Source organism: Oncorhynchus gorbuscha, linkage group LG01, assembly GCF_021184085.1.
Source record: "Oncorhynchus gorbuscha isolate QuinsamMale2020 ecotype Even-year linkage group LG01, OgorEven_v1.0, whole genome shotgun sequence".
Lineage (NCBI taxonomy): Eukaryota > Metazoa > Chordata > Actinopteri > Salmoniformes > Salmonidae > Oncorhynchus > Oncorhynchus gorbuscha.
The window spans coordinates 50,135,237-50,205,345 of record NC_060173.1 but is presented as its reverse complement, the minus strand read 5'-3'; the positions used below and the strand labels follow the sequence as shown (position 1 = coordinate 50,205,345).

General features: G+C 41.1%; 1 protein-coding gene across 5 annotated transcripts; it reads right to left on the bottom strand.

Annotated features, from left to right (window-relative positions):
• Positions 1 to 11,788: 11,788 nt before the first annotated feature.
• On the bottom strand, positions 11,789 to 43,132 carry LOC124039099 (ceramide kinase-like). 5 transcript variants are annotated; one of them, XM_046354985.1, is made up of 15 exons: positions 42,812 to 43,132; positions 41,730 to 41,858; positions 25,168 to 25,212; positions 20,704 to 20,838; positions 20,453 to 20,575; positions 20,152 to 20,277; positions 19,392 to 19,458; positions 18,701 to 18,846; positions 17,168 to 17,242; positions 16,415 to 16,567; positions 16,216 to 16,321; positions 15,975 to 16,060; positions 15,657 to 15,862; positions 15,292 to 15,503; positions 11,789 to 14,274 (listed from the first exon to the last, which is right to left on the bottom strand). In XM_046354985.1, the coding sequence occupies exons 1-15, from the start codon at positions 42,960 to 42,962 to the stop codon at positions 14,187 to 14,189; spliced, it is 1,848 nt and encodes a 615-aa protein (XP_046210941.1). In that variant the 5' UTR covers positions 42,963 to 43,132; the 3' UTR covers positions 11,789 to 14,186. The 5 variants fall into 5 exon arrangements, with proteins under 5 accessions (XP_046210941.1, XP_046210945.1, XP_046210952.1 ...); XM_046354989.1 differs by lacking the exon at positions 25,168 to 25,212; XM_046354996.1 differs by lacking the exon at positions 41,730 to 41,858.
• Positions 43,133 to 70,109: the final 26,977 nt, after the last annotated feature.

Sequence of the window (70,109 nt, the reverse complement as noted above, 5' to 3'; positions counted from 1 at the left end):
GCAATGTTCCAATTCTCTGAAATGTTTTGTTACATGAAAGGACTGGAACTGTTTTCCCACGTTTTTCTCCTTTCCCTTATTCGGTTGGTTTACAATGTTTCCTTTCCTGAAAAGGATCTTCGCTTATAAACTGTCATATTTTCTTTAGAGCTAGAGCTATACAACTGCAATACAAAAATAATTGTTCTGAGAGTCCAAACTAATAGTTGAAATAAAATATATAATGTCAACAGATACATCTAGATACAGAAGACAAATTATAGAGGAAAACCCTACAGCAGGGTGTAATTAATGTGCCATGGAATCAGCGTTTCCAAAATCTATTCCCAACTATTTTGCAACCTGTATGGCACAGCTGTCAATTTTTGGGCCCTTGAATTAAAGTGGAATACTTTTTTATTTCGCACAATTTTCTTTCATCAATTTGGTGTTTAATGTGACAGACAAGTTCCTTACCTTCTCCCTCTTCCACTTGTCTCTTCCATTTTTGTGGTAATGCTGCAATTAGTTTTTTTTTGTCATTTTGGAAAGAGCTGACATTTCCATTTATTTGTGTTAGCTGCATGTGACATAACTCCACCAGTCCTATTCATGATATCATTAACAAAGTTCTTTTTTTTAAATCCCCCCTAAAATATTTATTTTTAGTTAATTATTTTGAATTTACCCATAATATTTGTTCTTTCTTAACTGGCGGATTAAACATTGCAACCAGCTTTCTATGGCTTGTTTTAAAAATAACGATATTTTGGAGATTATTTCATTTTCAGATAACTGAAAGTGAGAGGTTACAATCTGAATAAAGGGAAAAGGGACATTTTTGAACACTGGGTGAGCCATTCTTACTAAATTTTTATTTATTTATTTGATCTTTATTTAACTAGGCAAGTTAGTTAAGAACAAATTCTTATTTTCAATGATGGCCTAGGAACAGTGGGTTAACTGCCTGTTCAGGGGCAGAACAACAGATTTGTACTTTGTCAGCTCGGGGGTTTGAACTTGCAACCTTCCGGTTACTAGTCCAACTCTCTAACCGCCAGTTCAGATTTAAGTACAACTTTTGTATGACTGAAACCTTTAGTTAGAGGTTGGCTCAATGATTTAATATTTAACCATTTCAGCCCTTAGAAATCATATTCAATATATAAATAGGCCTGTTGAATTTTATCTGGCTTGCTGTTCCAAATAAAGTGGGATATTTTTTACTCATATCATTAAAAAACAAGTTGTTTGGTGTAGGCAGGGCCATAAGTAAATGGGTAAACTGGGATACGACTAAATAATTTATCAGGGTGATTTATCCACAAACAGCAAGATCTTATATTTTTGCTAACTTTCTCTTAAAATCTTTGGAGTGAGATTGTTTCTTTCTTTCGGGATATGAATACGGAGGATGTCCTCTTCACTGTTAGACCATTTCATTGGTGAACTACACAGTAATGTGGTACAGTACACTTGTAATCCAGAGAGGCTAGAGAAATGATCTAGATCCTCTATGAGGCTGTGCAGGCATCCAAATTGTGGATTTAAAAGAAAACATGAGTCGTCAGCATACAATGACCACTTTGTTTTTAAGCCCCGGATTTCTAGCCCCTTGATATTATTGTTGGAATTCATTTGAATAGCTAACATTTTGATGGCCATAATAAAATAGATATGCCAATAGTGGACAACCTTGTTTCACTCCTTGACAGTTTAATACTTTTTGAGAAGTAGCCATTATTTACTATTTTACACCTGGGCAATACTCTTTGTCATGTCAGTCTGGGGCGGTCTCTGGGGCAGCAGAACTGAGATTGGCTGGTGGGTTGAGATCCACACATGAGGACGTGGCATTACCTGCATTTTTGTCATGATACCGTTTGCAACCTCGTAGATTGGTGTTTCCTGAAAACAGAGGGTTCTACTGATAATGGGATGTATGTGAGGTTCAGTATTGTAGCTGAGGGAGTTTTATTTCATTGCATTTCAAGATTTGAGGCTAAATGTTCACTGCTACAAATTGTATATATTTTTAAAGGGTTTATTTCCAAAATGCTATATGTACACATTTTTCACATTTACTGTATGTTTTTTTTTCATCTGAAATGAATGCTTATGTCCACTTCACTGTCAGACCATTTCATTTATTTACACGGTATTGTAAAAATGTAATTTTTGGGCAATCCATTTTTCATCTGAAATGAATGCTTATGAGTACCTTAATCTGTCTGTAAAATATTTTAGATATGATTATACAGTATACTATACTATACAGTATATCCATTGTTTAGCTGGAATGGAACGTGCGTATCCTGTGTATTTTACAAACAGATCTCATATTACTGTATTGATAAAAATAAAGAAAACATATTGATGTCACATATGATTCATTTGCATAGTTATTTAGTAAAACATGTATTTGTCACATTTGACTGTGTACAACCTTGCCGTGCTACTGAGAGTGGGGTGGATATAAACCATTTTACAACATTTGATTATTTGTCTCTCTAAAATGAAACCATCTAGTGATAGATTTCAAACAAATACATCTCTGTCATTTAACAACCCCATGCCATGATTAGATGTGGAAAAACACCAATCTCTTTCATTAAAAAAACATATACAAACATAATCATGATAATTTGCCAAAATTTCTGAAAATTGATATATATATATATATATAGCGTTTTGGTGAGAGTCAGAGAGCAGAGAGGAAATCTGTTTTTCATTGGCTGAGTGGCGAGAGGATGAGCTTTTGATTGGTCTGGGTTGAGAGGAGATGGAGGAAATGTATCTTTCATTGCTTGAGAGGAGAGACCCAAGGTCCGCTCTCCCTGCTACAAAGGCAGTCGACCCATGATCAATATGGTAATTTTCCCTGTTCACTGAACTCTCCCTCTTGCTCTCTCTCTCTCACACAAAATTATCCAATGATAATCCGTTAGGTGAATAGACCCCACTGTGTCATATAGCTTCTTCACAAGCATCTCTTCAGCAGAAGCAGACCCTTTAACAGTTTCAATGAGAAAATGAGTATATGGCAGCACAGGCTTTTCATGGACACTGTTCCCAATGGATGAGCTCCCAAAAGAATCATGGATCCAGTCGATTAGACCCGCAGTGGGACACGACCCATTACAGATGGGTATGAGTATGTATGCTTAGTAGTATAATTTACAGGAAAGTGTGTGCGTGTGTGTAACAGCAAGCACTACTGGAGTATCGTGCAGCATATATCTTACAGCATCATTAGCTGTGCAAGTCCATCTGCATTTAGTGGTGAAACATTCCAGTTGCTAATTTCTCAGCCATAGCAGGAAGGTCGATTAGCAAATCCTGGAAATATTTTCACTGAAGGGTCTATGTAAGGACATTAAATGGCAGCCTAATCTGTTTACTCTTATGTTCCTGTTCGCCTATGTTGATTTCTAGATAAGCTCTGCACTGCAGTGGCTCAGTGGGTTGACTGATAATATGGAGAGGTTAGTGATAGCAGCAGTTTCTCCAAGTGCTGCTTTTTCATCTTGCTAAACAGCACCAAACACTAACTGCAGTTTGGTTGGGATATCTTGCTCTCTCACCAGGCACACTCTGAATCTCGCCATGTCAATTACTGTGAGTGAGGGCTCTATTCAACCTGTATCGTTGAAGCGTTACAGATGGCGCGCTAGAAATGTAAAGGTAATTTCAGATTGAGCACACATGTGCAGCACTTCTCGTGTTTGCGGTGCGGTCTCCGCTAACTCCAGAACATTCAATCATGCAGTTACGCTTAACTTCTCCGGAACATTCAATCATGCAGTTACGCTTAACTTCGCAATACATATTGAAGAGCCCTTTGTGTGGGGTTTGTGGAGAGGGTTATACACACACAAACACACACATGCATGCGTGTGTGTCTATAGGTTGTGTGTGTGTGTGAGATTGGAATCCACTTTGCAGATGCAACAGCGAGTGGAAAATGACCCTGCTTCATTGTCATGCTGGTCCAGATAGTGCGTAATGTATGGTCGGTATCAGAACAGTGAGAAAAGACGGCGGCTGGGAAGGGTAGAGTAGAAATATCTCCCCATCATGCCAGGGGCAGTGGCATAAAAGCGCTGTTGTAGCTTTATTTTTTCTCCCTGCTGTCATTTTTATGTAACGAGCCCATAAAACCAAGTGGCGTCTCGTTTGTCTACTCCCTCACAAATGTGTGTTCGTCGTCAACAAAATGGGGCGAGCGCTAGCGTTTGCTGTCATTAAAGGTCCAAGATATGAGGAAGCACACTGGCTTTGAGTCCCATATCTGTATTGATAATATGCACATACCATACAAACGCTCCACACCGCGTGGCCGCTGCCACCCTAATCTGGTGGTCCCAGCGCGCACGACCCACGTGGAGTTCCAGGTCTCCGGTAGCCTCTGGAACTGCCGATCTGCGGCCAACAAGGCAGAGTTCATCTCAGCCTATGCCTCCCTCCAGTCCCCTCGACTTCTTGGCACTGACAGAAACATGGATCACCACAGATAACACTGCTACTCCTACTGCTCTCTCTTCGTCCGCCCACGTGTTCTCGCACACCCCGAGAGCTTCTGGTCAGCGGGGTGGTGGCATCGGGATCCTTATCTCTCCCAAGTGGTCATTCTCTCTTTCTCCCCTTACCCATCTGTCTATCGCCTCCTTTGAATTTCATGCTGTCACAGTTACCAGCCCTTTCAAGCTTAACATCCTTATCATTTATCGCCCTCCCGGTCCCCTCGGAGAGTTCATCAATGAGCTTGATGCATTGATAAGCTCCTTTCCTGAGGACGGCTCACCTCTCACAGTTCTGGGCGACTTTAACCTCCCCACGTCTACCTTTGACTCATTCCTCTCTGCCTCCTTCTTCCCTCCTCTCCTCTTTTGACCTCACCCTCTCACCTTCCCCCCTACTCACAAGGCAGGCAATACGCTCGACCTCATCTTTACTAGATGCTGTTCTTCCACTAACCTCATTGCAACTCCCCTCCAAGTCTCCGACCACTACCTTGTATCCTTTTCCCTCTCGCTCTCATCCAACACTTCCCACACTGCCCCTACTCGGATGGTATCGCGCCGTCCCAACCTTCGCTCTCTCCCCGCTACTCTCTCCTCTTCCATCCTATCATCTCTTCCCTCTGCTCAAACCTTCTCCAACCTATCTCCTGATTCTGCCTCCTCAACCCTCCTCTCCTCCCTTTCTGCATCCTTTGACTCTCTATGTCCCCTATCTTCCAGGCCGGCTCGGTCCTTCCCGCTCCATGGCTTGATGACTCATTGCGAGCTCACAGAACAGGGCTCCGGGCAGCCGAGCGGAAATGGAGGAAAACTCGCCTCCCTGCGGACCTGGCATCCTTTCGCTCCCTCCTCTCTACATTTTCCTCCTCTGTCTCTGCTGCTAAAACCACTTTCTACCACTCTAAATTTCAAGCATCTGCCTCTAACCCTAGGAAGCTCTTTGCCACCTTCTCCTCCCTCCTGAATCCTCCTCCCCTCCCCCCTCCTCCTCCCTCTCTGCAGATGACTTCGTCAGACATCCGATCCTCGTTTGCTAAGTCAAACGACACTGCTGGTTCTGCTCACACTGCCCTACCCTGTGCTCTGACCTCTTTCTCCCCTCTCTCTCCAGATGAAATCTCGCGTCTTGTGACGGCCGGCCCCAACAACCTGCCCGCTCGACCCTATCCCCTCCTCTCTTCTCCAGACCATTTCCGGAGACCTTCTCCCTTACCTCACCTCGCTCATCAACTTATCCCTGACCGCTGGCTACGTCCCTTCCGTCTTCAAGAGAGCGAGAGTTGCACCCCTTCTGAAAAAACCTACACTCGATCCCTCCGATGTTAACAACTACAGACCAGTATCCCTTCTTTCTTTTCTCTCCAAAACTCTTGAACGTGCCGTCCTTGGTCAGCTCTCCCGCTATCTCTCTCAGAATGACCTCTTGATCCAAATCAGTCAGGTTTCAAGACTAGTCATTCAACTGAGACTGCTCTTCTCTGTATCACGGAGGCGCTCCGCACCGCTAAAGCTAACTCTCTCTCCTCTGCTCTCATCCTTCTAGACCTATCGGCTGCCTTCGATACTGTGAACCATCAGATCCTCCTCTCCACCCTCTCCGAGTTGGGCATCTCCGGCGCGGCCCACGCTTGGATTGCGTCCTACCTGACAGGTCGCTCCTACCAGGTGGCGTGGCGAGAATCTGTCTCCTCACCACGCGCTCTCACCACTGGTGTCCCCCAGGGCTCTGTTCTAGGCCCTCTCCTATTCTCGCTATACACCAAGTCACTTGGCTCTGTCATAACCTCACATGGTCTCTCCTATCATTGCTATGCAGACGACACACAATTAATCCTTTCCCCTTCTGATGACCAGGTGGCGAATCGCATCTCTGCATGTCTGGCAGACATATCAGTGTGGATGACGGATCACCACCTCAAGCTGAACCTCGGCAAGACGGAGCTGCTCTTCCTCCCGGGGAAGGACTGCCCGTTCCATGATCTCGCCATCACGGTTGACAACTCCATTGTGTCCTCCTCCCAGGCGCTAAGAACCTTGGCGTGATCCTGGACAACACCCTGTCGTTCTCAACTAACATCAAGGCGGTGGCCCGTTCCTGTAGGTTCATGCTCTACAACATCCGCAGAGTACGACCCTGCCTCACAGGAAGCGGCGCAGGTCCTAATCCAGGCACTTGTCATCTCCCGTCTGGATTACTGCAACTCGCTGTTGGCTGGGCTCCCTGCCTGTGCCATTAAACCCCCTACAACTCATCCAGAACGCCGCAGCCCGTCTGGTGTTCAACCTTCCCAAGTTCTCTCCACGTCACCCCGCTCCTCCGCTCTCTCCACTGGCTTCCAGTTGAAGCTCGCATCCGCTACAAGACCATGGTGCTTGCCTACGGAGCTGTGAGGGGAACGGCACCTCAGTACCTCCAGGCTCTGATCAGGCCCTACACCCAAATAAGGGCACTGCGTTCATCCACCTCTGGCCTGCTCGCCTCCCTACCACTGAGGAAGTACAGTTCCCGCTCAGCCCAGTCAAAACTGTTCGCTGCTCTGGCCCCCAATGGTGGAACAAACTCCCTCACGACGCCAGGACAGCGGAGTCAATCACCACCTTCCGGAGACACCTGAAACCCGACCTGCTATTTTAAATATATTTATATATTTTACTCACAAATTGCTTTTAATTTGTGGCACAAAATACCTTTATATTTGTTGTGATATAAACTGTAGACTACATCACTTCCAATAGCAAGGGCTTATTGATTTCCCCTTGTTATGGAAGCTTCATTAAATGGCACTTGATACTAATTCTAAACGAGCAAGTAAACCCCAAATGGATTAGGCACATACTGTAATACATTTCTCAGATATGGCCCAAATATAACTTGTGTTTTTCATGACATTACTGGCGATTTTGTAGCCGAGGCTCAATTCAATTCCCAATCCCCGAGTACATCTAACCACAGAACCTGGTCAACAGCAGGGCATTGAGGTCCTGGACCCTCCCCTGTGAAATTCCCCTACATTGACTAACTCCACAGTCTTGCTTGACAGGGCATCTTTTTCCAGAGGCAGCTCTGTGAAAAAAAAGTCTCTCATTCTATTACGTAAAAGGTCCATGTCATCACCTTTCGACTGCCCTGGTCCCTCCGCTTTATTAGGTTAGGCACCATTATTTTAATGCAGGTATCCATTTTCTCTCGTGTATTAAAGTTCCCTAACCTTTACTTCCTTCTGACCTTGTCAGTCAACTGGAAGTTAATGAAGTTCAGTCAAAATGACACGGATTAGACAAATCTCTTCCGACCCCACAGCATTACATATAGTTTAACATCAGTGATCACCTTCATTTCCAATGTATTTAAAATTAAGAAGCAGTATAACTTTTTGGGCAACCCGAACAAATTTGTGAGTTGTATAGATTAAGAAGCGGTAGATCTGTTCTATATGCACAATTTCTATCCTTGCCATTCTTAAGATTTGTTTTTGTCTCTTAATTTAGTTTTGTTCACCAGCTTCAAACAGCTGAAACAACAATATTTTTGCTTATGGAAAATACATTTCAGTGTTTTAGATGGTAAAATGATCTACACTATACTAGCTTATTTTGTCACAAGCTGAAATCAGACAAACTATTACTTTTAGCAACCAGGAAATGGCAGAGCGATATCTGCAAAGTGCAATGTTAATAATCATAGGTTCCTGTTGTGCGTTTGTGAATTAGCGGGATTTGATTATGCCTAATATTTCTAGTCTCCTTCAACCCCCTTGTGAAAGAGCCTATAATTCTGCTATGCAAAATGACCTCAAGCCTCTGACAATGTATTATTGCATCAGTGTTGGAAATGAATGTTCTGCAAACCATCATTACATTGGCCGATTGCAGCAGGCATAACACAGTCAATAACATGTCCACACAATTATTCAGAGGTTTAAATACTCTTTATGTAGTCATTTCTTAGAATGTTCCACTTTCAACCAAAAGACAGACCTCCACATCATTCTTCATATACTCAGCAAAAAAAGAAACATCCCTTTTTCAGGACCCTGTCTTTCAAATATAATTTGTAAAAATCCAAATAACTTCACAGATCTTCATCGTAAAGGGTTTAAACACTGTTTCCCATGCTTGTTCAATGAACCATAAACAATTAATGAACATGTACCTGTGGAACGGTCGTTAAGACACTAACAGCTTACAGACGGTAGGCAATTAAGGTCATAGTTATGAAAACTTAGGACACTAAAGAGGCATTTCTACTGACTCTGAAAAACACCAAAAGAAAGATGCCCAGGGTCCCTGCTCATCTGCGTGAATGTGCCTTAGGCAAGCTGCAAGGAGGCAAGAGGACTGCAGATGTGGCCAGGGCAATAAATTGCAATGTCCGTACTGTGAGTCGCCTAAGACAGTGCTACAGGGAGACAGGACGGACAGCTGATCATCCTCGCAGTGCTAGACCATGTATAACAACATCTGCACAGGATCGGTACATCCAAACATCACACCTGCGGGACAGGTACAGGATGGCAACAACAACTGCCCAAGTTACACCAGGAAGGCACAATCCCTCCATCGGTGCTCAGACTCTCCACAATAGGCTGAGAGAGGCTGGACTGAGGGCTTGTAGGCCTGTTGTAAGGCAGGTCCTCACCAGACATCACCGGCAACAAAGTCACATATGGGCACAAACCCACTGTTGCTGGACCAGACAGGACTGCCAAAAAGTGCTCTTCACTGAGAAGTCGTGGTTTTGTCTCACCAGGGGTGATGGTCGGATTCACGTTTATCGTCAAAGGAATGAGCGTTACACCGAGGCCTGTACTCTGGAGTGGGATCAATTAGGAGGTGGAGGGTCCATGGTCTGGGGCGGTGTGTCACAGCATCATCGAACTGACCTTGTTGTCATTGCAGGCAATCTCAACGCTGTGCGTTACAGGGGAGACCATCCTCCTCCCTCATGTGGTACCCTTCCTGCAGGCTCCTCCTGTCATGACCCTCCAGCATGACAATGCCAAAAGCCATACTGCTCGTTCTGTGCGTGATTTCCTTCAAGACAGGAATGTCAATGTTCTGCCATGGCCAGCGAAGAGCCCGGATCTCAATCCCATTGAGCACGTCTGGGACCTGTTGGATCGGAGGGTGAGGGTTAGGGCCATTCCCCCCCAGAAATGTCCTGGAACTTGCAGGTGCCTTGGTGGAAGAGTGGGGTAACATCTCACAGCAAGAACTGGCAAATCTGGTGCAGTCCATGAGGAGGAGATGCACTGCAGTACTTAATGCAGCTGGTGGCGACACCAGATACTGACTGTTACTTTAGATTTTTACCCCCCCTTTGTTCAGGGACACATTATTCCATTTCTGTTAGTCACATGTCTGTGGAACTTGTTCAGTTTGTCTCAGTTGTTGAATCGTATGTTCATTCAAATATTTACACATGTTAAGTTTGAAAATAGCTTATTTTTTTGCTGAGTTTACATTTCTTTAACATCTTGAAACCTGCAAGATCAGAGGGGGTTTCTGTTGTGCGCTTGTTTAGGGTTTTATTGGTAAAAACATACCAATAAATCAGGATATCAGTTGTAACGTAACAAGAGTGTGCTGTGTGTGTGTGGTGCCATTATTCATGCACTGAGAACCCTTACAAGACAGAGTTGATCGGTGCTACGCAGTGCTGAGCCTCATGAAGCCTCCTCTGCCATGCTGTGGCTGCGTTTACACTGCACTTCCCACAGCGCTGTATTGACACCACACACACACACTCCTTAGGGATGACGACCAGGGCCCCACAATTTCTAGTGGAGTAATGGCCTCTCAGACACACGCACACTGCTCTCCCCTCCATAGGGGAGCCGCACTCTGCTACAGTCAGCACTCCTATAATGTAAAGTGGGTCGGCATAAATGAGGGGGGCACCTCCAAGATTAAGAATGCAGCATTAAGAGTGGCCCCGCTGATACAGAGAGTTTCTAATGGGCCTGGAAGTGAACCAAACTGAATGGGTGCCTAGTGCTGGTGGAGGGGTGGATGTCACAGTGGATGATGAATCAGCGTAATTCTGTTCTGCCGAGCTAAAGCTAAAAGGAACTTGGATGGATGGACGACCATCTGCCTGATGGCTGCCTGGTGTACAATTCAGAGAGGAGAGTGCATGGTCAGAAAGGAATTGTGCAGCCAAGGAGGATGCCAAAGTAAAAATTACTGCACAATGAGTCTAAACCATACAGTAGAGACTCGTATTTTGGTCAGATGGGGGATAACAGCCTTGTGGTGTTTGCTAGTCACTGTTGTCACAGCACATTCATGTTCAGCAACTGTTACAATTGTCCTAGTCTGCAGCAGCAAGACCAGCGTGACAGTGCGGAGGGCAGTGACACCCAGCATAGTATGTGCAGCACGGGATTATATGATATGCAGGGCACCAAGCACCAAATACTGTTTTCGGACAGCTTTTAAAAAAAAAATGTCATTTTAGCAGATGCTCTTATCCAGAGCGACTTACAGGGGAAATTATGGTTCCTTGCTCAAGAAAATAAAAAAGATTTCTCAACTAGTCGGGGATTCGAACCAGAATCCTTTTTGAGAAACTCCACTCAAAAACAATATTTTAGTATTTATTAGTACATTGTTTGATATAGTCCCAAAATGTTTTCCATGTCAGCAATCAAGTTAGATATCTTAACTTTCAAAATACAGAAATACAACCGTCTGATGCAAAATGCATCATATCGGCTGTATTTCTGTATTTTGAAAGTTATACATCTTGAAAACTTGATTGCTGACATGGAAAACATTGAGACAATATCAATCAATGGACTAATGAAACAAATGTCAAAAGTTTTTGGGTGGAAGTTCCCTTTAACTGCTATACCTCAGATATCAAGGAATCTAAACCTGGAATGACAATGCCGCAAATGGCAGAGATAGCTTGGTAAAATGTGCCTAAAGCCACAATTTCTATGGTAACAATTTACACATTTTAGCGCATACACTGTGTTGACGAGCTACATTGTTGATTTTTCAGCATCCCATGCGAATCTTGCCAGTCTGGACATTTTGTGTACCATTAGATTTGGTGATGGTTTGTTTCAATGTCACATTAAAGGACATTGTAGTTTTTTTATGTCTCTATTGTTTACCCCAACCAGCGAAACACTTCCTCATCCTTGTTGTGCAGTACAGGAGCTCTGAGAGAGCTCCAAAAAACACCGGAAAGCTCCCATTATAGTGAGGTCTTTAGAATTTAAAACTGTTCAAGGTGTGGAGAAATGCTGTATGGAAAAGATGACGTGAACAACTTCTATTTTTAAAGATTTATTAGACAGACATATGGATAGAGGGGAGACAGACACGTTCCTCTAAGAGATTCGCAAAAACTCTACCACCAGAGGAGGGGTTGATTAGACTACACATTTGAAACATCTTAATCGCTTAAGGACACCATTGGCCAATTTTATGGCTCAAAGGCCCAGATACCAGTTGCTAAGACCTGCTTTATTGACTTATGGCCTTAATGAGGGTACCTAGAAGCCAACTGAATATAACATTGCGGAAAAGTTTCAGAATGACAATTACATGTGTACAATATCTAAAGACCTGCATTACTATACTGAGAGCATTGTCGTTTTAAAGACTACGTATTTTTTACTCGTGTTTTTTTCAGAACACCCGTATTGCACAACGAGGATGAGGAAGTGAATCACTGTTTGGGGTCTCTCACAAGCACGTGATATCGCAACAAAAAAAAGTGTCTGGACCCTTCTATAACATACCATTTACATTCGAAATACAGATTTGTTTGTAAAAAATAATAATCTAACTTCTCCTTTAAAGGTAAGAGTCTGGCTAGTGTCTGGTACCCCTAGAACAGCGTTTCCCAACTCCTGTCCTGAAGTACCCCCAACAGCACACAATTTTGAACTTGATGGAAAAGCGTGCATAGCTCCACACAAATCTCAAACCATGCAACTTCTAGTGGTATTGCAAGCAAATATTGTTATTTTGGGGGAAATTGAGGTGTTTGATGCACAGGAATTCTAAGAATGTTAGGCAAACAAAAATAAAACGTTGGTCTAATGACAACACGGATGCATTTGCCGTTGGTATGAAGATCGCGTAGCAGCATGTTGCCTAATATATTTTATTTAACTTTCATTATATATATACACCTAAATCATATTGCAGGACATCGCTCCTTTTCTGACGACTGCTTTATTCCCGCTACGCAACAAATATTAGGCTACCATTTATCCATCACTCATTCAAAAGTAAATAGACCGGTAGCCTATATGACAGTATGGGTAGGCCACAGTATTGCTTTGTGACAGGAGCGAGACACAATAGCCTATTCATCTCAGAGCCTATACCAAGGCAGGAGATTGTGTTTCTATCTTCTATTGATAAACAAAATATTCAACAACAATTAGTATCTTACATAGAAGTGTGGGCTGTAGCATTTACTTTTAAATTGTTTGAATGGACAATCAATCGTGCAGTACATTTACATTACATTTAAGTCATTTAGCAGACGCTCTAGGTGTGGACAGTGTTTGGCACTCGCTATAGGAGGCATAGGTCACTGCAAAATATTTTTTTTAAACAAAAAAATACATTCTTCACGCACATCTACAGAATTGTGATCAAATTTGCTATTGCGATTTCTTTTTGAAACTATCCTGGCCCAGCTCCAGAATCACCAAATCATACAGCAAATGTGGGATTTTTTTTTACCATAAAATGTGAATGGGGGGTGTTTTCCAAGTCAGGTTTTAGATCTTGTTTACAAGCCCACAAATATAGTATGGTTTAACAATCACAACATGCGTATGTATATGTTGCGTGTGACAGTTAGATACATTTGTTGCGGAAATTCTAGAATCTCCACGTACCTCAGAACTAAGTAAGACATGTATGCACGGCTGATAAATGAGGACACTGGTTCAATTGTCAAGGGCTTGATGATTAGTTGACAAGTAGAATCAGTTGTTCTTGTTCGGGGCCACATTGAAAATAATGTACTGCTGGGGGTACTTGAGGACTGGAGTTGGGAAACACTGCCCTAGAGAGTTCTCTGGTTCACCCAATATCCGATCATCAATACATATGTATTCAAATTCGTGCTGTAAAATAACTTCTAACAAGGCATTGCTTATAAGGTCAAAACGCATACGGCCTATTTGAAACAAAAGTGCAAGCAGCTAGCAAAATTCAAACATCCTCTAATTAAATGTTTTCTCTAAATTAATAAATAAACAAAACGTAACAGTTATTCATAATTTGGAGCAGCATACATTGTAAAACGTGCAAAGAGGAGTTCTATAAATGTTGAACAGCATGTTAATTGCTATTTGTTAATTGCTAGGTTAAAATCGCTCGATTGAAAAAGGAGAGCGGAAAAGAGCTACATTCAATACTGCTTTAGTATTTTCATGATTTCTTCTTCAGTATAATGGATGTGGATAGTGAACCTCTCTGTAAGTGTACCATCAACAGTACTCTTTGACCTGTGAACTTGTGACCTCTAAAATCTGGCAGACAAACAAAAATGGCCCCAGAAAACAGATGTCTGAAAGACCTCAAAGTACATCAGAAAAGGGTAGGGCACAGGGGTAGGGTAAGGATATGACAGCAGTAGCCTTTGAAATGCAGTAGGACTGTTCCAGTGACTTTGATAGGATAGGGCAGCAGGGGGGGGGGGATCTATACTGCACACGGGTTGGGAAGGTCCTCAAACACAGGCTGCTCTTCGATCCCTCGCGCAAACAGCTTGATCAACTGGCAGTGCACTCTGGAAGAGCAGAAGACAAAGAAGAGATTGTTTTAAGCAAACAAAAGGCAGGAAATCAAATCAAGTGTTGATTTTCTGCACTGCACTTTCAGAAGTGGGTTATAGTGCATTCGGAAAGTATTCAGACCCGTTTACTTTTTCCACATTTTGTTACGCTACAGCCTTATTCTAAAATGGATTAAATAGTTTCCCCCCCTCATTAAGCTACACACACTACCCCATAATTGTAAAGCAAAAATGCCTATTTTCAGGTCTCTCCAGAGATGTTCGATCGGGTTCAAGTCTGGGCTATGGCTGGGCCACTCAGGGACATCCAGACGCTTGTCCTGAAGCAACTCCTGCATTGTCTTGGCTGTGTGCTTAGGGTCGTTGTCCAAATGGAAGGTGAACCTTCACCCCAGTCTGAGCGCCCCAGAGCAGGTTTTCATCAAGGATCTTTCCCTCGATCCTGACTAATCTCCCAGACCCTGCCGCTGAAAGAAATCCCCACAACATGATTCTGCCCCTACCATGCTTCACCGTAGGGTGGGTGGCAGGTTACTTACAGACTTGATGCTTGGCATTCAGGCCAAATAGTTCAATCTTGGTTTAATCAGACAAGAGAATCTTGTTTCTCATGGTCTGAGTCCTTTAGGTGCCTTTTGGCAAACTCCAAGCAGGCTGTCATGTGCCTTTTACTGAGGAGTGGCTTCAGTCTGTCCACTCTACCATAAAGGCATGAATGGTGTAGTGCTGCAGAGATGGTTGTCCTTCTGGAAGGTTCTCCCATCTCCACAGAGGAACTCTGGAGCTCTGTCAGAGTGACCATCAGGTTATTGGTCACCTCCCTGACCAAGGCCCTTCCCCTTTTTTGGTATCCTTCTACGGACAATTCTTTCGACCTCATGGCTTGGTTTTTGCTCTGACATGCATTGTCAACTGTGGAACCTTATATAGAATAAGGCTGTAAGGTAACAAAATGTGGAATAAGTGAAGGGGTCTGAATTACTTGGGACTATATAGGGAGTGGTTACTCACCCGACTTCAATGGCAGCATGAGGGAGGATCTCGCCGTCACAGTTCCAGCTGCTGTAGGCAGGGCTACAGCTGCAGGCCGGGTGGTCTCGGCAGATCTGGCTGAAGAGCCTCTTGCCATTCTCCCTCAGGTCCAACTCGGAGTCACTCTGGCAGTAGCGCGGGGTGAAGCGGAAGCGCCGCACACGGTGCACTTCTACAAAGGTCATGTCAAACTGAAGGGAAAAGAGACAGAAGTGAGAAAATCAACTCCCTGAAACAGGGAATTGAAGAGTTAACACATCTCATGCAAACAATCCTATGGACCCGGGTTGGAGTAGCCATAAAAAACATGACATCATTGCAGTAGCCCCACCCAGTGTGGTTACCTGGTCGTATTTGCTGGTGTGGCGTAGCAGGTGGCGCAGGAAGTTGAATCGAGAGCACTTGCGTACGAGGATGAGGTCGGTGGTGCCGTCAGCAAGGTGGGCAGCGGGGGACAGGCCCTTGGGACTACGGGGACAGGCACAGCTCATACTGGCCGCGTTGATGGCCAGGAACTTCCCTCTGATCACCCGCCACCCCCCTTTGTATTCTGGGAGCAGAAATAGACGTTGGCGCTTTTGAAGTACATGCATAGTGGTTTTTGTAGAGATCCATGGTGCATTGGCTTGAGGTCATATGGGTGTTCAGGCAGAAATACTTACCACTGTCTGAAACATCTGGATCAGTCTCACAAATCTCTGGGGCATCCTCGGAATACAGCTGTCCGTTGTGTTGGCATATGAAGCACCTGGAACTCAGGGATGGAGTGAGGACAGGGGAGAATGGAGTTGGCTAGCCAAATCTAGATGATATTTACATAGACAAACATGTGGGTATAGTACTAAACTACACAATTGGTTGTGGATATTACTGGACAGGTTGCATTTGTACAGTAGTACATACCCAGCTCTACACCTGGTCTTGTCTCGTGGAGTTCCCAATATGTCCGTTGCTGGTAGAAAAGACACAGTCCCTTCATAGTAGTGATGTGTGAGAAACGTCTTAAAACCTGCACAAACAAGGGCATACAATATCATTAGCAACAGTCTACCGAAACAGTATTAAAAGTTTCCTAAGTGTTAAAGCTACTCTTCTGACCTACCTGAAAAGTCGTATCTGGCTGGTCCCATCCATCGTTTCCTTTCGCTGTCTGCCAGCACGTCGCCATAGAAACCGTACCCAAGCAGGGACACAGAGTACCTCAGGAATGTGTTGTTGTGATGGACCGAGCACACGTCCATTGGCTGGGCATCTCCTGTGAAGAGACCACCCCCCACCCCCAAGTCTAGTATGAGTAATCCTCCACAGACGTGTGTAGTACAGTGTCCTACACAGGTGTGACGGATGTGTACTTTTTTACTATAAAACATACACACCAGTGGAGGCTGGTGGGTAGAGTTATAGGAGGACCAGCTTATTGTAATGGCTGGAATGGAATAAAAGGAACAAAGTAAAACACGTGGTTTCCATATTGTAAATGAGCCTGTCCTCCTATAGCTCCTCCCAACAGCCTCTACTGATACAACCCATCCACATGCGCTCAAACTCACATACATGCCGACACACACCTACAGCAGTTTCCTCTCATCTCAAAACCATTGAATAAGTAGGTTACCTGTTGCCACTTGTTGGTCAGCTGAGTGTGTGGTAGGGTTAGCATAGACGTAACAAATGTGACAAACATTTCTATGCACAATAGAGTCCTGAGGAATTACCTGGAACGCTGCTAAAAGGTGGCTTATGCTACTTATCGGTGCAGCGTAAGCATTTTAGTTCCACTTCCTTTGGAGTCACTTTTAAAGGCATTTTAAATGGGAAGTGCTGCCATTATTTCAATATGGACAACTGCACTCACCCACTATGATGTGTAAGGCCGAGGTCACAGGGTCGTTGATGCCTACAGTTGCATAGCAGATGCAGTCCGTTGAACCTGGATAACACACACAAACAACGGAACCTTATGTTTCTGACTACACAGAAAAAAAGAAAAATAACTCGGCAGTGTGTGAGCATGCAGGACAGAAAAGTGGAACGCAGAAATCAGCACACAGATAAGATACTGTAGTGTACATGAAATGGAACTCATCGTTGATGTATTCGTTTGTAAACCGACAACACAGTCAGGTCAAAAACTGTGACACGATAAGATGGGACATCTTGTCAACATCAGTTATTGATAGCTTATGACGTGATCATTGCCAGGGCCGGTCCTGGCCGTTCTGCTGCCCTAGATGAGACAAAAACAATTGCTGCCCCTGCAAGAATAGTCCCAGTAAGCAAAATGACGTAAAAAATATATGTCTAAAATACGTATTCTTCCAGACATGGAAGGTAGGTTCATAATTTCAATTCTGAATGAAAAGGTGAACATTTTGTATTTTCCGGGCATTGAAAAGACATATTTTACAGACAATGAAAACAGGTTCATTTCTAAATGAAATTTGAAAATATGTAATTTATAGACGTTTATGTTTAGGCCAAAATCTGAACCAAAAATCAACGTCGGCGGTCGGGACTGAAAAAAAAAAGAAGTCCAAAAGGTGTCAGCATCGTTCTGTGCTTACTGAGGTATAGCGTACAACAGGGATGGGCAACTACAGTCCTCAGGGCAGGAGTAGTGTCACTTTTTGCCCATCCCTAGTCAACACAGCTGGTGAAACTAATTGCATTCTAAACTGAAGATTATGATTAGTTGATTATTGGTGTCAGTTGTGTTACCTGGGGCAAGAGTCTAACACAATCAGGCCCCAGAGGATTTGTTGCCCATCCCTGGCCTAGTGTCGATTGAAATACAATTTATGTGGTAGGCCTACAGTTTGTAAAACACCAAAAGAAATAGAAGGCCGGACCCCCCCCCAAAAAGTTGGCGTCAGTCAGTGCTTACTGGGGCGTTGTCTACCATGTCAGCCCACAATGGAATGTCCATCCATGTGGTAAGCCTGTTATCTCCAGCCTGTAGGCTACAGAAAAAGCCGTGTACTATATCCGCTGCATAATTTGTTATATCCTTTTTTTGACAAAATGTTGGTGGAGTGCCGCAGCAATGCGTCTCTCCAACAGCACCCTGGCGAGGCAAGCTGGGAAAGGAAAAGATAAATATCTTGCATCCCTGCCTTTGACAAAGCGGGCACTACTTATCATAGGGCGGCATCAGCACTCACCTAAAAAGCAAACATGCCACTGGTTGAGAGAAATTGTCATTTCTGGGCAAAATTATGTGAGGTTTTATGTCTTGTTGTAGGTGCATCTTGGTCAGTTTGGCTCAGAAAATGTCACCCGTGTCAATCTGCCACCATAGGCAGCCGTCTAATGCTGCCTAATGAGCGGGCCGGCCCTGATCATTGCGGTGTCAAAATAGTGGTATGTGTGCGAGTGTGTATGCTCTAACCTGCGGGTATAATGCCAATGCGCAGAGTACAGGGTACCAGCTTCTCCTCCGGGCTGTTCTGGTCCACGCCGTTGTCCCTCTGGGTCCGGGAGACCAGGCCGTGAACCATTTCACTGAACATGCCGTCCCCACCCACACACACCACTCTGTATAGAGGTCGGAGGTAAGGTCGCACACAGAGGTCAAAACAACAGCACTAATGTTTTTGTTTGCTGTTTGAGAGGAAGAATATTCTGGGCCTGGGGTGGTTTTTAGTTCAACTCTGAATATGACTGATGTTTGGGCTGAAAACCAGAATACAAAGAGGGGCTTCCCAAACAAGGACATTGAGAACCCCGCAAACCGAGAACATCTAGTTAGGGTTTTATTTAACATTAGGATGACAACATCCCAAAAACATTCAGCTAATGTTTTAGTTTATTTCAGTTTTTTTAATGTAACATTTGCACAACATATGTAAAACCACCACAGAACGTTCCCTTAATGTTCTTATTAAGTTTCTAGGTAACGCAGTAACAAAAGGTTTCCTGGGAAAGTTCTTGCAACATCAGGCAAATATTTTTATACGAACATTGTATAATCAGCATCACAACTGGACAGTTTTTGTGTTATTAGAACCTTTGGGGGCAACCTAATGAATGTTCTGGGAACATTCACAGAACCAATTTTGGTTTGCTGGGAAATGACTCACCCATCATATTTCTTCAACTCAGCCTCTGTCTTCAGGTGGTCCCTGGCATGATTGGCATGCTCTGTAACTATGACAACCAACGACAAGGAAAGCGTTAGATCTCAGCATGCTTTACATTTTTCATTCAAGTGCTTCCTATAGATGGGGATACACTTGAAAAGTTATGATTTTAAATCAATATATTGGACAGGTTTACAATCGACTAGATGATATCGCTTGACGGTTTCATAATTTGCACTATAATCTGCAATATTTTGGATTTTGGGAGTAATCCTTCACTAGCTTGGAGCAATATATTGAATAAGCATTTTCCATAAATAATTCTAGCCACAAAGCAGCAATTTACCTTCTCTAACCATTTTAACAATGTTTAGCTAAAGAAATAGTTTGTTTTCATGATTTCGTACCCATTTTAGATTTATATTTTTTTTAAATGCTCAACTATTAATATCTTGATATCAACCCAAGCTTCTATATTGTGGAAAATACAATTGGTCATAATTTGTGACAATGAAATGACGATGTCCACAGTGGTACTCCAGTCTGAGAAGTAAAACGAATGTAAAGTAATCTAGTATTCATCGACCATCATCTTATCCATTAAGGAACATGGCTGATGGATGGCGGCCGTAAATTATGTCACAATCATGTGCGGCTTGAGAGAGCTTGTGCCCATTTGCCTACAGTGAGAAATGTGACTTGGCCCATAAAGACTCCATCTTTTATTAAAGCATGTTTAATCTTGTTGGCAGGAACTCACCAATCACGTGCGTGGAGATGGAGGCAAGGGTGAAGAGAGGGGCGACTTTCTGCTCGTAAATACGCTCGCCTTGCTGCTTGCCCCCATAGGGGTTGATGTACACCAGCAAATGCTTGGGTCTGCTGGCTGAAAAAAGTCAAGTGAAAGATGTTACTGGTTTTTCCAGAGAGAAGGGCATAACAGTACCGACTGAGGCCCATACCCATTTCTGAGTTAGCCTCGCAACTAGACTTCACAAAGCATATTCAGTGACCGTAACAGTGTACACTGAATAGAGAGTCAGTAATAAAATGAGCCATACTCAATGCTGTGAGCTGCTCTCTGATGGTCTGGACCCACTGCTGACAGAGTGCCCCCTCTAGGCAGTGGAAGGTGACGTCACTACACCGCCAGCGGTGCTGCCACGCTCTCTCCACGTAGGACACTGTGGCAGGGGGACACAAAGGCAGTGACGGGAGAGAGGCTTAACAGAACATAGGATTTACTTTGCAGTGTCATCTACCATATTGAATCCAGTATCTGCAGATTGCTCAAGATCGTCAACATGTGTACCTGTGAATGCGTACGGACAGGCCTCGGTCGATTTCTGAGGCATTTTCTGCCACCTGCCGTCATCTTTCGTCCCGCTGTCCACGTCGAGCTCCCTGACTGCTAGGATCTCAGACACTGACACACCGTGACTGGTACCTGTTGAACACACACCAAATCAATCCGTCACAATGTGGTAGGAACCAGTGATATACCCTTTATACATTTTCTTAGAGAAAGGGAAAAGCACACAGATAACTGTGTGCCAGGATAATCTATTTAAGCCTTTTTTTACCATCCCAGCCAAACAAACTGGTCAGGCTCTATCAATTACAGCTTGGATAGCTCTATTCTAATACAGTTTAATGGATTGAAATGGGAGCTTTAATGGACCAATTAACAGTTTGATTTCAACATTAGGGTGGAGCTAGTGTTGGGCCGAGAAGGCAGGGAGTGGAAGAGCCATTAGTCTTGTATGTCTGACGACCATCATAGGAAACACTGTTGATGGATAATAAACACAGCAGATGAGATTATTTGAAGGCAGAATAGATCTTTCACTATAGTCCAAACAATACCATAGTTAGCACAATGCCTACATTAATGGTGCCTCTTATTACCAGCTTATAGACCTTTCCTGCATCATCATTATCATGATCCGAGTCTGCATTCATTTGACTTTGTGCCCACTGCCCAGCTCAGTTCTAGAACAACTCTATAGGAAACCAGAAACATTAATGACCTCTGAGTGACTTCTATGTTCATTATTGCACTCCATAAAATGGCCTGTTTGTGGCACAACGGAGGCCATAAGAGTTACATTATAATAAAAATACAGTTCATTTATGCCTGCATACCACAACCCAACTAACTGAAATCGAATGCCGTTTGTGTGCTGAATGAAGTCACTTTTCAGCTATCACGACCTGTTTATGACATGTCACTACGATGACATTGTCATATAGTCTTTGATGAAAGTCTCCCGTTGCCGGAAGTGACACAAAAAAAACCATTGGCTGAGTAGTGTAAATAAGAGGCCCCTACAGAGGAGAGGGGTGGTGCAGTGACTTGGCTCAACAGGCTGCGAGGCACTATCCGTGTACCTTTACACACAAACCTGAGGACACGGATTATGTGACAGAGGCACGGAGGGAGAGGGGTTTTTAGAGAGGTTGTAGTGTGAGGAAGAATTAAATACACAGATGAGTATGGAGAGACTTCAAAAATCCTGAAGCCAATGACATACAACATTCATGGAAGAGATATGTGCACAGGTGTCAAGTTAAGATTCAGGCCAGGGTGCTAAGACACAGACCGAAGCGACAGGGCATGAACAGGTCACTTTTTATGTGTATGGGTTTTTCTTGGCACAAACTCAAGGTCACGAGCATAAAACTGATCTGGTTAATGATTACCTCAAAGAGAGACTCAGTTGATGGTGCTAATCCTGACAATGTCTCCCAGGACCTAACTGAGAAACACAGCACAGAGGGATGGCCAACGATAACAACATGCTCGCAAACAGTCACCTGAGGAAATCTGGGATTGGTAAATCCACTTTTGGACTTCTTGAAGAATATAATGTATAAATGACTAACGAGCTTAGTTCAACTTTTTGTAAGCAAATTGTAAACAAACTGTATAGCTTCAAAACATGGTTTAAACTATACTTTTGATCTCATGGATGGTCGGTCTTTGCATCCATAACTCCAGCCCCAACCCTCAGCTGTTTTCAAAAATGAAACAATAGGAACCATTTCTGTCTGAGCCTAGACACACAGCAGTGTATGTATGTATGAATCACTGGGATGATGCCCCATTCAATTACATAACTTATCCACTGAGGGTGCAAAAGCCTCAGTGAAATCTCACACTGTTGCACAATGGGATGAAAATGCTACACAGTAGCAGGAGGCAAGAGCAATGCAAAAGTGGAATGACATGATAAATATCAGTTTATATTAGCACGAGAGAGACAAAGCTTCAATAAGAACAAAGGATAATTCCCTCTAAAAAAAATTACTGCTGTGGTTCACGGGCCATGAGGGTGCCAGTAAAGTTACGCCGGAGAGACACTTAAGTATCACATTGGTCACGTTGCAATGCACAGCCTATTCACATTTAATGATGAAGCAAAGTGGCAACAGGACACAGGAGTGTCATTGTTCTGTTTGCTACAGGTTGTTAACAACAGATGGCTCTCCTACCCAGGTGGAGGTACGGAGAGCCAAAATGAAAACCATACATCCACTGTGATGACTCAGCAAATTGTAGGTGTTAAACACACAAGACGGAAAGCACCTGATAATTTTTAAGTAATGAGCATTAAAACACGTAGATTTTATCCCCCCCCCCCACCCCAGATCCAATGTCTCCAAGTTGAAGGGGTGCCCTCCCTTTCACAAACCAGGTCAGGTCAAAGCAATTAGGTCAGAGAACATTTTATGTTCACAAGGTTCCCCCTTTTTCAAACAAACGTGTTGCAGAGGACGTGGTTCATCACGCCACTTTTCTTTAGATATTGTACCAACACATCTCCCTAGGACTTCCTTGACCACACGTTTTGTACATACTTATCAAGGTTGTGAACGTACTGAGACATTTATGATGTGGGTGTGTGATTCCCTGTGGGAACATCACTGTTGACTGAGGGCAAGACATACAGTGCCTTGCGAAAGTATTCGGCCCCCTTGAACTTTGCGACCCTTTGCCACATTTCAGGCTTCAAACATGAAGATATAAAACTGTATTTTTTTGTGAAGAATCAACAACAAGTGGGACACAATCATGAAGTGGAACGACATTTATTGGATATTTCAAACTTTTTTAACAAATAAAAAACTGAAATTGGGCTTGCAAAATTATTCAGCCCCCTTAAGTTAATACTTTGTAGCGCCACCTTTTGCTGCGATTACAGCTGTAAGTCGCTCGGGGTATGTCTCTATCAGTTTTGCACATCGAGAGACTGACATTTTCTCCCATTCCTCCTTGCAAAACAGCTCGAGCTCAGTGAGGTTGGATGGAGAGCATTTGTGAACAGCAGTCTTCAGTTCTTTCCACAGATTCTTGATTGGATTCAGGTCTGGACTTTGACTTGGCCATTCTAACACCTGGATATGTTTATTTTTGAACCATTCCATTGTAGATTTTGCTTTATGTTTTGGATCATTGTCTTGTTGGAAGACAAATCTCCGTCCCAGTCTCGGGTCTTTTGCAGACTCCATCAGGTTTTCTTCCAGAATGGTCCTGTATTTGGCTCCATCCATCTTCCCATAAATTTTAACCATCTTCCCTGTCCCTGCTGAAGAAAAGCAGGCCCAAACCATGATGATGCCACCACCATGTTTGACAGTGGGGATGAGCTGTGTTGCTTTTACGCCAAACATAACGTTTTGCATTGTTGCCAAAAAGTTACATTTTGGTTTCATCTGACCAGAGCACCTTCTTCCACATGTTTGGTGTGTCTCCCAGGTGGCTTGTGGCAAACTTTAAACAACACTTTTTATGGATATCTTTAAGAAATTGCTTTCTTCTTGCCACTCTTCCATAAAGGCCAGATTTGAGCAATATACGACTGATTGTTGTCCTATGGACAGTTTCCCACCTCAGCTGTAGATCTCTGCAGTTCATCCAGAGTGATCATGGGCCTCTTGGCTGCATCTCTGATCAGTCTTCTCCTTGTATGAGCTGAAGGTTTAGAGGGACGGCCAGGTCTTGGTAGATTTGCAGTGGTCTGATACTCCTTCCATTTCAATATTATCGCTTGCACAGTGCTCCTTGGGATGTTTAAAGCTTGGGAAATCTTTTTGTATCCAAATCCGGCTTTAAACTTCTTCACAACAGTATCTCGGACCTGCCTGGTGTGTTCCTTGTTCTTCATGATGCTCTCTGCGCTTTTAACGGACCTCTGAGACTATCACAGTGCAGGTGCATTTATACGGAGACTTGATTACACACAGGTGGATTGTATTTATCATCATTAGTCATTTAGGTCAACATTGGATCATTCAGAGATCCTCACTGAACTTCTGGAGAGAGTTTGCTGCACTGAAAGTAAAGGGGCTGAATAATTTTGCACGCCCAATTTTTCAGTTTTTGATTTGTTAAAAAAGTTTGAAATATCCAATAAATGTCATTCCACTTCATGATTGTGTCCCACTTGTTTTTGATTCTTCACAAAAAAATACAGTTTTATATCTTTATGTTTGAAGCCTGAAATGTGGCAAAAGGTCGCAAAGTTCAAGGGGGCCGAATACTTTCGCAAGGCACTGTATACTCGTCAAGCTGAACTTCAAAATCCAGCCTGAATCAGGAGACCTATAATCATAGCAATTTTTATTTATTTCATCTCGCCAACTTTTCTGTCTTCTTAATCTGATCTGAGCTAGAGGAACCCCATCAAACACAGCTGGCAAAAGTACTTCAAACTACTCACTCTAGCGAACACGTCACCCAATTCTTTGACCACATTGTGGTAAGTGCTCCTACCTGACTCTCCTTTGTCTCTGCGCAGAAACGTAGGAAAACAGACACCTGGAAGGGGAACAGTGTTATTGTGTTATTGAGTTATTGTGGTTGGTTGCACCAAGATGAACAAATGCTTGATATTAAACATTTTCCAGCCTGGAATAGGGATAGTTTTTTTTGCAAAATAAAACTTTCAGAACATCCTGCATTGGCTTGCTTTACAATTCAGCCAGGGGAGTTCAAAGTTAAGTAAGCGTTTTTTCCTTAGTAAACCACAACAATGGCACCACAATGAATTAATTTGAGCCCAAAATGCAGCAGATTGTTACTGAAGTCAGTAGTGTGTTCGAGGTATAGAGCCAGCATTTGATTAAGCAATCTCTACTCCAAGATAAGGTCTTGTGTCATTCGATCCCTTTCAGCTAGAGAATGGAAAAAAAATAATCTTATGAGAAATGCGTAGAAATGCATTTACCCTTTAGGCCTTTTGTGAAAAAAAGTTATTTTATCAAAGACTTCATTCCCCTTAATCTGGAAAGATGATCATTTCAATAACGCTCCTTGTGATTGCTCATTTTCAGGCTTTATGTCGTTGAAACATCCAGATATCTCTGAATTGGATGCTCTTTTTACAGCTCCTGAAATGAATAGGCTCGACTCCAAAGCCCATCCATTGTGAAATAAATGGAGAGACCTTTGACAGCCTCAAGACGTAAGATGGCAGATAGAAGGCATCCAAAGAACTAACACGATACAGGGAGGCTACTAGTCGATCTCTACACAGATCTGGTGCCTTCAGAAAGTATTCACACACCCCTGGACTTGTTCCACATTGTTGTGTTTCAAGCTAAATTTAAAAGGGATTAAATTGAGATTGTGCCTAGGCCAGTGACACACAATACTCCATGTCAAAGTGGAATTATGTCTATACATTTTTACAAATGAACTACAAATGAGTCAATAAGTATTCAACACCTTTATGGCAAGCCTAATAAATAAGTTCAGGAGTAGAAATGTGGTTAACAAGTCACATAATAAGTGGCAGGCATTCACTCTTTGTGCAATAAGTGTTTAACATTTAAATGATTACCTCATCTCTATACCCCACACATACAGTTATCTGTAAGGTCCCTCAGTCGAGCAGATTCAACCACAATGACCAGGAAGGTTTTGCAATGACGCACAAAGAAGATCATTAAAAAAAGCAGACATTGAATATCCCTTTGAGCATGGTGAAGTTATTAATTACACTTTGGATGGCGTATCAATACACCCAGTCACTACAAAGATAGGAGGCGTCCTTCCTAACAGTTGCCAGAGAGGAAGGAAACCGCTCAGGGATTTCACCATGAAGCAAATGGTGACGTTAAAACAATTAGAGTTTAATGGCTGTCATAGGAGAAAACAGAGGATGGATCAACAACATTGTAGTTACTCCACAACACTAACCTAAACGACAGGGTGAAAAGAAGGAAGCCTGTTCAGAATAAAAATATTCCAAAACACACATCCTGTTTGCAACATGGCACTAAAATAAAACCACAAAAAATGTGGCAAAGACATTAACTTTATGTCCTACATACAAAGTGTTATGTTTGGGGCAAATCCAACACACCACTGTGTACAACCCTTCATATTTTCAAGCATGGTGGTGGTTGCATCATGCTATGGGTATGCTTGTCATTGTCAAGGATTAGGGAGGTTTCCTTGGATGAAAATAAACCAAATAAAGCTAAGCACAGCCAGTATCCTAATGGGGAACCTGGTTAAGTATGCTTTCCAGACAAATTCAGCTTTCAGCAAGACAATAACATAAAACACTAGGCCAAATATACACTGGAGTACCTTACCAAGATGACATAAAAAAATTCATGAGTGGCCTATTTTTGACTTGACTTAAGACTTAAAATGGCTGTCTAGCAATGATCAACAACTAATTTGACAGAGCTTAAAGAATTTTAAAAACAATAATATGCAAATATTATACAATCTAGGTGTGCAAAGCTCTTAATAAGATACTTACCCAGAAAGAGTCACAGGTGTAATCGATGCCAAAAGTGATTTTAACAAGTACTGACTCAAGGTTGTGAATACTTATGGAAATTAGATATGTTTACATTGTCAATAAATGTGTAACAATTTCTAATTTCACATTGTCATTATGGGCCATTCAGAGTAGACAAAATAAATATGCAATAAATGTTGAATTCAGGCTGAACAACTTAATGTGGAATAAGTCAAGGGGTGTGAATACTTTCTGAAGGCAATGTATATCTTCCACATAAGAAGCCATTACATAAGTATTACAGGATAAAGTGTGTAACTATGATATCTGTTAAAGCAATAGCTGTAAGTTAAGATGGCACCAAAGAGGATGGCTGACGTTTTACATGCACCTAACCAATTGTGCTATTTTGTTTAGTTTTTGTGTTGTTTGTAACTTATTGTTTTACTTATTTTGTACATAATGTTGCTGCTACTGTCTCTTATGATCGAAATAACTTCTGGATATCAGAACAGCGATTACTCACCATGAACTGGAAGAAACCTTTTCCTTTAACTTTTTGCGTCGAGCCATCCCGGACCCGGGATCGTGACTACAGCCTCAAGCTCATTACCATAACGCAACGTTAACTATTCATGAAAATCGCAAATGAAATGAAATCAATATGCTAGCTCTCAAGCTTAGCCTTTTGTTAACAACACTGTCATCTCAGATTTTCAAAATATGCTTCTCAACCATAGCAAAACAAGCATTTGTGTAACAGTATTGATAGCTAGCGTAGCATTTAGTGTAGCATTTAGCGTTAGCATTCAACAGGCAACATTTTCACAAAAACCAGAAAAGCATCCAAATAAAATCATTTACCTTTGAAGAACTTCGGATGTTTTCAATGACGAGACTTTCAGTTAGATAGAAAATGTTCAGTTTTTCCTGAAAGATTATTTGTTTAGGACAAATCGCTCCGTTTTCTGCATCACGTTTAGCTACGAAAAAAACTTGTATCCAGGATTGTGTAGCTCTATCCGCAAGCTCATTAGCATAACGCAACGTTAACTATTTATGAAAATCGCAAATGAAATTAATCTATTTGCTCTCAAGCTTAGCCTTTTATTAACAACACTGTCATCTCAGATTTTCAAAAATATGCTTCTCAACCATAGCAAAACAAGCATTTGTCTAACAGTATTGATAGCCTAGCATAGGATTATGCCTGACATTCAGCATGCAACATTTTCACAAAAACCAGAAAAGCATTAAAATAAAATCATTTACCTTTGAAGAACTTCAGAAGTTTTCAATGAGGAGACTCTCAGTTAGATAGCAAATGTTCAGTTTTTACAAAAATATTATTTGTGTTGAGAAATCGCTCCGTTTTCTAAATCACGTTTGGGTAAGAAAAAAAACTGAAAATTAAGTCATTAAAACGCAAACTTTTATACAAATTAACTCCATAATATCGACAGAAACATGGCAAACCGATGTGTTTTTCACATATCTATCGACGATAAATCCATCGTGGCAGTTGACTTTCTCTTCTGAAGAAATGGAATGTGCATGGACCTAAAGATTACGCAATAATTTCGACACAGGACACCAGGCGGACACCTGGCAAATGTAGTCTCTTATGGTCAATCTTCCAATGATATGCCTACAAATACGTCACAATGCTGCAGACACCTTGGAGAAACGACACAAAGGGCAGGCTCATTCCTGGCACATTCACAGCCATATAAGGAGACATTGGAACACAGCGCCTTCAGAATCTGGGGCATTTCCTGTATGAAACTTAATCTTGGTTTCACCTGTAGCATTAGTTCTGGGGCACTCACAGATAATATCTTTGCAGTTTTGGAAACGACAGAGTTTTTTCTTTCCAAAGCTGTCAATTACATGCATAGTCGAGCATCTTTTCGTGACAAAATATCTTGTTTAAAACGGGAACGTTTTTTATCCAAAAATGAAAAGAGCGCCCCCTATCTCAAAGAAGTTAACGAGTCCGACGAGAAGGATATACTGCTTTCCCGGGAACAAGTGCAAATCCCCATTTTTTGTGAAGAAAAGAGGACGCAGATCGGGCAGCTTTCTGAGAATCTGTAGGCGAGCGAGTAAAACTCCCACTACCATCCATTCTACTTGCTAACATGCAATCATTGGAAAATACGATTAAGAACTGTAATATCTTATGTTTCACCGAGCCGTGGCTGAACGACGACTCGGATAATATAGAGCTGGCAGGATTTTCCATGCACCGGCAGAACAGTGAAGTTACGTCAGGTAAGACGAGGGGTGGGGGTGTATGTCTTTTTGTCAATAATAGCTGGGGCGCGATGTCTAATATTAAAGAAGTCTCGAGGTATTGCTCGCCTGAGTTAGAGTACCTTATGATAAGCTGTAGACCACACTAAATACAAAGAGTTCTCATCTATATTATTCTTAGCCATCGATTTGCCACTACAAAACAAAGCTGGCACTAAGACCACTCTCAACCAACTCTATAAGGCCATAAGTAAACAAGTTAATGCTCTCCCAGAAGCGGCGCTCCCAGTGGCCGGGGACTTTAATGCAGGCAAACAAATCAGTTTTACCAAATTTTTACCAGCATGTCACATGTGCAACTAGAGAAAAAGAAAACTCTAGACCACCTTTACTCCACATACAGAGATGCATAAAAAGCTCTCCCCCACCCACCATTTGGCAAATCTGACCATAATTCTATCCTCCGGATTCTTGCTTACAAGCAAAAACTAAAGCAGGAAGTACCAGTGACTTGCTTAATACGGAAGTGGTCAGATGACGCAGATGCTACAGGACTGTTTTACTTCCAGACCGGAATATGTTCTGGGATTCATCCAATAGCATGGAGGAGCATACCACCTCAGTCACCATGCTTCAATAAGTGCATCAACGATGTCTTCCCCAGAGTGACCGTATTTACATATCCCAACCAGAAGCCAAAGCCGATCTAAAGGCTAGAGCTGCCACTTTCAAGGAGCAGGACACTAATCTGGATGCTTATAAGAAATCATTCTATGCCATCAGACGAACCATCAAACAAGCAAAGTGTCAATACAGGATTAAGATTGAATCCTACTATACCGGCTCTGATGCTCGACGAATGTGGCTGGGCTTGAAAACTATTACAGACTACAAAGGGAAACCCAGACACGAGCTGCCCAGCGACGCAAGCCTATCAGATGAGCTAAATGCCTTTTATGCTCGCTTCGAGGCAAGCAACACTGAAGCATGTACGAGAGCACCAGCTGTTCTGGATGACTGTGTGATAACGCTCTCGGTAGCCGATTTGAGCAAGACCTTATAACAGGTCAACATTCACGAAGCCAAGGGGCCAGATGGATTACCAGGACATGTACTCAAAGCATGCGAGGACCAACTGGCAAGTATCTTCACTGACATTTTCAACCTCTCCCTGACTGAATCTGTAATACCTACATGTTTCAAGTAGACAGACGGGCCACACCCAGGTGTTAAGGGTTGGCAACAACACATCTGCCAAGCTAATTCTCAACACTGGGGTCCCTCAGGGGTTGTGTACTTAGTCCCCTCCTGTACTCCCTGTTCACCCACAACTGCGTGGCCAAACACGACTCCAACACCATCATTAAGTTTGCTGACAACACAGCAGTGGTAGGCCTGATCATTGACAATGATGAGACAGCCTATAGTGAGGAGGACAGAGAACTGGCAGTGTGGTGCCAGGACAACAACCTCTCCCTCAATGTGAGCAAGACAAAGGAGCTGATCGTGGACTACAGGAAAAGGCGAGCCCAACAGGCCACCATTAACATTGACGGGGCTGTAGTGGAACGGGTCGAGAGTTTCAAGTTCCTTGGTGTCCACATCACCAACAAACTATCATGGTCTAAACATATCAAGACAGTCATGAAGAGGGCACGACAAAACTTTTTCCCCGTCAGGAGACTGAAAAGATTTAGCATTGGTCCCCAGATTCTCAAAAAGTTCTACAGCTGCACCAGCGAGAGCATCCTGACCGGTTGCAGAGGGTAGAGCGTACAGCCCAGTATATCACTGGGGCCAAGCTTCCTGCAATACAGGCCCTCTATACCAGGCGGTGTCAGAGGAAAGCCCATAAAACTGTCAGAGACTCGTCACCCAAGTCATAGACTTTTCACTGCTACCGCACAGCAAGCGGTACCAGAATGCCAAATCTAGGACCAAAAGGGTCCTTAACAGCTTCTACCCCCAAGCCATAAGACTGCTGAACAATTAACCAAATGGCCACCGGACTATTACACTGACCCCTCCCCCCAATTTGTTTTGTACACTGCTGCTACTCGCTGTTCATTATCTATGCATAGTCACTTCACCCCTACCTACATGTACAAATTACCTCAACTAACCTGTACCCCCGCACACTGACTCGGTACCGGTACCGCCTGTATATAGCCTCGTTATGTTATTGTGTCACTTTATTATTTTTTAACTTTAGTTTATTTGGTAAATGTTTTCTTGACTCTTCTTGAACTGTACAGTTGGTTAAGGGCTTGTAAGTAAGCATTTCATGGTAAGGTCTACACTTGTATTCGGTGCATGTAACAAAGTTTGATTTGATTTTGAATAATATCACAAAGTATTTTCACATCCGGATGAAAAGTAAACCGCCTGCTACTCAGGCCCCGAAGCTAGGATATGCATATAATTTGTAGATTTGGATAGAAAACACTCTGAAGTTTCTAAAACTGTTAGAATCATGTCTGAGTACAACAGAATTGATTTGGCAGGCAAAACCCCGAGCACAATCCATCCAGGGAATTATTTTTTGAGGTCACTGTGTTTTCTATGGGGGACCTGATTTAATATGGCCCAGATTGCAGTTCCTATGGCTTCCACTAGATTTCAAGTCTTTAGAAATTGTTCAATGTTTTTCTTTTGAGAAATGAAGAAGTAGGGCTGTTCTTTGTAGATGTCACTCTGAAGGGCTTTAGTCTTTTGTTGCGTGTGAACTGGAGCGCACTTCACATTGTTTTTATCCGGTATTAGAAACAGTTTATTCCATCTTAAATGTTATCGTTTATATACATTTTAGGATACCTGAGGTTGGATTAGGAACGTTGTTTGAAATGTTTGGACCAAGTTTACAGGTAACTTATTACATACTTTGTAGTCATGTTGGAACCGGTATATTTCGGAATCAAACGCGCCAAATAAAATGGACGTTTTGGGGATATAAAGAAGGAATTTATCAAACAAAACGACCATTCATTGTGTCACAGGCATTTGAGATTGCAAAAGAAGCTCTTCAAAAGGTAAGGTATTTATTATATGGCTATTTCTGACTTTTGTGTCGCACCTGCCTGGTTGAAATATGTTTTTCATGTGATTGTATGCGGGGCGCAGTCCTCAGATAATCGCATGGTTTGCTTTCACCGTAAAGCCTTTTTGAAATCTGACACCGTGGCTAGATTAATGTATTTATTTTGATGTATTACACTTATATTTCTTTGAAGGTTGAATATTGATATTTCTGTAGTTTGAATTTGGCACGCTACAATTTCACTGGATGTTGTCAAATCAATCCCGAAAACGGGATTCGCGCCTAAGGGATCCATAAGAGGTTATTAACATTGCCCAGCTGAAAAGACAGTATTGTAGTATTTCCCAACTCTCTCTTGGTGGACCACCAGATTTTGTTTTAGCCCTAAACTGGCACACCTGATCCAAAAAAAGTGACATTTCTGGTGGTCCCCAAGGAGAAGGTTGGGAATGGAATGTACTGCACTATTGGTAAGTTCGGTCATCAACTTTTTGGGGGTCATAGTTTATGTTCTTAAACACAACCATTTTTGGTTGATACATATCTTAAGTCTGACAATCATCACAAAATAAGCCACCATATGTTGTTGGTGGAGAAGTGAAGGGCCTTTGCTCCTGTGCTCTTTGTCAGTGTGTCAGCTCATCTCAGTCATCAATGAACATAATGTAATTAAGGTGACATTCCAATCATGCATGTACACATTAAAGTTGTAAAAAAAAGGTCCAATATGCAAAAATTGCTCCCCCATTTCCTGCAAAAAATTTGAATAGTTTGCAGTTTGTGGCAAAACGAGCAGAATACAGTGTAGAGAATCACTGTACTATGTAAACCGCTGAGAAATATATTTTCCACTGGTCTACGAAACCAAAAGTAAAAGACACAAAAACTAAACTAAAGCACAGGAAGCATAAAAATATCACATTTCTACAGTGCATTCGGAAAGTATTCATACCCCATTAACTTTTTCCACATTTTGTTACGTTACAGCCTTATTCTATTCCACAGAAAGTGAGGTGGGATAAGGAGTGGGAGAAATTCAAACTAGAGGTCGACCGATTAATCAGCATGGCCAATTAATTAGGCCAAATTTCAAGTTTCCATAACAATCAGTAATCAACCTTTTTGGACGCAGATTATGGCCGAATACATTGAAAACTGCGTGGCAGGCTGACCACCTGTTACGCAAGTGCAGCGTCAAAAGGACCTTGTGGCTGCAATGAGCCACGGTAAGTTGCTAGCTAGCATTAAACTTATCTTATAAAAAAACTATCAATCTTCACATAATCACTAGTTAACTACACATGGTTGATGGTATTACTAGGTTAACTAGCTTGTCCTGCGTTGCATATAATCAATGCGGTGCCTGTTAATTTATCATCGAATTACAGCCTACTTCAACTTCGCCAATTTACTTTTATTCAACAAAAGTGCATTCGCAAAAGAAGCACATTCGTTGCACAAATGTCCCTAACCATAAACACCAATGCCTTTCTTAAAATCAATACACATTTTTTTTTACCTGCATATTTAGTTCAAATAAATGCATGTTAGCAGGAAATATTAACTAGGGAAATTGTGTCATTTCTCGTGTCTATGCAAGCAGAGTCAGGGTATATGCATTCATTTGGGCCGCCTAGCTCGTTGCGAACTGTGTGTTTTCCTAACAAAGACCGTAATTAATTTACCAGAATTTTACATAATTATGAGATATCATTGAAGGTTGTGCAATGTAACAGCAATATTTAGACTTAGGGTTGCCACCCGTTCGACAAAAACCCGTTCCAAATTTCACTGAAAGAACAAACCCTTTGTTTTCATTATGACAGTTTACGGATTTGACCATATTAATGACCAAAGGCTCATATTTCTGTGCGTTTATCATAATTAAGTCTATGATTTGATATTTGATAGAGCAGTCTGACTGAGTCTGACTGAGTGGTAGTAGGCAGCAGCAGGCTTGTAAGCATTCATTGAAACAGCACTTTACTTGTTTTGCGAGCAGCTCTTAGTACAGTGCTCTTTATGACTTCAAGCCTATCGACTCCCGAGATTAGGCTGGCAATGCTAAAGTGCCTATAAGAACATCCAATAGTCAAAAGGTACAGAGAGAAATAGTTGACACATAATTCCTATAATAACTACAACCTAAAAAATATTAACTGGAAACATTTAAGAACTGGGAATATTGAACCACCAGCTTTCATAGGTTCTCATGTTCTGAGCAAGGAACTTAAACGTTAGCTTTTTGTTTTACATGGCACATATTGCACTTGTAATTTCTTCTCCAACACTGTGTTTTTGCATTATTTACGTAAACCAAATTGAACATGTTTCATTATTTATTTGAGACTTGAAGTCATAAACAGCAGAGCTGCTGGCAAAACGCACAAAAGTGCTGTATGAATGAATGGTTATGAGCCTGCTGGTGCCTACCATCGCTCAGTCAGACTGCTCTATCAAATCATAGACTTAATTATAACATAGTAACACACAGAAATGCAAGCCTTAGGTCATTAATATGGTCGAATCTGGAAACTATCATCTTGAAAACAAGACGTTTATTCTTTCAGTGAAATAAGGAACAGCTCCGTATTTTATCTAATGGGTGGCATCCGCCAGTCTAAATATTCCTGTTACATTGCACAACATTCAATGTTATGTCATAATTACGTAAAATTCACGTTCATTAAAATACACATGCATTGTATTGAATTAAAGCTACACTCGTTGTGAATCCAGGCAACAAGTCAGATTTTTAAAATGCTTTTCGGGGAAAGCATGAGAAGCTATTATCTGATAGCATGTAACACCCCAAAAGACCCGCAGGGGACGTAAACAAAATACTTAGCATAGTCGGCGCTACACAAACCGCACAAATAAAATATAAAACATTCATTACCTTTGACCATCTTCTTTGTTGGCACTCCTAGATGTCCCATAATCACTATAGCATGTTCTGTTATAGTCACAGCCGTGATTTAACCAGTTTTATAAACGTCTGAGTGTTTTCTATCCACACATACTAATCATATGCATATACTATATTCCTGGCCTGAGTAACAGGGCGCTGAAATGTTGCGCAATTTTTTACAGAATGTTCGAAAAAGTAGGGGGTAGGAGTAACAGGTTAACCGTAAGGTTGCAGGATTGAATCCCTGAGCTGACAAGGTAAAAATCTGTCGTTCTGCCCCTGAACAAGGCAGTTAACCCACCGTTCCTAGGCCGTCATTGAAAATAAGAATGTGTTCTTAACTGACTTGCCTAGTTAAATAAAGATGTCCGATTTCCGATTGTTATGAATACTTGAGATCGGGCCTAATTAAATCGGCCATTCCGATTAATCGGTCGACCTCTAGTCAGGACCAAATCTGAACCAATCATAGAAGTCTGTTTCACATGAAAGTACAGCTCAGTAGAGTACATTACAGTACAGTTAGGTCTGGCTAATATGGCCTAAAAATCATATCTCAATTTTTTTTCAAACCTATGGGTGATTCTCGATATATCTCCATTTTTCAAAAAGTTCTCTAAATAACTAACTGTATTACAAACAGTTAGCAGAAATCTAATGAATTTAGGGCTTGTGAGGTTATACCTAGGATAAATAATAGCCTTCCCCAACCATTAGACACACCAATAATTTAATGAGTTTATCAAAATAGTTTAACCAGCTTTTTTTGTTGCAATAATCACTGATCTGGCTTTGAAGTCTATGAAAATGCTTTTTTTTGTTACACATTTAACTAGAACCATGCATAATGCACATTCACAAATAATGACTGACTTCTTGTAGCAGGCGTTAGGCTATAGAAAAATAACACAGGTCTCATCAACAATCAATCAAGCCCAGTGCTTGTGATTAGCCAGCTAATCTTTATATTTCAAGTTTAGCCAACTTGGGATCTATTTGCAAGCTAACACGGTTGAACAGTTGAATTGTTATGAACAGACTCTTCTGTCAGTCTCCCAACATTTTGAAAAGCATGTTAGCCTGTCAACTTTGTTTATAGGTTTGATGGATTCTATTAAAATATAACATTCTTCAAGTTAAACTGTACAGTCGTGGCCAAAACTGTACAGAATGACACAAATATACATTTTCACAAAGTCTGCTGCCTCAGATTGTGTCATGGCAATTTGCATATACTCCAGAATGTTATGAAGAGTGATCAGATTAATTGCAATTAATTGCAAAGTCCCTCTTTGCAATGCAAATGAACTGAAACCCCAAACACATTTCCAGTGCATTTCAGCCCTGCCACAAAAGGACCAGCTCACATCATGTCAGTGATTATCTCGTTAACACAGCAAGCACCAGGACTGTCTTCTAAAGTTCATTCAGCTGCGGGATCGGGGCACCACCAGTACAGCGTTTGCTCAGGAATGGCAGCAGGCAGGTGTGAGTGCATCTGCACACACAGTGAGGCGAAGACTTTTGGATGATGGCCTGGTGTCAAGATGGGCAGCAAAGAAGCCACTTCTCTCCAGGAAAAACATCAGGGACAGACTGATATTCTGCAAAAGTTACAGAGATTGGACTGCTGAGGAAATTTTCTCTGATGAATCCCCTTTCCAATTGTTTGGTGCATCCAGAAAAAAGCTTGTCCGGGGAAGACAAGATGAGCGCTACCATCAGTCCTGTGTCATGCCAACAGTAAAGCATCCTGAGACCATTCATGTGTGAGGTTGCTTCTCAGCCAAGGGAGTGGGCTCACCCACAATTTTGCCTAAGAACACAGCCATGAATAAAGAATGGTACTAACACATCCTCTGAGAGGAACTTCTCCCAACCATCCAGGAACAGTTTGGTGATGAACAATTCCTTTTCCAGCATGATGGAGCACCTTGCCATAAGTCAAAAGTGATAACTAAGTGGCTCGGGGAACAAAACATCAAAATTTTGGGTCCATGGCCAGGACACTCCCCAGACCTTAATCCCATTGAGAACTTGTGGCCAATCCTCAAGAGGTGGGTGGACAAACAAAACCCCACAAATTCTGACAAACTCCAAGCATTGATTATGCAAGAATGGGCTGCCATCAGTCAGGATGTGGCCCAGAAGTTAATTGACAGCATGCCAGGGCAGATTGCAGAGGTCTTGAAAAAGAAGGGTAATCACTGCAAATATTGACTCTTTGCATCAACTTCATGCAATTGTCAATAAAAGCCTTTGACACTTATGAAATGCTTGTAATTATACTTCAGTATTCCATAGTAACATCTGACAAAAATATCTAAAGACACTGAGGCAGTAGACTGAGAAAATTAATATTTGTGTCATTCTCAAAACTTTTGGCCACGACTGTATGTTGGGCCTACAGAAATAAATGCCTATAAACCGTATTTTTCCAACAACAACAAAAAAATAAGTTAAGGCAAGTTAGTTAAGAACAAATTCTTATTTACAATGACGGCCTACCAAAAGGCAAAAGGCTTCCTGCGGGGATGGGATTAAAAATATAGGACAAAACACACATCACGACAAGAGACAACACTACATAAAGGGAGACCTAAGACGACATCATAGCATGTTATCAGCACAACATGGCAGCAGCAGGTTTAGTTTGGCAGCTGGGGTGAAAGAGGAGCAATTACGATAGAGGAAACCATGTCTAGATTTAATCTTAGCCTGCAGCTTTGACATGTGCTGAGAGAAGGACAGTGTACCGTCTAGCCATACTCCCATGTACTTGTATGAGGTGACTACCTCAAGCTTTAAACCCTCAGAGGTAGTAATCACACCTGTGGGGAGACCTGTTTATCCACTTCTCCACCAGACAAGGCGGTGACTGAAAATGTTGTTGTGTTGATTGATGCAAGAAACCACTTTACAAAATAATCCCATACCCATTATTACAGATAATCAGATAAATTATGCTACCCTCTGCCTATTGGCTACGTACTCATATTCAAGCCCGTCTCAAAATACAACACTGACTCTTTAAGACAAAAGAAAAGCTCTTACCTAGAAATGTACACGTTTGTGCTCTTATAGGAAGCAATCACTCCATTGCTGACTACAAAGTATCCATAACTGGGCTAATAACTCATTAACTAGCAAAGGATATGAAGGAAATGTGCTCATGTGGCTACATGCAGCTCTTGCTTTGATCTCAAACCAAGCGCATCTACTCACGACCACAGCTGTAAACACAGTCCAGTTCAAAGTAAATGGCACAGATCCATATATGGCAATAGTTTGCATACAACAAAATCTCTTGCATAGTTAATTTTGTTTCGGTATGTCACACTGAAAGTGGCTAATATTGCTTTTATTCGATCACAATTCCCACAATAAAGGGAAACGTTGCCAGTGTTAACAGGCAAAACTCGTTGAGTGAAGTTCAATCTCATGCTTCTCTCAGTGGCATGACATTTCTTCCGCACTGCAGTCCCGGGGGCGCAGCTTAGAGGGAACATTAGTCTTGACTGATAAGGGCTGAGGAAATATAAGCTCCTTGTCTGCAAAATTAACAAAACAAGGCTATGCCATTGTACAAGCAAGCACCACTGCTGAGGTTACCACCTTTTTGAAGATTGTGTTTCACGATAACATAACCAGCTGATACTACAGTTTTGATAACTTAATCTTAAATGGCACTTGTTTTTTTATTGACTGACTATACACAGAGTAATCAAACATTAAGAACACCTGCTCTTTCCACAACATACATTGACCAGGTGAAAGTTATGATCCCTTATTGATGTCACTTGTTAAATCCACTTCAAATCAGTGATGAAGGGGAGGAGATACGTAAAATAAGGGTTTTTAGGCCTTGAGAAAATTTTACACCTTGAAGAGTCCATGCCCCGACAAACTGAGGCTGTTCTGAGGGCAAAGGGGGGTGAAACTCAATATTAGCAAGGTGGTAATGTTTTGTACACTTGTATATGAGGCAATTTGGCAATTTGTTTTGTTATCTGTAATAGCTATGATAAATTAGGCATTTATTGCGCACTGTTGGCATATAGAGAAATGCCCTATTTTTGTCCCGGTACGGGCAGTGAGTCCCATTTGAGCACTCAAAAAATAAAAGTGTGAGTACTCGAACAGCCCATCCCTAGTACAATAAAGTACATTATTGTGTTCTCAACTCTTGTGTGCTCTACTGTGTACTGTTCTGAAGTAGAGTTAGGCGGTTTACAGATTTTTATAACATTATACAAAAAAAAATCTAAATACCATTGGGCATCTTACCAGAATACTAACAAAATTAGCTCAAGTAATAGCAAATTTCCATGAGGCTACTAGCTAAATATGCTAACGAGCGCAAACGAAAATAAACAAATTCCAATTACAGGCAATCCAGCTAATAAAGTTATACATGTATAGGTATGAGTCTACAGAATGTCATTTTTGGATAATTTTTTAAATTTAAAAGTGAATGTGAACGAGAGATATTGAACAAAATAAAAGATGTTGACAAGCTTGTATGCTCTGAAACAGATCTTAAAATGCTTATTTTTGTCATTTCTGCTCGGCGTCAGACAAAGTTTGTGCTTCAGTAGCACTTCTCCTTTTAGATGAGAATTCACTAATGGGCATTCCATCAGCAGACAGCTCTAAGTGTAGACAGCAAGCCTACTTTTCTCCGGTAAAGTTCAAGATTAACTAGCTGGCTACATTCTTTCTATGATTAACATTAGAAATATGATGGCCATGCATCATTTGTTTTGCAAAAAAAACCTTGCAACGTCATTTACTGTGTCTGCCAGCCAAATAGCGTTGCATTTGTCATCCGATGAAAATGAAGCTATTTTCAGACTAATTTGCCTTTTCTGTGAAAACTATATTTGCACGTCCCTGATCCCTGTATTGAAGCAATCACAACACGCAGCTGGACTCACCAGCTCACGCTTTCACCTGTTGTGCTATTTACAAAACAACTGGTCCGGGCTGGACCAAATCTGAACCAATCATGGACATCTATGTTTTGGCCAAGACAAGGCTGGTACGGACCAGACAAAAAAATCTACATCTGTGGAAGTTGAAATTAAAGCAGGTCTGGACTAGAGCTGTTAGGGTGACAGCATTACCGCCACATCGGCGGTCACGAGTCATGACGGCAGTCAAATTCTACGTGACTGTTTAGTCACTGTAATTTGGCTTCTCCAAGCTCTGACGCTGCTGATAGTCATTATTAGCCAGACTTGCTAACTGTCTGGTACTCAGCACTCTATTGTCCCTCTGACATCAATGCAAATGTCATCAAAAATCTAATCAAACACTTCGTTAGAGACCATGAGCTCATGTTGTGCAAAGTTTCTATAGGCTATGTAAATTGTGTGAGAAAACAATAGTGATGGCCTTTATTAAAAAGATGATCCCATCAGCTACTATATTTATTTCTCGACTTTTCTTAATATTAAGCACATAGCTTATCTTTACAATAGGATTATATAGCCTACCTGGCTGGCATGAAAATGAACCATTGGAAAAGTGTCCTCCATTCGCTATTTAAGTGCATTGATGACATTCTTTTCTCTGCCCCTGTTTCGAGACAGGTGCATGATAATGGTCCATTCTAAATCAAAACACATTTCACACATATACTATTTACTATATGTAAATACAATATTAAATCATGAATAGTGTGAAGAATTTGTTCTTAACTGACTTGCCTAGTTAAATAAATAAAATAAAAATGGGTGACAAGATTAGCCTATCGCTTGTGAATGCATTTCGCTATACCCGCAATAACCTCTGCACGTGACCAATAAAATGTTGATTTGATGACATATGATCACTTGTGAATGATGCCCAACTTAAGGCAAGGAACCATTTCCTTGTTTAACCACTAGGTTTTATGGGTATTATGACTCATACTGTGGTACTCTATATGCTTTGCCCCTCATCTGAATCTCAAGTGACAAGAGATTTGCTATGTAGCTGATTGTACAGACATGTGGGCCTGTCATTGATGATTATAAATAAATAACTTTAAATCTTTTTTTATTTATTATTTTATTACCTTTAACTAGGCAACTCAGTTAAGAACAAATTCTTATTTTCAATGACGTCCTAGGAACAGTGGTTAACTGCCTTGCAGAACAACAGATTTTCACCTCGTCAGCTCGGGGATTCGATCTTGCAACCTTTCGGTTACTAGTCCAACGCTCTAACCACTAGGCTACGCTGCCGGGTAATACATAAATAACATCCTAGAATTATGATTCTTTGTGAATTTATATGCAGTGTCTTTAGACTAACAACATCAACTAACAACATCAACGCAGTAGCCTAAAACATTAAGGCTAATTTGCAAGGGCTATGGTGGTTATTACCGTGTGAGGTGATGAAAAATGTCAGCCAGCTCATAAAGAAGAACTCCGAGGCCAAATTGTGTGCCATCCAATTGACCCGACATAGTGAGGCTATCCAAGCCAGGGCCGCAGCCGCACTCCGCGGACCAGCTGTCAAACAACAAACAGCTCAGAATCGGCTTGCTTTCATTTAAAATGAAGCTCTGGGCAATGGATAGAGGACTAAACTCCACTCCATGTTGAAGGAAGTTTATGATGAACTTCACTGGAATTATGAACTTCAGTGAAGCTGTGAGGAATCTAGCTCCGATTACATTATTCGCTCATTCTCAATTCTTCCAAAAATGTCAATCATGAAACACCCACCTTGTGCATATATGTTTGTCCTCTGTACTTGCATACCTATTTTTCAATAAACGTTAATCAAATACAACCACTGACTGTTTAATCATTGCTGTTGCTCCAAGATGGCAACTAAGGACAAATGCGCATGTGCCCATTGTATATCAACAAGGAAACAGTAGGTGGTGGTATTTGATTAACGTTTATTACATAGGTACAATGTGGAGATTTCATAATTGAAATGTTTTGAAGTATTGACCTTGTGCGAATCGATGTAGTCGGAGCTAGATTCCACAAAGCCTGGTCTCGGCTCCACGCTGTTGAAGTTCTTCAGAAACTTCCTTCACCGTGGAGTGGAGTTTAGTCCACTAGTCAATGGATTGTCTTGCTGTTATAATACTCAAGCTTATATATACTGTTAATGTCCTAACGTTAGTTGTCGGTGTCGGATAGGCTATGGGGCAATTAACTAAATCGACTTATAGGGCAAATTTAGGCTATATCATTCCATGTCATTCGTTGACAATAACAAATGTTAAGAGCATGCAACGACTAATTTATATTGCCTATATAAAAACATTCAGAGGATTATGTGCATGCCCACGTCATGTGTTTACGCGAATGTGGATAGCGGATATACCCAACAAAGAAAACAGGCTAAATCACCAGTCCCTCGACCTCTCAACGTCCTTCATCGTGCACCGCGGAATATTTTAATAACATCTTTGCACTTCATAACCAGTTTATCTTTTGACACTTACCGACTTTACATGGGTGATGTATTCCCCCAGAAACGCGTTTTTTCTTGGTCGCAATCTCTTTCCATGTCAGAAGCACACGGTTTAACGACACTTCGAATAAGCTGTTTTTCAGTAGGAGTTGGGATGTCAACAACCGCGGTTGTTTTTCCATGTCTTCACCAAGAAGCCACAGAACTGGATGACTATTCAGTAATTTATTGGGTTGTCGAGACACCTTTGTCTACAGAAGAAAACAATGTTGCTGTTTTCGACAACGGCAGTGCCACAATTGGATAGCGGATTCTTCATTCACCATAGGGGACGAACTAAACATTACGCACAGCGTCACGACGTATTCTAATTTTGGTGCTGGAGAGACATTTTGAAATGACGGACAGACAGCTTGCTCTGAGAGCAAATATTACGTGGTGGAAAAAGTACACAATTGTCATTCTTGAGTAAAAGTAAAGATACCTTAATAGAAAATGAATCAAATTAATGTGAACGTCACCCAGTAAAATACTACTTGAGTACATTTTGTTAAGTATGTGATTGTATCAAAGGTTAATGTAATTGCTAAAATATATTTGAGTATCAAAAGTATAATTATAATTAATTTCAAATTCCTTATAGCACTTTCCTGCAGTCAAATGACAAAATCATCCTCTAGTTGCCTCATTGGTGGAATGTTATTAGTATTTTTCACAACTTCATAATTAATTAAGATTATTTCAACCCTGCTGAAAATCCTGTTTTTATATGTCAAACGTTTTTGCTACAGTGCCTTGCGAAAGTATTTCGGCCCCCTTGAACTTTGCGACCTTTTGCCACATTTCAGGCTTCAAACATAAAGATATAAAACTGTATTTTTAGTGAAGAATCAACAACAAGTGGGACACAATCATGAAGTGGAACGACATTTATTGGATATTTCAAACTTTTTTAACAAATCAAAAACTGAAAAATTGGGCGTGCAAAATTATTCAGCCCCTTTACTTTCAGTGCAGCAAACTCTCTCCAGAAGTTCAGTGAGGATCTCTGAATGATCCAATGTTGACCTAAATGACAAATGATGATAAATACAATCCACCTGTGTCTAATCAAGTCTCCGTACAAATGCACCTGCACTGTGATAGTCTCAGAGGTCCGTTAAAAGCGCAGAGAGCATCATGAAGAACAAGCAACACACCAGGCAGGTCCTAGATACTCTTGTGAAGAAGTTTAAAGCCGGATTTGGATACAAAGAGATATCCCAAGTTTTAAACATCCCAAGGAGTACTGTGCAAGCGATAATATTGAAATGGAAGGAGTTTCAGACCACTGCAAATCTACCAAGACCTGGCCGTCCCTCTAAACTTTCAGCTCATACATGGAGAAGACTGATCAGAGATGCAGCCAAGAGGCCCATGATCACTCTGGATGAACTGCAGAGATCTACAGCTGAGTCGCTCTGGATAAGAGCGTCTGCTAAATGACTTAAATGTAAATGTAAATGTAAATGAGGTGGGAGACTCTGTCCATAGGACAACAATCAGTCGTATATTGCACAAATCTGGCCTTTATGGAAGTGACAAGAAGAAAGCCATTTCTTGAAGATATCCATGAAAAGTGTCATTTAAAGTTTGCCACAAGCCACCTGGGAGACACACCAAACATGTGGAAGAAGGTGATCTGGTCAGATGAAACCAAAATTGAACTTTTTGGCAACAATGCAAAATGTTATGTTTGGCGTAAAAGCAACACAGCTCATCACCCTGAACACACCATTCCCACTGCCAAACAAGGTGGTGGCAGCATCATGGTTTGGGCCTGATTTTCTTCAGCAGGGACAGGGAAGATGGTTAAAATTGATGGGAAGATGGATGGAGCCAAATACAGGACCATTCTGGAAGAAACTCTGATGGAGTCTGCAAAAGACCTGAGACTGGGACGGAGATTTGTCTTCCAACAAGACAATGATCCAAAACATAAAGCAAAATCTACAATGGAATGCTTCAAAAATAAACATATCCAGGTGTTAGAATGGCCAAGTCAAAGTCCAGACCTGAATCCAATCGAGAATCTGTGGAAAGAACTGAAAACTGCTGTTCACAAATGCTCTCCATCCAACCTCACTGAGCTCGAGCTGTTTTGCAGGAGGAATGGGAAACAATTTCAGTCTCTCGATGTGCAAAACTGATAGAGACATACCCCAAGCGACTTACAGCTGGAATCGCAGCAAAAGGTGGCGCTACAAAGTATTAACTTAAGGGGGCTGAATAATTTTGCACGCCCAATTTTTCAGTTTTTGATTTGTTAAAAAAGTTTGAAATATCCGATAAATGTCATTCCACTTCATGATTGTGTCCCACTTGTTGTTGATTCGTCACGAAAAAATACAGTTTTATATCTTTATGTTTGAAGCCTGAAATGTGGCAAAAGGTCGCAAAGTTCAAGGGGGCCGAATACTTTCGCAAGGCACTGTATATTTCAGTCTTCTGTGATGTATAGAAAGTGTAATATTGGGATTCTAACTCAAAATTCAATACATTTGAACTCTATCTGACATGGTACAAGATCTTATTTTTTAAGCCCATGTGTGTGAGGTGTATACGTTGGTTTCAAAGTAGATTTGTGATCCTGATTTAGCACACTCCAGTCGAAAGGTTGTTAAGCAAACCAGACGACATTATAACAGCATTTGTGTTTAGTGAGTCCACCAGGTCAGAGGCAGTAGGATGATCAGGGATGTTCTCTTGATAAGTGCGTGAATTCGACAATGTTCCTGTCATGCTAATCATTCGAAATGTAATGAATATCCTGGAAATAGGATGACGCCGGAGGAGATGGCTGCCGTTTTATGGGCTCCTAACCTATTGTGCTAATGTGTGTTTTTTCCCATTATTTGTAACTTATTTTGTACATAATGTTTCTGCATCCATCTCTTATTACCGAAAAGAGCTTCTGTATAGCAGGACATCAATTAATCACCTTGTACTGGATAAAGATTTTTTTTATTTAATGAGTCGGATGCGACAGGATTTACTTTACTAATCCCTGTCACTCACATGAAGAAGAGATGGAGATATCAGGAACATAGGTCGGGGACATGTAAGAATCTGATGGCGAATGAGTAATCCCCCTCTACCATCAATCCTATTAGCCAACGTGCAATATTTGGATAACACAATGGATGAGCTCAAGTAATTTTCCCAACAATTGTTTATAGACACTTTATTTAATTTATAATTCACTGTACCACAATTCCAGTGGGTCAGAAGTTTTAAACAGCTTGGAAAATTCCAGAAAATTATGTCATGGTTTTAGAAGTTTCTGATAGGCTAATTGACATCATTTGAGTCTATTGGAGGCATACCTGTGGATGTATTTCAAGGCTGACCTTCAAACTCAGTGCTTCTTTGCTTGACATCATGGGAAAATCAAAAGATATCAGCCCCCAAAAATTGTAGACCTCCACGAGTCTGGTTCATCCTTAGGAGCAATTTCCAAATGCCTGAAGGTACCACATTAATCTGTACAAACAATAGTACGCAAGTATAAAAACCATGGGAACACGCAGCCGCCGTACCGCTCAGGAAGGAGACGTGTTCTGTCTCCTAGAGATGAACGTACTTTGGTGCAAAAAGTTAAAATCAATCCCAGAACAACAAGATGCTGCAGCAAACAGGTACAAAATTATCTATATCCACAGTAAAACGAGTCCTATATCGAGATAACCTGAAAGGCCGTTCAACAAGCAAGAAGCCACTGCTACAAATCTGCCATAAATAAGCCACGGTTTGCAACTGCACATGGGGACAAAGATCGTACTTTTTGGAGAAATGTCCTCTGGTCTGATGAAACAAAAATATAACTGTTTGGCCATAATGACCATCGGTATTTTTGGAGGAAAAAGGCTTGCCAGCTGAAGAACACCATCCCAATCGTGAAGCACGGGAGTGGCAGCATCATGTTGTGGGGGTGCTTTGCTGCAGGAGGGACTGGTGCACTTCACAAAATAGATGGCATCATGAGGTGGGAAAATTATGTGGATATATTGAAGCAACATCTCAAGACATCAGTCAGGAAGATAAAGCTTGGGTCTTCCAAATGGACAATGACCCCAAGCATACTTCCAAAGTTGTGGCAAAGTAGCTTAACAAAGACAACAAAGTCAAGGTATTGGAGTGGTCATCACATAGGCCTGACCTCAGTCCTACAGAACATTTGTGGGCAGAACTGAAAAAGCTTGTGCAAGCAAAGAGGCCTACAAACCTGACTCAGTTACACCAGCTCTGTCAGGAGGAATGTGTCAAAATTCACCCAACTTATTGTGGTAAGCTTGTGTAGGTTTAAATGCAATGCTACCAAATACTAATTGAGTGCATGTAAACTTCTGACCCACTGGGAATGTGATGAAAGAAATAAAAACTGAAATAAATAATTCTCTCTACTATTATTCTGACATTTCATATTCTTAAAATAAAGTGGTGATCCTAACTGACCTAAAACAGGGAAGTTTTACTAGGATTAAATGTCAGGAATTGGGAAAAACTGAGTTTAAATGTATTTGGCTAAGTTGTATGTAAACTTCCGACTTCAACTGTAGTTTCTTATAGTCTGACGAAAAATTAACACCCAAGTGTCACGCCATGATCTGTTTCACCTGTCCTTGTGCTTGTCTCATTTACATTTACATTTAAGTCATTTAGCAGACGCTCTTATCCAGAGCGACTTACAAATTGGTGCATTCACCTTATGACATCCAGTGGAATAGCCACTTTACAGTAGTGCATCTAAATATTTTAAGGGGGGTGAGAAGGATTACTTTATCCTATCCTAAGTATTCCTTAAAGAGGTGGGGTTTCAGGTGTCTCCGGAAGGTGGTGATTGACTCCGCTGTCCTGGCGTCGTGAGGGAGTTTGTTCCACCATTGGGGAGCCAGAGCAGCGAACAGTTTTGACTGGGCTGAGCGGGAACTGTACTTCCTCAGTGGTAGGGAGGCGAGCAGGCCAGAGGTGGATGAACGCAGTGCCCTTATTTGGGTGTAGGGCCTGATCAGAGCCTGGAGGTACTGAGGTGCCGTTCCCCTCACAGCTCCGTAGGCAAGCACCATGGTCTTGTAGCGAATGCGAGCTTCAACTGGAAGCCAGTGGAGAGAGCGGAGGAGCGGGGTGACGTGAGAGAACTTGGGAAGGTTGAACACTAGACGGGCTGCGGCGTTCTGGATGAGTTGTAGGGGTTTAATGGCACAGGCAGGGAGCCCAGCCAACAGCGAGTTGCAGTAATCCAGACGGGAGATGATAAGTGCCTGGATTAGGACCTGCGCCGCTTCCTGTGTGAGGCAGGGTCGTACTCTGCGGATGTTGTAGAGCATGAACCTACAGGAACGGGCCACCGCCTTGATGTTAGTTGAGAACGACAGGGTGTTGTCCAGTATCACGCCAAGGTTCTTAGCGCTCTGGGAGGAGGACACAATGGAGTTGTCAACCGTGATGGCGAGATCATGGAACGGGCAGTCCTTCCCCGGGAGGAAGAGCAGCTCCGTCTTGCCGAAGTTCAGCTTGAGGTGGTGATCCGTCATCCACACTGATATGTCTGCCAGACATGCAGAGATGCGATTCGCCACCTGGTCATCAGAAGGGGGAAAGGAGAAGATTAATTGTGTGTCGTCAGCATAGCAATGATAGGAGAGACCATGTGAGGTTATGACAGAGCCAAGTGACTTGGTGTATAGCGAGAATAGGAGAGGGCCTAGAACAGAGCCCTGGGGGACACCAGTGGTGAGAGCGCGTGGTGAGGAGACAGATTCTCGCCACGTCACCTGGTAGGAGCGACCTGTCAGGTAGGACGCAATCCAAGCGTGGGCCGCGCCGGAGATGCCCAACTCGGAGAGGGTGGAGAGGAGGATCTGATGGTTCACAGTATCGAAGGCAGCCGATAGGTCTAGAAGGATGAGAGCAGAGGAGAGAGAGTTAGCTTTAGCGGTGCGGAGCGCCTCCGTGATACAGAGAAGAGCAGTCTCAGTTGAATGACTAGTCTTGAAACCTGACTGATTTGGATCAAGAAGGTCATTCTGAGAGAGATAGCGGGAGAGCTGTCTCCACCCCTCCAGGTGTCGTGTATTATCCCCGGTGTATTTACCCATGTGTTTCCTGTCTCTCTGTGCCAGTTCGCCTTGTTTGTCTAGTCAATCAGCGTTTGTGTCTCAGTGCCTGCTTTTCCCAGTCTCTCTTTTGTCGCCTTCTTAGTTTTGACCCTTTCCTATCCTGACTCCCTGACCACTCTGCCTGCCCTTGACCTCAAGCTTGCCTAACGTCTTGTACAGTTTGGACTCTGACCTGGTTACTGAACCCTTGCCTGTCCTGACCTCTCGCCTGCCTGTCGCCTGGCACTGTTTGGACTGAGCTGGTTTATGAACTCTCGCCTGTACCCGGCCTGCCTTTTGCATACCCCTTTTGTTATAATAAATATCTGAGCTCTACCATCTGTCTCGTGTGTCTGCATTTGGATCTCACCTTGTGCCCTCATACCACAACGCAGGCTTGTATCAGTCCACTTAAATGCATAGTTGTCTTTGATAATTGAGGGTGCATCACCAAATGTCATCATTGCAATAGTTTTTCCAACATACATTTCATAGCCTAATTTAGCACCATATTCACATATTAATTGGAATATATTTGGAATCGTCGTTTGCATACTGTATATATCTTGTGTTCCTTTGGACCCACCCGCAGACCATGAATGTTTATGGCACTTCGAATAGCACCCGCCAGAGGTTCTATACTAAGGGTAAATAATAGTGGCGAGAGCCAGTCGCCTTAACAATTTCCTTGTTGTAGTGAAAAGGAATGCATATTCCCATTCGTTCTAATAGATGATTTTGGACTTGAATATCTCAACTCTATCCATTTCAAAAAGCGCTCCCCAAAACCAAACTTCTATAACGTTGCTAAAAGAAAGACCCAGTCGACGTGGTCAAATGCCTTTTCAGCATCAAGAGATAGTATAACTGTTTGTTTGAGTTGGGTCTTAAGAGTAATTGATAATATTCAGACGTCGTCTTATATTCGACGTTGAGTGACGTTCTTTAATGTACCCGGTTTGATCTGGATTGATCAATTTTGTCACTGCCTACTCAATTCTTTTTGTTAATCTTAGAAAGGATTTTGGAGTCACAATTTAGTAAACTTAACATTACTGTCTAGTAGTGGGTCCTTACCTGGCTTCTTTAACAGGGTGATGGTTGCTTCACACCAAATATCTGGGTATTTATTGTGCTCTATAACCTCATGAAGAACCCCTCTGATCAGCAGCATTAGCTCTTTAATGACATTTTTATAGAACTCACAGGGGAACCAATCAGGACCTGGACACTTCCCATTTTTCATGCTTCTGATGGCCACTTTGCATGTTCTGTGTCAGTAATGGGGGCGTCTATAATTTCCTTATCTTCATGCGATAGCTCTGGCAGCTTCAAATGTGTGAGAACGTCCTCAGGAGAGGAAACATCTATGGGTTTCTTATGTAGTGGTCCTGTAGCTCAGTTGGTAGAGCATGGCGCTTGTAACGCCAGGGAAGTGGGTTTTCGTAGAATGTATGCACACATGACTGTAAGTCGCTTTGGATAAAAGCCTCTGCTAAATGGCATATATATATATATATACTCAGCAAATGTCTTATTTGTTTCATGTGTACATGAAGTAACTGCCCTGCACAGTTCTGATATTGGGAATACATCGTTCAGCTGCATCCTTTTATAGTTACAGTGCAAGAATTTTCCCTGGTTTGTCTCCATCAGTATAGTATTCATTTCGGGCAAATGTTATAGAACCCTCAGCTTTGTGAGTAAGAAGCGTAATTAGCTCCAAATTCTCTGCAGTCAACTGAATTAATGTCCCCTTGTTTCCTATGTCTTTCCTCTAATTGGAAATGTCTCTCTAAATCTCCTCTTGTTTTTGTATACATACTTTTTTGAGCAGCGATGAATAAGCCTTAGCACTCTGCCATAAAAGGGTTGGGCTGATAAGTTTTTGGAATTTAACTCAACAGAAGTTAAGTTCAGCTTGAGCAACCCTTTGAGAACCAGTTTCTGCAAGAAGAGAAACGTTTAGCCTCCACCTGTATGTATCAGGTTGTCAATCTTTTAACTTACGTTTTAGGGATACCCGACTATGATCTGAGATGGTGATATTATTAATAATACCGTGTTCTGCCTGATGAGCTAAGGTCTGAGTGATAGTAAAAAGAAGCATATCCCAGAGTAAGTCCCATGAGGATTTGAAAAGAAAGTATATTTTGTTGTTGGGTTTAACTTTCTCCAAACATCAATAAACCCCTGTTCTTCCCAGTGAAACTGAACTGCTCTAGACATTTTTAATATGGGACCACCTGATCATGACCACCACATGTGGAGATAATGTGTAATTAAAGTCCCCTCCAACTACACAATGTGTATGAATACTTAGCAATCTCTAAGAAACATATATTAATAAATTGCGGGGAATCATCATTTGGTGCCTACAAATGAGCTAAACTAATATGTATGCCAAATAATAGACACTGAATGATAACAAACTGTCCCTCTGAATCAGTTACCTTATTTTTTCATAGTAAAAGACAACCTCTTATTAACCAATATTTTAACACTATTTCAATTTTGAGGAGGAGTGAGAGGAGAAGAAGGTCTGACCTACCCATTCCCTTTTAAGCTTTTTGTGCTCCTCGTCTCCTGGAGTGGGTGTCCTGGAGGAATATTTTTCTTCTGTTTAATCACATGGTTTAAGCCCTTCACGTTATACATCAAAATGTGTCAATATAAAACACGACAGACCTTGATTTGAATTGACCTTTTCCTTGCAGCCATAACTGCAGACAGAAATGCTCCTTTGTTTTTCATTTCAATACAAGCACACACACACACAGAAACAACAAGAACATCAACACAAAAACGAGTGTCGCCACTAGAACGAAGGGAGCCCGAAAAGTGAAATGAAAAGTAGAACACATAAGACTGCCACATTCCTGGGTGATAGATCTTGGTGGTGTGTTGTTCTTTAACCGAGGGGGGTTCCTCATAAGACCCAGTAAACTGTCCAATCGTGGAAACAAAGTTATATTTCGGCCAATATTATAGTGTATCTGACCTAATATTTATCACTCGATAATTTCACTTCAGCGACCTATCATTTAAAGAGTAACATGGATGCAAAAATAAACAAATAAGAAACAAATCCACATGGATGAGACAAAGCCGCATGGATGAGGCATTCCCTGCACTCTGTTATAAACTATGAAATATAGCCCCATAGCCTATTAAATGTTTTCCCCTCTCAAATGATATTAGGCTATAAAAAAACAGAACGCAAAAAAAAAAAAATACAAGCATTTGCGGGCAGGCATAGTAAATGTATCTCGTTCCATAGAAGGCTGTCCTAAACAGCAAGGTTTAAATTCTGGAAATTAAATGTAATCCAAAAACATTGTCTAATTCAATAAAAGATCAGCACATTTTCGGCTAATATTTTAAGTAACCTACACTTCAGTAGCCTATATAATTTCCATGAAACAAGGTAAAAAATAAATACAAATAAATACTATTTACTCTATAGCCTAATAAAAGAGAAAGTGGGAATAAGGAAAGATTAAATAACCTTATCTCAAAAAACTGTTTGTGAAAAACAAATGTATTTGTCCAGCAATAATGTCCAAATTATGAGCTTAAATCCAGGTAGTTTCAAGTTCTTAAGAAGAAGGGGTCGCTTCAGTAGTCCATGTGGACTAGACAATGTTCAGCCATAGATTTAGGCTACTTCTTGGGCCTTGGGTCCTTGTCTCTCACTCCTTCTGGGCCCAACAATTTGTCACATGGTCAGCATATTTTTCCGGATCCTGTCCTCGTCTGGAAGGTGGTATAATCCCAATGGAGCGCAGGAAGGACTCGGCATCAGGTACAGAATCAAAGATGTGGGTCTTGCTCTCATGGGTAACTCGCAGCGTCGCAGGGAACATCAGAGAGTATGTGATGCTTTTGACTGCCAATTCTCTCTTGATCCCGTTGTAATCTTTTCTCTTCCTCAACAGCTCTGCAGAATAGTCATTGAAGGTAGATAACTGCATGTCCTTGTAGAATAGTTCTCCCTTGCCTCTCAACAGCTGCATTATCTCCTGTTTCGTTTCGAAGTTGAGAAGGTGCACAATGATAGCGCTGCGCCTCTGTGTGTCCTTTGCCCTGGGCCTGTTCTGGGCTGCAGGTGCCGTTATGTGGGCCCTCTCCATGACCAAAGTTGTAGCAGCATCAATTTCCAAAACCTCCCTCAGCATCTTGTCCACAAATGTAGACATCTTCTGCCCCCTTTCTCCATTGGTTTTGACCCAAACATTTTAAAATTATTACGATGTGTAAAGTTTTCCAATAAGTCTCCCTTGTTTTGCAATTCCTCTACCTAGCCCATCAGGTAGTTAACAGCCTGGTCTTGTTGTGTTAGCTTTTCGTCATGTTCCTCATTTTTCTTTTCAATTTCATAAAAATGGAGCTCTGTAGGAGAAAGCCCTGTCTCCAACTGTTTGCTTAGAAATTCTAAGGACAATTAGGAGGCCTGCCTCTTGTGACTGTAGCGTACGTGTAGGTATGTACGGCAGGACCAAATCGGAAAGATAGGTAGGAGCAAGCCCATGTAATGCTTTGTAGGTTGGCAGTAAAACCTTGAAATCATCCCTTGCCTTAATAGGAAGCCAGTGTAGGGAGGCAAGCACTGGAGTAATATGATCAAATGTTTTGGTTCTAGTCAGGACTCTAGTAGCTGTATTTAGCACCAACTGAAGTTTATTTAGAGCTTTATCCGGGTAGCCGGAAAGTAGAGCATTGCAGTAGTCTAACCTAGAAGTAACAAAAGCATGGATTCATTTTTCTGCATAATTTTTGCAATGTTACATAAATGGAAAAAAGCTGACCTTGAAACAGTCTTGATATGTTTGTCAAAAGAGAGATCAGGGTCCAGAGTAACGCCGTGGTCCTTCACAGTTTTATTTGAGACGACTGTACAACCATCAAGATTAATTGACAGATTCAACAGAAGATCTCTTTGTTTCTTGGGACATAGAACAAGCATCTCTGTTTTGTCCGAGTTTAAAAGTAGAACCTTTGTAGCCATCCACTTCCTTATGTCTGAAACACAGGCTTCCAGCGAGTGCAATTTTGTGGCTTCACCATGTTTCATTGAAATGTACAGCTGTGTGTCATCTGCATAGCAGTGAAAGTTCAAATTATGTTTTCGAATGACATCCCCAAGAAGTCGTCCGCTTATAATTTTCTCTCGAGTAGCCTTCATGCCATCAATAGAGGTTTGCATTTTACCAAGTGAGGTGGCTGTTTCTCATCTAAATAACTTCAGTTCTGCCATTGTTCTTTAAAAGTGCTTTCCTCACCATCTTAAATAAGCATACTCCATTCAAAAAATGTAGAACTAAGAACAGATATAGCCCTTGCTTCACTCCAGACTTGACTGCCCCTGATCAGCACAAAAACATCCTGTGGCAGACTGCATTAGCATCGAATAGCCCTGCGATATGCAACTTTTCAGGGAAGTCAGGAACCTTTGTAGCCAGTACACAGTCAGTAGGAGAGCAAAGGCCAGCTTTTTCAAATAGAAATTTGCATCCTGTAGCACTAATTCCAAAAGGTGTTGGGACAGTATAAAGTCCATGGAGAGTAAGAGCACCTCCTCCCAGCTGCCCACTGCACTGAGGCTAGGAAACATTGTCACCACCGATAAATCTACAATAACCACAGATTTCAATAAACATTTTTCTAGGGCTGGCCATGCTTTCCACCTGGCTACCCCTACCCCGGCCAACAGCTCTGCACCCCCCACAGCAACTTGCCCAATCCCCCAACACTTCTCCTTCACCAAAATTCAGATAGCTGATGTTCTGAAAGAGCTGCAAAATCTGGATCACTTCAAATCAGCTGGGCTAGACAATCTGGACCCTCTCGTTCTAAAATTATCTGCCGAAATTATTGCAACCCCTATTACTAGCCTGTTCAAACTTTCTTTCCTATCGCCTGAGATCCCTAAAGATTGGAAAGCTGCCGACATCATCCCCCTCTTCAAAGGGGGAGACACTCTAGACCCAAACTGTTATAGACCTATATCCATCCTTCCCGGCCTTTCAAAAGTCTTTGAAATCCAAGTTAACAAACAGATCACCGACCATTTTGAATCGCACCGTACCTTCTCCACTATGCAATCTGGATTCCGAGCTGGTCATGGGTGCACCTCAGCCAACCTCAAGGTACTAAATGATATCATAACCGCCATCGATAAAAGACTGTGCAGTCATCTTCATCGACCTGGCCAAGGCTTTCGAGTCTGTCAATCACCATATTTTTACCGGCAGACTCAATAGCCTTGGTTTCTCAAATGAGTGTGTCGCCTGGTTCACCAACTACTTTTCAGATAGAGAACACTGTTGTCCGGACCTCTGGCAGTCTCTATGGGGATGCCACAAGGTTCAATTCTTGGGCCGACTCTTTTCTATGTACATATCAAAGATGTCGCTCTTGCTGCTGGTGATTCTCTGATCCACCTCTATGCAGACGACACCATTCTGTATACATCTGACCGTTCTTTGGACAATGTGTTAATTAAAACTTCTTCGGGCTAGAGTCTATTTTTCTCCACTTCCTGTCTGACTGACGTGCCCAAAGCTTGTTACTCAAGCCCAGAAGCCAGGATATGCATATAAATGGTACCATTAGATAGAAAACACTTTGAAGTTTGTAGAAATGTTAAAATAATGTGTGAGTCTATAACACAATTGATATGGTAGGAGAAAATCCAAAGAAAAACCAACCTGAAATATATTTTTGAGAGCCCATGCTCTTTCAATGGAAAGCTATGGGTCATATGCAATTCCAGCTCCCAGATTTCAATTCCTAGGGCTTCCACTAGATGTCAACAGTCTTTGTTCAAGGTTTCAGGCTTGTTTCTTTCCAAACGAGGAAGAATTTTGAGTTTTGGTACTGAGAGTCAGAGTTGGAAATCAGTATGTGCGCGTGCGACGAAGAGAACGCGAACTTGCTAATTTTGCTTTGCTATTGAACATAATTATTTATATTATATATTATAGTTTATTTACATTTTAGGGTACCTGTTGATTAAATAGAAATGTATTTTGACTTGTTTTAACAAAGTTTAGCGGAAGCTTTTTGGATTCCTTTCTCTGCATGTTGAAATAGTGGATTACTCAAATCAATGGTACCAACTAAACTGACATTTTAGGATATAAAGAAGGATTTTATCTAACAAAACGACCATGCGTGTTGTAGCAGGGACCCTTGGGATTGCAAGTCAGAGGAAGATTTTGAAAAAGTAAGTGAATATTTAATCGCTATTTGTGATTTTACGAAGCCTGTACTGGTTGAAAAATATTTTGATGTGGGTGCCTTCCTCAAACAATTGCATGGCAGGCTTTCGCTGTAAAGCCTATTGTAAACCGGACAATGAAGTTAGATTAACAAGAATTTAAACCTTTAGCCGATATAAGACACATGTATGTACCTAGATGTTTAATATCCATAATTTTTGTGATTATTTATTTGAATTGTGCGCCCTCCAATTTCACCGGAAGTTGTCAACAGGTGTCCCGCTGGCGTCTATCCTAGAGAGGTTGTGTTAACATACCTTCAAACGAGCTCCAATGCCATACAACACTCCTTCCATGGCATCCAACTGATCTTAAATGCTAGTAAAACTAAATGCATGCTCTTCAACCGACTGCTGACCACACCTGCCCGCCCGCCTAGCATCACTGCTCTGGACGGTTCTGACTTAGTGTACAAGTTCAAATACCTAGGTGTCTTGTTAGACTGTAAACTCTCCTTCCAGACTCACATTAAGCATCTCCAATCCAAAATTAAATCTAGAATCGGCTTCCTATTTTGCAACAAAGCCTCCTTCACTCATGCTGCCAAAAATACCCTTGTGAAACTGACAATCCTACCGATCCTTGATTTTTTTTTTGCTCCTTTGCACTCCAGTATCTCTACTTGCACATTCATCTTCTGCCGATCTACCATTCCAGTGTTTATTTGCTATATTGTAATTACTTCGCCACCATGGCCTATTTATTTCCTTAACTTACCTCATTTGCACTCACTGTATATAGATTTTTTGTTTTCTTTTGTTCTACTGTATTATTGACTGTATGTTTTGTTTATTCCATGTGTAACTCTGTTGTATGTGTCGAATTGCTACGCTTTATCTTGGCCAGGTCACAGTTGCAAATGAGAACTTGTTCTCAACGAGCCTACCTGGTTAAATAAAGGTGAAATAAAATAAATAAATAAAAAGGAAATAGATAACAAAATGTTGTTGATCTTAAAGAAAAGGGGAACTTTATAAGCCATGTACAGCAATAAATATCGAGATAACATAGCGTTCCATGTGTTTTTTTATTGTTTATTCTCAAATGTTGTCTTCCCCCATTGGGGTGTCACCTTCCCCTCCAGATAGGAATCCAGCTAACTCATTACACGGAGGGCCTAGTGTCAACAATTCAATCAGATGCTGAGTATTTTCATCAGACCAGCAAGGAGCTAGCTAGCTAACTGACTTGCTAGGCTGAATATAAAGTTGTGGCTCAACAACAGCAAGCTTATCGGGTATCCAGCTTCAAGTCCTATTAAAGTACGTAGCTAATGTTAGCTATTTAGCAAAAGTAAAGGCATGGAAGGCTGCAATTAACAATCTGTTATCAAAGATGTAGGATTAAATAGTCGTGTTAATATTAAGGCCAACAAAAACTAATTACATTTGAACGCTGCAGGAAACTATTATTAATGCCCCTTCTCTTGTCAAATTTCTCTGTTTTTGCTGGCTGAAGGAAAGACCCAGGACACTTAGACAGACAAGGCAGCAAATGTCAAAGGGAAATGACCTGGGCATTGATATGGACTGGTCAGATTGAGGAAAATATAGGTGATATTGAGATTGATGAGGAAACTAACCAACCAGCAACGTGCTAAGGTAACTCAGTCAGTTGGAATGAGGAGTGCTGAACTTGTTTGACAGCATGTGAAAATTGTCACCAATAAGTTAGAATTCTAGTAAATCAAGAACACTTTCTCACTCATCTTCTTTTATATTTACCATACATTGTTCAACTGTGCTGTGATGATTCACAAAAGTTCTGAACCTTTCTATTCTCCAAGATTCTACAGATTGTAAATTAAAGAAACATTTTAGCTCAGAGTATTATTATTTTATTGACTGACGATTACTTTTCAGATCACCCAGAAGTGTTATTTAGCTCAGTTGGTAGAGCATGGCGCTTGTAACGCCAGTGTAGTGGGTTCGATTCCCGGGACCACCCATACGTAGAATGTATGCACACATGACTGTAAGTCGCTTTGGATAAAAGCGTCTGCTAAATGGCATATATTATTATTATTATTATTATTATTTGCAGAGTTAACTCCAGGTAAATGTTGCAATTCTTCAGCCATTCCTGAATCTGCGACCAAAAACAAGCTACATACATACTGTATGGACAGTACCAAAACAAATTATCTATTGATTCTGTCTCTTCGTAGCAAAATCTGCAGAGCTGTAGAGCTTAGCCAAATACATTTAAACTTTTTTTCACAGATCTTGATATTTAATCCTAGTTCCCTGTTTTAGGTCTGTTAGGATCACCACTTTAGTTTAAGAATGTGAAATGTCAGAATAATAGTAGAGAGAATGATTTATTTCAGCTTTCATTTCTTTCATCACATTCCCAGTGGGTCAGAAGTTTACATACACTCAATAATTTGGGTGAATTTTGGCCCATTCCTCCTGACAGAGCTGGTGTAACTGAGTCAGGTTTTTAGGCCTTCTTGCCCTCACAAGCTTTTTCAGTTCTGCCCACAGATTTTCTGTAGGATTGAGGTCAGGGCTTTGTGATGGCCACTCCAAGCCATTTTGCCACAACTTTGGAAGAATGGCCCACCCCGTGGAAAAAATGTCTGCCCTCCGAATTCATAATCATTATATAAATTGTACCGTTTAATTTTGACTGGCTTGCCATTCCAAATAAAATTGAATATTTTTGCTAATATAATTTTAAAAAACAAGTTGTTAGGCAGAGTGTGTATTCATGGATGCAAAGGGGAGCCAGGCTTCCCCAAAAAATGTACCAATCGTCTGTCTGTGTTTCATAATTTTCCTTCAATTCACAAGAGGCAGAATTTATCTCACAGGAGAAAGCATCTGAGTGAGCAAGATCTTAAAGAGCAAGATACAGCGTTGTACGAGATCTTCAGTTAGCCTTAATATCTCAGAACAAAAATAGATTGACAAGTTTCAGAAGAAATGTCTTTGTTTCTGGCCACTTTGAGCCTGTAATCGAACCCACAAATGCTGATGCTCCAGATACTCAACAAGTATAAAGAAGGCCAGTTTTATTGCTTCTTTAATCAGGACAAAAGTTTTCAGCTGTGCTAACGTAATTGTAAAAGGGTTTTCCAATGATCAATTAGCCTTTAAAATAATTAACTTGGATTATCTAACACAACGTGCCATTGGAACACAGGAGTGATGGTTGCTGATAATGTAGATATTCCATAACAAATCTGTCGTTTAAAGCTGCAATAGTCATTTACAACATTAACAATGTCTACACTGTATTTCTGATCAGTTTAATGTTATTTTAATGGACAAAAAATGTGCTTTTCTTTCAAAAACAAGGACATTTCTAAGTGACTCCAAACTTTTGAACGGTAGTGTATATAAACTCACCAAAAAAAGAAACGTCCTCTCACAGTCAACTGCGTTTATTTCCAGCAAACTTAACATGTGTAAATATTTGTATTTGTATTTGCAATTTATTGCCCTGGCCACATCTGCAGTCCTCATGCCTCCTTGCAGCATGTCTAAGGCACGTTCACGCAGATGAGCAGGGCATCTTTCTTTTTGTGTTTTTCAGAGTCAGTAGAAAGGCCTCTTTACTGACCTATGTTTTCATAACTGTGACCTTAATTGACTACCGTCTGTAAGCTGCTAGTGTCCTACCGACTGTTCCACAGGCGCACCCTTTACAATGAAGATCTGTGAAGTTATTTGGATTTTAACGAATTATCTTTGAAAGACAGGGTCCTGAAAAAGAGACGTTTCTTTTTTTGCTGAGTTTATAGTCCAGTCGTACTTTTTCAAAAGCCTTTTCAAAGTCAGCTATGAATACCAGGCCTGGTTTTTCATTTTTCATAGTGTTCTATTGTTTCCAGTACTTGTCTTATATGATCTAAAATGTATCGTCCATGTAAATAACCTGATGATGTTTTTAATTCCATGCTCTATGCATGTTGCTTGAATACTTGTAAGGGGCCTCCAATAGACTACTTTAAATGTACCACCTGGTTTCAGTGAAATCAGATCTTCTTGTTGAGTATCTGATAATATACCATTTTTATAGGAAAGGTTAAAACATGCTGCATAACGGGTCTCTGAGTACCTCAACTGGTATGTCATCCAGCGCTGGAATTTTCCCAGACTTAAAGTCTTTAATTGCACCAAGAATTGACTCTTCCGTAATTTGGCCTTGACATTAGTCTTTCTATACAGATGTTAATTTACATTATTAATAGAAAAAAATCCTTACAATTAGGACCTCTATACCAGGCTGTGTCAGAGGAAGGCTAGTCATAGACTGTTCTCTCTGCTACGCACGGCAAGCGGTACTGGAGCGCCAAGTCTAGGTCCAAGAGGCTTCTAAACAGCTTCTACCCCTAAGCCATAAGACTCCTGAACAGCTAATCAAATGGCTACCCAGACTATTTTGCACCCCCTATGCTGCTGCTACTCTCTGTTATTATCTATGCATAGCCACTTTAATAACCCTACCTGCATGTACATAATTACCTGAATTACCTTGACACCGGTTCCACGCACATTGACACATTGACTCTGAGCTGGTACCCCCTGTATATAGCCCTGCTATTGTTATTTGCTTCTGCTCTTTAATTGTGGTATTTTTAAGGTATTTTCTTAACTGCATTGTTGTTTAAGGGCTTGTAAGAAAGCATTTTACTGCGTATGTGAAAAATAAAAAAATGATTTGATTTGAATCATTTCAGCAAATTAAACGAATTAGGAGTGTTTTTCTCTATATTCCATCCAGTTCACTTAATTTTTTAAATAATATATTACACTTGCTCTTTCTTGAATAAGTTCCTCCAGTTCTTTTTCTGTTCCCTCTAACTTATTTTGTGCCTCTACGGTACAGTTGTTTTTGCTCTATGTATGTACTGTTAGTCCCTCTATTTCCTTTGTTAATATAAACTATTTTGACCTAAATTGCTTTTCTTTTAAAGAGTAATATTGAATTGCATGGCCTCTAAAGGCATATTGAAAAGTGTCTCATACAATAAGGGGATCTGCTGTACCTACAGTATGTTATGTTGGTAAAAAAAACTGTTATAAACTCTTCCTTCCTGGATAAAAACAAGTTGTCATCTAACAGTCTTTGTTTACATTTTCCAATATCCTCGCCCACGTGAGAATTCTGTAAGAGTAATGTCAATTATTTAATGGTCTGACTGCATTCTGTCCCCTATCAACACTTGTACACTTTTGGTGCCAGCGAGAATGACATAAGAAAGTAGTCAAGACGCCTAGCTTGATTGAGCCTCCGCCATGTACATTTCACGAGGTCATGATATTCAGGCATCCATATATCCACTACTTCCAATATATCCATGATATCCGTGATTTCTTTAGGCGCATGAGGTTTATAGTTTGTAATGTGGTTTCCTTTTACGATTCATTGAAGTTTAAAACCATATTATACAATTCCCACCATAAAATAGAGTCTGTATTGCTTGTAGGCTTGACAAATTCTTCTATATATTTTCAAAGAAGCATTGATCATCATTATTTGGACCATATAACTTAATAAGTCAAACATGTTTAGGGTTCTATAACCTATTTAAAATAATCCATCTCCTTTACGGATCTGTTTGGACAATTTGAACATTCGTATTAGCCCTTTTGAGTTTCTTTGCCCATGGGAGAAGTATATTTCACCCCCTCAGTCCTTTTTCCACCCAACTTCCTCTAAAATCGTTGAATGAGTTTCTTGTAAACAATATATATTATATTCCTTCTCTTTTAACTAGGTAAACACAGATCGTTTTTTCTTGTTCCGCTAAGCCATTACAATTATAACTGGCTATACTTATTTCACCATTTACCATAATGAGATATATCATAATGCAGTGTATATCTTTGTAAACTTACCATTTAAAAGTACAATGATGATTGAGTGTTCGTATAGCTGTACCATGATATTTGAGTCAACCTCCAATTGTTCTCCACGATTCCACCCGCTAAAACCTCCCCCCATCCCAAGTTGGGTTGTCGTCCCAGTGACTGGCAGACCACCCCTGTCCAGCTGGATCCTAGGGCCTTTGAGTGATTGGGACCCATCCTTTAAGAAGAGGACACAAGCGCCCACACCACTAGAGAGACAATTTTAACAGCCAACTTACCATCCTGAGTCATGGCAGAGCATAGCCCACGAAGCTCTTCGCTACGGCACAACCCAAGCGCCAACCCGGGCAGATTCATCCTATGTTGTCCCCAACATCTTTATCCCATAGCAACAGATGTGGGATACGTACACACCCTCTCCCCAACCTTCCCACACCATCAACCTCAAGTTCAAATGTTCAACAGTTGTTTCATCCCTGAGCCCCACTGAAAAGAAGACTTGATGTGCGAATGCATATACAGTTGTACCTGTTTGAGAAGGCATACACAATTGAGCAAGAATGGGGAGATTTGATTAACCAATGTCAAGTTCTAGCTGATAGAGCTCAGAAATATACCCCTTTCCCTAATGCACACACGCTGGTCCCCCGCTGTTACCATTTTCCCAAGTATCCCTGTGCAGTCGGACCTTTGATTATTGTGTGCCACCAGGGCCACAATAATTTGCCCTCTCACTGATTGTCCGAGTCTGACCCCCTCCCCATGGGTTACTGCAGCTAGTGTTGCCAGCACTTCCACTACCTGGGTGGGGGTCTCCATCGGAATTCCCACCGGCTAGATGCAAGGTCGTCAAGGTTCTCATTAGCAGCTTTGAGAAATTCCTTGTATATTATGCTCACACACCCGGGGGCTTTAGCTTTGTAGGACCAACCCTGCCAGCCAGGCTCAAGCTCTTGAGGGGGCGGTGCTGCTTTAGTGTGTCTCTGACCTCATTTATCTTTCTGTCTTGACTGCGTATACTCTCCTTGCTGTAGGCCTATAAAACAGATAAAGATTTCTCGATCAGGGGTGTGCCTAGGGTATAGGGTTGGGGACCGTTCCATCATGATAGGACAATAAATAAATAGACTATTTTTGTAATATATTTTAAAGTGTATATCCCATATCTGCACAAATTGAAAACTCTCCCTGTTACAACTTCCGCTCGCAGACACACATGGGCTCTGGCACTTGCAACCATTTCACTTTTTCTTCTAATGCCGTCTTTTCTATTTCTAAAATACTCTAAATAGAATGTCGAAAACAAATTATTTTACAACATTCCCTATCTTGAATGGTATATTGTATTTGTAGTTGATATCTTTATCAATTGTTGTATTTGATAGATTTCCAGTGTTTTATTACAATCCCTACCATGGATAGTATTGGGTGTTCCATTATTCGACTCCTCTATGGGAACTTTGTATTATTTACAATAGCCATGGAGTAGTCTTGGTGTCTCGGCACAGTTGGTTATCGACAACCAGAGCTAAACGTTTCCCTTTTAGTCTATTAACTTTAAAGAGTGGGTACAGAACTTTGCGTCGTTCTGCAATTTCCTTTGGGAACTGATCGGTCATGCCTATTTTCATGCCAGCGAGCCTTTTGCCCAGACTTTTAACCATTATTTTATCCTTAAAGAATGCAAATTTTGCAACGATTGGGCCTTCAAATCGGTTTCCTCGCTGTCCGAAAGGATGTACAAGTTTGAGTTTGATTTTATATCGCCTGTGATCTGTGGCACTTTAACCTCTTAAGAGTAGGCCTCAATACTGCCCCCTTTGGAGGAAGTGCGTGCCCATAGTAAACTGAAAATATTTTTCCCCAAAATTGCTAATATATGCATATAATAATTATTAATGAATAGAAAACACGCTAAAGTTTCTAAAACAGTTTAAATTATGTCTGTATGTAAAGCAGAACTCTCAGGGCAGCCTTTCTCCCAAACTCTCTCTTGTCAAGAGAAAAGTTGGGTCAACTTTGACGTCATCGCTCCCACCCTTCCCAGGCAGCTACCCATCTGGGAACAGTATGTATGTGTTCAGAGCGATGCCTGCTTTCAAATGGCGCGTTCATTGTGAGAATCCCGCGAGCCCTCGTCGTTTGGCGGGCGAAAATGTTCGTGTCACTCTCAAATACATGCACTCTATTGCGCGCGACCGATTTGGGGCACGTTCTTTTCCAAGTAACAGCAATTGAAGGCGGCTTGTCTGTTCGCGCTGATCATTGTTTTACATGTTCAAAACATCATAAAGCTCGATTCTGCACATAGTTTGACCAGTTTAGTCGACATATAATATGTAAATTTGAAGTTTTGATGAGCAAGAATGCGGGACCAGAAGTAATTTTGGGTGCATTTCAGCTGAAGCTGTTAGCATATGCTAATACAGAGACACACAACGTGAAACCAAACAATGTATTGGGTAAGTATGACTCCTTCTACGTCTTCTGATCGAAGAACATCAAAGGTAAGGGAATATTTATGTGGTTATTTTGGGTTTCTGTGGACTCCAATCGTAGAGGAGACATACTGCTAATATCTGAGCGCCGTCTCATTGTATAGCCAGTGAACAAATTCTGTAACGTTAAAAATAAATGTAATACAGCGGTTGCATTAAGAAGAAGTGTATCTTTGTGTAATGGCGTTCCTCTGTTGAAAGAAGAGAGTTGGACCGAAATGCAGCGTGTTGGTTACTCATGACTTTAATGAAAGAACGCGGTACATGAAATAACTGAAACTAAATACAAAAACAACAGAACGGAACGTGAAACTAATTACAGCCTATCTGGTGACTACAACACAGAGACAGGAACAAACACCCAACGAAATACAAAGCGAAACTATGGCTCCCTAAATACGGTTCCCAATCAGAGACAACGAGGATCACCTGACTATGATTGAGAATCGCGTCAGGCAGCCAAGCCTATACAACACCCCTAATTAGCCGCGATCCCAAATACTACAAATCCAAAATACGAAAACAACATATAAACCCATGTCACACCCTGGCCTACCCAAACATATAACAAAAACACAAAATACAATGACCAAGGCGTGACACTTTGTAACTATATGTAGAACATGTATATTTAGTCATGTTTATTGCTTGTTATCTGACGTTATCTGTCGGAGCTATCATCATTTCTCCGGACATTTGAGTAGCATTTTTTGAAATGTCGTAATTGTAAACAGAGATTTATGGATATAAATGGCATATTATTGAAGAAAAATGTATTGTGTAACATGTACTATTACTGTCATCTGATGAAGATTTTCAAAAGGTTAGTGAATGATTTATTTTTTAATCCTGCTTTTATAATTTTATATTTTCTGGGACAAAATGGCTGCCTCTCGTCTTTTGTTTCGGTGGTGGTCTAATATAAATATGCGATATTTTTTGCCGTAAAACATTTTAGAAATCTGACTTGCTGGGTAGATGAACAAGGTGTTTATCTTTCATTTGAGCTATTGGACTTAATGTGTGGAGGTTAAATATTTCGAAGATTTTTTTTGCATTTTGCGTTATGGTAATGAGCTTGAGCCGTAGTCACGATCCCGGATCCGGGATGGGTCGCCACAATCTTTCACCACACTATTATGGATCTTCACCCTCATTCTCTGTAATATTGGTAAGTATCAGATATTCTCGCATAGATCTAGTCTGTATTTCAAGTAAAGCTTCTCTCAGAAACATGTTCTATTTACAAAAAAAAAATCTTCAACGTCCATTTCGATAGTATTGACTGTACCTTTTAGCTTGATTGTTTCTTTCTCCATAGTTGCTGCTTTTTCATTTACTGATCTCGAGGCTCGCCTTCAACGTCTTTATAAATTGACTGACTATTTCACGTATGCCCAATTTATCGACTTTAGCGAGTCGGTTCCTACACTCACCATTTCAGGTGGTGAAAAGCATACATCGTCTGTGTCTGTTGAGGTGTCTCGTTTTCTTTTGGGAATTTAATATTTTGCTGTTGAGTGTGTTGGTAATATTGGTCGATACATTTCTCTAGCCTCATCGTTTTGTTTTGTTCTGTTGTCCTGATTATAGGTTATTTCCCACGAGTATACGAGTATGTGGAGGGAAGTGCTCAAATTTAGTCCGATTCACAGATATTGAATATGACGTTTTTATCTTGAGTCGTTCTGCACCTCTGTCTTCAATCCGCCATTGTTGTCTTTAAGTGAAGTGTTTGATGTTTATGCTATTGAAAGTAGCACGTTTTGTAAAACTTTGTAAGGGAATATGTCAGTAATGAGCTGCCCAGTGACGAGATCATTGTGCATTTCCAGTAACTTATGTTAACTTGGTGCCAGAAATGACTGTGAATTTGTAAATTCTTAACTGGAAACTACTTGTCAGTAAGTTATTGTAAAAGTCACAATAACTTACTGGTAAAATATTGCCAGTAACCTACATGACACACGCTGCCACTAGCAATCTTGCCAGTAACCTACTGTACCTTCACTGACTCTTCTGTTGACAACATGCACATCACTTGCTGATTGGCAGCATACTGTAACAGTGCCAACCTATCAAAATATTACAGGCTTGGCTTATTTGAGGCTTTCAGCTAGCTCTTTTTGGTCTTCCAAAAGCATGAATGTCATCCCACTTAATATGCTCTGTTGATAAACATTAAGCTTTCACACTGTCAGTTCTGTTCACATAAGTGCATGTGATACCAAAGAACCATATGCTATTTAATTTAAAGTTAGTCACCATGTAATTGTAGCACTCACTTTCCTACCAGACCATTAGGTTAGTGAGTGTGATGGATTAGCTGCAGTAAATGACTGTGAATTTTACAAAAACCCACTTGTAATTAGTTGACAGTAAGTTATTGAATATGAAACACTTACTTCCTGTGAACCAGTTGCATCCACATAATCATAAAAACACTTATACTGGTACAACATTTCCACTGACGGTTGGCACAAATACAACATCATTTTGACCGCCCCTCAAAAAATGCGAAAGAAGTCCCTTCAGCACATTGCATAGTTATTTTCACTCCATTTTAAAGTGCAGTAATGATTGTACGTAATGCTGCATTAGTAACCAAGTGGATAGTGGGAATTTACCACATACAACTGGGAAAAATATTACCATTTGGTAATTACTAGTGAGAAATGCGTCTATCATTGCTAAGCTCCGACTTCTCCCACATGCTGACCTCTGATGTCTCTTATTAAGGAAATTACCTAAATAACAGCATTTTCAGCAGGTAAATGTAACAACAGAAAATGTAATAATATGTTTTTGGAACTATATAATTTGTTTTCAAGCATGATAGCTTTACTGTTAGTTTCTAGCTGACACAGCTTGTTGGCCATTTGCCAATTGGCATTTCCCACTAATTTCAAAACACAGGTGACTACATAAAATATAGCCCCCCTCTAGGATTTGAACTCTCAACATTTGGATTTGAGGTATGCTGATCTTTCTGATGTGCCACAAAGTCTGTAGCATGTCCCTAAACATTCATGACCTGTAATACATCTCTGCACTTAGCAAAATAGTGCCATATGCACTGATATTTTAGTTATTCTGATTATTCTCTCATCATTGATTTAATTTACTTATTTCAGCAACTTGAGGGTTTTCTGTAAAGTTGTCTAATGTTAATTGGGCTTATTATTCAGTTTTAATGTTACTCCTGAATCACTATGATCAACATAATCATTTTTCTTGACTGTATTTTTAGCGAAGCTGAGATCTACTTTGATGTGTGTATTAATGTCCCCTCCCTCTTTTTTTTGCCAGATTTGTCTGTTTTTGCTGCAGCTGAAGGAAAAATTTAGGACACTCAGACAGATGAGGCAGCAAAGGTCAAAGGTTAAAAGGACCTGGACATTGATATAGAGAGAGTCGGAGAGTAACTGTAAGAGTGATGATGTGTTCATGATGAACTCCAGAAGGATGGGAATATAGATGAAATAAATAGAGAATGCCAGACAGTGATGGTGTTGACAAAGACAAAGTAATCCAAGAGGATGAGAAAGAGGGAGATGAAAAGAAAGAGGTCCTTCAGGAGAACCAGCCAGCAAAATACAAAGGTGAAAATGAAAGAGAGGCAATAAGTGGTAAAGTTTTTTGTTTTTTGTTTTCCTGGTTTGAACATTGTACCAATGTTTTTGAATATTTTACCTGTTTACCCCCCCACCCACCCCCACCCCCCAAAAAATTTGGTCACAAAAAAAGAATGTGAGGTGAGCTTGAACACCCTCACTAATATGTTTATCTCTCACTTTTCCACTTGAGGGCAGCCATTTATATGTTAACTGCAGAATGTTTTCAAATAGCAATGGTTAAAAGGCATTACTTGGAGTTGCAGCATACTGTATGGATACAATTATGACTGATGAGCATGTTCGAAACCATGTCCCAGTCTTTATTGCTTTCTGTTACTATCGCTTGAAAGTCCATTTAATAACCCTCCTGTTTCTCTTTTCAGATCTCTCTGTTTTTGCTGCAGCCAGGGATAGGACTCAGAACCTTCAGAAAGACCAGGCAGCAAGGGTCAAAGGTGAAAAGGACCTGGACATTGATATAGCTTTAAATATCAGCTATCTGAGCAAGCAACCGATCGCTGCAGCTGTACACAGACCCTCTGTAAATAGCCCATCCAATCTACCTACTTCATCCCCATATTGTTTTTATTGACTTTTTTGCTCTTTTGCACCTCAGTATTTCTACTTTTGCAGACCAGTATTTCTACTTCTACGTGTTAATTTGCTACATTGTAATTACTTCGCTACTATGGCCTTACCTCCTCACGTCATTTGCACACACTATATACAGACTTTTTTCCCCTATTGTGTTATTGACTGTACGTTTGTTTATACCATGTGTAACTCTGTCTTGTTGTTTGTGTCGCATTGCTTTGCTTTATCTTGGCCAGGTCGCAGTTGTAAATTAAAACTTGTTCTCAACTGGTCTACAAGGTTAAATAAAGTTGAAAAATTTAAAAGTTAAAAAATAGACTGGTCAGAAAGTGACAGTGAAATTGAGGAAGTAATCGAAAGTGACAATGAGTGCATAAGTGAAGAAATAAAGGAAGTTAGTGAGTGTTGCAGCCGAGGACACCATTTTTACATGCTTCAGCACTCAGCGGTCCCGTTCTGTGAGCTTGTGTTGTTGCTCCTTGACGTTTCCACAATAACAGCACTTACAGTTGACCGGGGCAACTCTAGCAGGGCAGACATTTTTTGAACTGACTTGTTGGAAAGGTGGCATCCTATGACAGTTCCCCTATGGAGATTGCATGGCTGTGTGCTCAATTTTATACACCTGTCAGCAAAATGTTTCTGTGTCGGTAGTCCTACTCTGTCTGGGGTAGAAAGGTAGGTAGGCAGAAATTTTGAAAGTACCATGGCCAGATTCCTAATGACGTCTCAGGTTTAATTATTTGCAGTTTTGTTGCAAACAAGACACACGGATTTGGCATTGGTGAAATATGATTAGATGAGCAAATAGGCCTATCTCTCTGTCCATTCTTAGCATGTTATTTCAGTAATGTGCTATTAATAAAGATTCTGCTAATATGTAAAAGGATGTAGAATTGCATGAAATATTTATTAAATGCATTTTTTTTCTCAAACCTGCAAATATGATGATAGATTCGATTCATGCAATGCTTTTACTATAAAGGAGATCTTTCCACCCCTACTATTGTCCATGGTGGTCTGTGAACCCACAACCTTCTGGCCCGTAGCAGGACTGCGAAAAGTTTCTAAAACTGCATATCTAGTTTTAGATATGCTTAGGCTCTGGTCTGTCCAAGACGTGTAAATACTGGAAATACTTATTTTCCACCATAATTTGCAAATACATTCATTAATCCTACAATGTGATTTTCTGGATTTTTTTCCTTCTCATTTTGTCTGTCATAGTTGAAGTGTACCTATGATGAAAATTCCAGGCCTCTATCATCTTTTTAAGTGGGAGAACTTGCACAATTGGTGGCTGACTAAATACTTTTTTGCCCCACTGTATGTGTGTTGACTGTGATGGGGGTAGGTGTGTCTTGTCTGTTTAATGACT

Coding starts and splice junctions, on each gene's coding strand:
- LOC124039099 (XM_046354985.1), bottom strand. CDS start 42,962: ATGGAAAAACAACCGCGGTTGTTGACATCCCAACTCCTACTGAAAAAC. Junction 15,504..15,656: donor ACACCAGCAAATACGACCAG/GTAACCACACTG, acceptor TTTTCCCTTCAG/TTTGACATGACCTTTGTAGA. Junction 14,275..15,291: donor CATGCTGCCATTGAAGTCGG/GTGAGTAACCAC, acceptor CTGCTCTTCCAG/AGTGCACTGCCAGTTGATCA.